At 44.5% G+C, this 71,392-nt stretch overlaps 2 protein-coding genes across 6 annotated transcripts in view; both read right to left on the bottom strand.

The window, feature by feature from the left end:
• F11R (F11 receptor) overlaps positions 1–35,828 on the bottom strand; it is a 38,386-nt gene extending 2,558 nt beyond the window's left edge. Inside the window, exons 1-7 of one of the 2 annotated variants that reach the window (XM_058160063.1) lie at positions 35,725–35,828; positions 19,987–20,034; positions 13,883–13,996; positions 10,334–10,471; positions 7,249–7,451; positions 6,556–6,658; positions 147–254 (exon numbers count right to left, since the gene is read on the bottom strand). In XM_058160063.1, coding sequence (XP_058016046.1) covers positions 147–254; positions 6,556–6,658; positions 7,249–7,451; positions 10,334–10,471; positions 13,883–13,996; positions 19,987–20,034; positions 35,725–35,773 — 763 coding nt within the window. In that variant the 5' untranslated portion in view covers positions 35,774–35,828. Of the gene's footprint in view, positions 1–146; positions 255–6,555; positions 6,659–7,248; positions 7,452–10,333; positions 10,472–13,882; positions 13,997–19,986; positions 20,234–35,724 lie in introns of those variants that run through there. The other variant, XM_058160064.1, reaches the window with a different exon arrangement.
• A 6,563-nt stretch (positions 35,829–42,391) lies between these two features.
• USF1 (upstream transcription factor 1) lies at positions 42,392–70,566 on the bottom strand. Of its 4 annotated transcripts, none has more exons than XM_058160058.1 (11): positions 70,412–70,566; positions 63,625–63,715; positions 57,793–57,845; positions 56,255–56,373; positions 52,830–52,931; positions 51,809–51,998; positions 49,726–49,813; positions 48,453–48,511; positions 47,940–48,034; positions 45,484–45,612; positions 42,392–43,317 (listed from the first exon to the last, which is right to left on the bottom strand). In XM_058160058.1, the coding sequence occupies exons 2-11, from the start codon at positions 63,630–63,632 to the stop codon at positions 43,231–43,233; spliced, it is 930 nt and encodes a 309-aa protein (XP_058016041.1). In that variant the 5' UTR covers positions 63,633–63,715; positions 70,412–70,566; the 3' UTR covers positions 42,392–43,230. The 4 variants fall into 4 exon arrangements, with proteins under 4 accessions (XP_058016041.1, XP_058016044.1, XP_058016043.1 ...); XM_058160061.1 differs by having other exon boundaries at positions 56,255–56,367; XM_058160060.1 differs by having other exon boundaries at positions 57,793–57,842.
• Positions 70,567–71,392: the final 826 nt, after the last annotated feature.

Here is a 71,392-nt window from a genome sequence, read left to right as displayed (position 1 = left end):
TTAAGCCATCGCTCGGATGGAGGTGAAGGGGGACAGAACCGCTGGGGTTATTAAAGAAACAGGATCAGAACCTTCTCCCCACCTCTCCCAAAAAATTAGGATTTTCCTGCTCTGTGAAAACAAGAAGAGTGGAACTGGCCACTTACTGCTAAAATAACCCCGATTGTAAGCGAACCAAATGCCGAAAATGACCAGCCCCAGGATGATGAGGAGAACCACCACAGCGGCCACGATCCCACCCACGTTGAGTTTACCTGCAGAGCAATAAAAATGGTTAGAAAGATCAAATGTGTAACTCTCGGATTGCAAGAATTTATGGGCGTCAAGGTTGAATTGCTTGGCTGCTTTCAATCCTAAACGCTTTGCAACTTGCCAATGAACTGGTGGAGGGGGGGGGGAGAGAGCAGAGGTGGGTTTCAGCAGGTTCTGACCAGTTCTGGAGAATCGGTAGTGGAAATTTTTGAGTAGTTCGGAGAACCGGTAGTCAAAATTCTGACTGGCCCCGCCCCCATCTGCCTCCAGAGTTCCAGCTGATTGGGAGGGAATGGGGATTTTGCAGCAACCTTCCCCTGGAGTGGGGTGGGAATAGAGAGTTTACAGTATCCTTCCCCTGGAGTAGGGTGGGAATGGAGATTTTACAGTATCCTTCTCCTGCCACGCCCACCAAGCCATGCCACACCCACCAAGCCACACCCACAGAACCGGTAGTAAAAAATTTTGAAACCCACCACTGGGGGGGAGGGAAGGGGGAAATCAAATGCTGAGAACGTGTGTGTGTGGACCGTGAGATCCTGTGCAACCATCAAGGTCCACCACTGCAGGTGCTTGAGAAAGAGCTGACGGGATAGATTGTGGGAGAGAAACTACAGACTTAACGGTGTCAGCTGCTTACAAGCAGAACCTCTATAAAATGTTTTATCGATGGCATCTGCCATCAGTGAGATGGGCCAAGATGTTCTTGAAGAGATCCCCGGAATGCTGGAGGTGCGTGTTGTGGTCCGTCAGCAGCCTCAGTGATGAGGCAGAAGTGGGGCCGGGACCATCGGGGAGTGAGGTGCGGACTCCAGAGCCTCCAGAGGCTGACAGTGGTGAGGCAGAGGAACAGGAGGAGCCTGTTCCTAATGCATGCAAGAGAAGAGCTGCCAGAAGGCAAGAGCAGCTCAAGCAGAGAGGACGACTCGGTAGTAAGGCCAAGAGATGATTGGCCCCTCCCATAAGGCTTAAAACAGACCAGCAACGGCATTTGGGCTTTGCCGGAAAACAACGTTGTAGCTGCATCTTCTGCTTCGTGTACATCTTTGTTTTTGTGGTTTCTGAACGTTTGCCAGGAAGGGCCTATGGCAGTTGGCCTAATTGGACCAAGGTTTGTGAGATAACTGAGGAATTTGTATTGGGAGGCATTTGTTTTACTTTGAGTTGAACGAGGCTGGGAATGAAGTAATTCCCAGCTGTTCGAATAAAGTTTGTTTTGCCATGGACTAAATTTATTACTACTTACCGTATATACTCGAGTATAAGCCGAGTTTTTCGGCACGTTTTTTGTGCTGAAAAACGCCCCCTCGGCTTATACTCGAGTCTACCCTTGCAGAGCCGACCCAGGGAGAGGGTTTTTTGCCCTCGGGAACAGCTGGGCGGCAGGGCGAGCAAATGCTGCCGGCATGCTTTCCCAGCTCGGCCGGCTCGTTTGGGGGCGGCGGCGGGCCCCGGGCGTTTTCTTCCGCCACTTTTTGATGGCCGCGGCGGCGGGGGTCGGCGGAGGGGGGGGGGGGCGGAGGGGCGTTGTCACCTCGCCCTCCTCTCGCCCTCCTCTCGCCCTCGGAGGGGCGGAGGGGCGTTGTCACCTCGCCCTCCTCTCAGCGAATCCCACCAGGCCCAAGGTTGACTCAGCCTTCCATCCTTTATAAGGTAGGTAAAATGAGGACCCAGATTGTTGGGGGCAATAAAAGTTGACTTTGTATATAATATACAAATGGATGAAGGCTATTGCTTAAAACAGTGTAAGCCGCCCTGAGTCTTCGGAGAAGGGCGGGATATAAATTCAAATTAAAAAAAGGAAAAAAAAGAGATGAAGCCGGAACTATTTCTCTTAGGCATTTTTGAAGGGAAAATGGAGAGAAAAAATTACAGTATATAATAATACACATATTAACCGTAAGTAGAATTGTCCTAGCACAGAAGTAGAAACAACCAGATATTCCTCCAGCCCAAATTATAGTAACAAAAATCTATGATTGTGCAGAAATGGACAGATTGTCCATGGACAATGAAGGAGAGGAAGGGAACCGAGCACTATCAAATTTGGAACAAATGGTATTCCTGGCTTGAGAGGAGACGGAAAAAATAAGAGATAACTTGTTAAATATAACATGCGGAAGGTAAAATTGTTGAAGGAATATAAGCAGTGGTAGGATTCAAGTAATTTAACAACCGGTTCTCTGCCCTAATGATTTCTTCTAACAACCAGTTTGCCAAACTGTTCAGAAAGTTAACAACCGGTTCTCCCGAAGTGGTGCGAACTGGCTGAATCCCACCACTGAATATAAGATATGAAATTGAACTGCGAATAGAAGTAACTGTAAGTATAAATAAGGATGTAATTTAATATAGAGATATATAGAATCAGAAATTCTGTAAATATGTACGTTATGATAGAGATACCGATATAGAAAATTTTTGTTATGCTGTTTTTTTATGTTTTTTCTTTTTCTTTTTTTCTTTTTGTATTGTGTTTTTAAATGTTGGGATTTAAATAAATATTTTTTTTTAAAAAAATAGACAGATTGTTCCCATAACAAAAAGACGTCGCATAATTGGACAATGTGACCACTCAGGGGTGGGGAGAAAGGGAAGCTGTTGTTTAACCAAGCAAGCATTTGCATGGGAAAAAACCAGAGCTGGTTTTGATTCTTCAGTACCAAAATGGTGTATCCAATAAAGTTTTACTTTTGGGATTTTAAAAATCGCGAGAGTGCTTCCTTAGTTTGGGTTCACTAGTCGGACAGTTGACAATATGTTTCTATAAAGCAGAAAAAGGCCAGCATGCTATTGATCAGTATTCACGCAGTCTTTGCCCAACTATGGCCAATAAAAGTGAGTAAAATTAACACCCAGGAGCATCGTTTTTATAACTTACTCACTTTTGGGAGCTGAGCATTCCAGATAGAATCCCATTTCAAGCAGATGTAGATGTTTAAAGTAAAGAAATACAGGCAATCCTTGATTTGCGACCACAATTTCTGTTGCTAAGTGAGACAGTTGTTAAAACGGAGGTTTGCCCCATTTTATGACTTACACGGTCGTTAAGTGAATCTGGCTTCCCTACTGACTTTGCTTTGCAGAAGCTTGCAAAAGGGGATCGCGTGACCCCGGGACGTTGCAACCGTCATAAATGTGAGTCAGCGGTCAAGCATCCAAACGTAAACCACACGACCATGGGGCTGCATAGCGGTCATAAGTGTGAAAAACGGTCGTAAGTCACTTTTTTCAAGTGTCTGGTTTTTACTGAAATTTTAATTTATTCGAAGGAGGTTAAAATACAGAATTTATTTATTTATTTATTTATTTATTTATTTAGTCACAACAAGTATATATAAGCATAAGCATGAAGTAACTATATAGTATATATATATGAGTATAAGTATGAAATAACTATATAAATTGGATATAATGAAATAATAAATATAAATATAATGAAATAATGATATAACGAAAGGAAAGGAAAGAAAATGCCAAAATGTTTTAAAAAGGAAAAAAGAATTTAAAAAAAAACAAACCCACAACAAAGATGATATTAAAAAGAAAAAGCGTTAAAAGAAAAAGAATATGACCGTCGCATGACCGGCAATGGTCGTAAGTATGAAAAATGATCGTAAGTCACTTTTTTCAGCGCCGTCGTTCACTTTGAACGGTCACTAAGGACTTACCTGTACTCTGTAAAATAAAGGAAATTCCACCAAGCCCTTGGCATTAATTGAAAAAAAAAAAAGGGGCCTCTGGTGGCTCAGGCTGGTAAGACAGTCTGTTATTAACAGCAGCTGCTTGCAATTACTGCAGGTTCAAGTCCCACCAGGCCCAAGGTTGACTCAGCCTTCCATCCTTTATAAGGTAGGTAAAATGAGGATCCAGATTGTTGGGGGCAATAAAAGTTGACTTTGTATATAATATACAAATGGATGAAGACTATTGCTTAACACAATGTAAGCCGCCCTGAGTCTTCGGAGAAGGCCGGGATATAAATTCAAATTAAAAAAAGGAAAAAAAAGAGATGAAGCCGGAACTATTTCTCTTAGGCATTTTTGAAGGGAAAATGGAGAGAAAAAATTACAGTATATAATAATACACATATTAACCGTAAGTAGAATTGTCCTAGCACAGAAGTAGAAACAACCAGATATTCCTCCAGCCCAAATTATAGTAACAAAAATCTATGATTGTGCAGAAATGGACAGATTGTCCATGGACAATGAAGGAGAGGAAGGGAACCGAGCACTATCAAATTTGGAACAAATGGTATTCCTGGCTTGAGAGGAGACGGAAAAAATAAGAGATAACTTGTTAAATATAACATGCGGAAGGTAAAATTGTTGAAGGAATATAAGCAGTGGTAGGATTCAAGTAATTTAACAACCGGTTCTCTGCCCTAATGATTTCTTCTAACAACCAGTTTGCCAAACTGTTCAGAAAGTTAACAACCGGTTCTCCCGAAGTGGTGCGAACTGGCTGAATCCCACCACTGAATATAAGATATGAAATTGAACTGCGAATAGAAGTAACTGTAAGTATAAATAAGGATGTAATTTAATATAGAGATATATAGAATCAGAAATTCTGTAAATATGTACGTTATGATAGAGATACCGATATAGAAAATTTTTGTTATGCTGTTTTTTTATGTTTTTTCTTTTTCTTTTTTTCTTTTTGTATTGTGTTTTTAAATGTTGGGATTTAAATAAATATTTTTTTTTAAAAAAATAGACAGATTGTTCCCATAACAAAAAGACGTCGCATAATTGGACAATGTGACCACTCAGGGGTGGGGAGAAAGGGAAGCTGTTGTTTAACCAAGCAAGCATTTGCATGGGAAAAAACCAGAGCTGGTTTTGATTCTTCAGTACCAAAATGGTGTATCCAATAAAGTTTTACTTTTGGGATTTTAAAAATCGCGAGAGTGCTTCCTTAGTTTGGGTTCACTAGTCGGACAGTTGACAATATGTTTCTATAAAGCAGAAAAAGGCCAGCATGCTATTGATCAGTATTCACGCAGTCTTTGCCCAACTATGGCCAATAAAAGTGAGTAAAATTAACACCCAGGAGCATCGTTTTTATAACTTACTCACTTTTGGGAGCTGAGCATTCCAGATAGAATCCCATTTCAAGCAGATGTAGATGTTTAAAGTAAAGAAATACAGGCAATCCTTGATTTGCGACCACAATTTCTGTTGCTAAGTGAGACAGTTGTTAAAACGGAGGTTTGCCCCATTTTATGACTTACACGGTCGTTAAGTGAATCTGGCTTCCCTACTGACTTTGCTTTGCAGAAGCTTGCAAAAGGGGATCGCGTGACCCCGGGACGTTGCAACCGTCATAAATGTGAGTCAGCGGTCAAGCATCCAAACGTAAACCACACGACCATGGGGCTGCCGCAACGGTCATAAGTGTGAAAAAACGGTCGTAAGTCACTTTTTTCAAGTGTCTGGTTTTTACTGAAATTTTAATTTATTCGAAGGAGGTTAAAATACAGAATTTATTTATTTATTTATTTATTTATTTATTTAGTCACAACAAGTATATATAAGCATAAGCATGAAGTAACTATATAGTATATAAGCATATATATGAGTATAAGTATGAAATAACTATATAAATTGGATATAATGAAATAATAAATATAAATATAATGAAATAATGATATAACGAAAGGAAAGGAAAGAAAATGCCAAAATGTTTTAAAAAGGAAAAAAGAATTTAAAAAAAAACAAACCCACAACAAAGATGATATTAAAAAGAAAAAGCGTTAAAAGAAAAAGAATATGACCGTCGCATGACCGGCAATGGTCGTAAGTATGAAAAATGATCGTAAGTCACTTTTTTTCAGCGCCGTCGTTCACTTTGAACGGTCACTAAGGACTTACCTGTACTCTGTAAAATAAAGGAAATTCCACCAAGCCCTTGGCATTAATTGCAAAACAAAAAAAGGGCCTCTGGTGGCTCAGGCTGGTAAGACAGTCTGTTATTAACAGCAGCTGCTTGCAATTACTGCAGGTTCAAGTCCCACCAGGCCCAAGGTTGACTCAGCCTTCCATCCTTTATAAGGTAGGTAAAATGAGGATCCAGATTGTTGGGGGGGCAATAAAAGTTGACTTTGTATATAATATACAAATGGATGAAGACTATTGCTTAACACAATGTAAGCCGCCCTGAGTCTTCGGAGAAGGGCGGGATATAAATGCTAATAAAAATTAAAAAAAAATTGGGCAGCCGGGCTCGAAAAGACGGCAGAGCCTGCCACCGCAAAGAGCTGGTGCCCACAGGAGAGACGCCAAGCGGCTTACTTACTGGTTTCCATGTGAATTGCTTCCGACCTCTGGGGGGGCCCCACCTTGTTCTCGGCTTCGCAGGAATAGTCGCCAGCGTCCAGGGCCGTGGCCGGTTCAAAGGCCTGCAGGAAAGAGGAAAGGAGCTGAATACTCAACCTAGGACACACCTGTCTCCTCCACAGGTTGAACCAGCAGTTGGTCTCCATCTCTCGGGGCGGGGGCTGTTCTGCAGAAATTGGAGCCAGGCGATGGGCGCGTGGGAGAAAAGCCTCAATTGGCACTGCTCAAAAACAAGCAGCCCCCCAGGTTAAGACCATCGGAACAGGAACAAGAGTAAGAACAGAATAGAATAGAATGAAATTAGAATGGAATATAGAATAACTGTAGAATTGGATAGAAACAGAATATAGAATAGAAATAAAAAATAGAAAATAGGATAGGATAGGATGGAATATAGAATAGAATAGAATTAGAATATATAATATAGAATTAAAATAGAATAGAATAGAATAGAAATAGAAAATAGAATAGAATTAGAATAGAACAGAATTAGAATAGAATAGAAATAGAAAATAGAATAAAATAGAATAGAATTAGAACAGAATAACCCATACCAAGTAGCGGGTGGAGGTGGGCCATCCTGCTTGCAGCCCCCTCCCCTCCCCCCGCCCCGTGATAAACACAGCTTAAAGTCAGTAACAGAGGAACATACCAGCACGCCTGTGTCCGAGTCGATTGTGTAGGACGAATTCTTGAAGATGGTGCTGGTTTTGGGATCCAGGGGCATCTGGACATCGTTCTTGAACCACTTGAAAGTCGGCCGGGGGTTGGCATCGGGCTCCTCGCATCTCAGGACCACCTTGTTTCCAATGGTCACCACCGAAGGAACGTGGGCGGTGGGCTTGGTGGCGGGCACTGCCCAAGAAGAGAAAGGGGGGGCTCACAGGTTAGGAGGCCAATTTGCATGGTGTTGTGTCTGTGCCCCCCGAGCCGGGCCCCCTGCCAGAAAGTGACTTGGAAAGTGAGGGGGAAGGGACGTCAGGACTTACCTCGGGAGCACCGGCTTCCCTGGCTCAGCTCCAGGAGCCAGAAGCAGGCCAGGTGGAAGAGATAACGAGGCCTCAGTCCCCTGACTCTTCCCCTCCCCCCAGGCCATGCCTCCAGACCCGGCTGATGGCAATCAGGCCTGGCTGGACCCTAGGTTTCGTAGGCAGGAGAGGCGGGAACAACAGAAGCAGGGATGGGGCAGATCTAGGAAGTGCTGAGTCATGGAGCCACACCCCACAGGATATAAAAGCAGCAAGGGTGCTATGCCTCTTCGTAGCAGGCAGATCAACTGTACTGTTTGTTGACTCATCGGCATCAAGGGAGATAACAGAGACACTTGGCAGACACTCGCTAGTTTGCTGCCAGAACTGATAGTGCCGGCTAATTAAGCCATCGCTCGGACTGAGGCAAGGGGGGACAGAACAGATGGCATGAGGTGCCACGCGCACAAAATGGCTGCTGCGGGAAAGTTATACAGGCAGGCAGTCCTCGACTTACGACAGGTTCCCCCCCCCAAACCAGCTTCGAAGTTCCAATGTCCAGTCTCTCCCCCCACACCTGCAGTCATGGGACCTCAAAATCATCCGTTTGCAATGCGCGTGATGGAGATGTACAAGGTTTTTGTCAGGAACTAGGGTTTACTTCCAGTTTGTGGCAAAAGCCGCCACATAGCAGAACAAGGGGTTCAGCTAATGACCACGGCATCCTCTGCACAACTGCCACGTTTGCTGAACGACTGCCACAAAAAAGGGTCATAAAATTGGGGCAGGTCAGAATTGGAAGAGACCTTGGCAGTTTTCTACTCCAAGCCTCTATTCCAGGCAGGAGACCTTGTATCATTCTGGACAAATAATGCCGGACCAATCTCTTCTTAAAAGCCTCCAGTGATGAAGCACCCATGACTTCTGGTGGCAAGAGGTTCCACTGATTAATTGTCCTCACTGTGAGGAGATTTCTCCTTAATTCCAGGTTGCTTCTCTCCTTGATTCGTTTCCATCCGCTGCTTCTTTGGAGAATAATTTGATTCCCTCTTCCTTGTGGCAACCTCTCAGATACTGGAAGATGCTATTGTTGTGACTCCGGCCCCCGAGTCTGTCCTCATGGAGGAGGATGACTCAGAGAGTGAGGAAGAGGAGCCGACAAGGCCTCCCTCTCCATGTCCCTCCTTCCTGGCAATGTCTCAATTGCCAGCGGAAGGCCAGGAAGAAGGCGTGTCAGAGCCCCCACAGATAGAGGACGAGGAGGATCAATCCTGGACTGATCCTAGGCAGCGTTGGAAAGAGAGGCGTGCGCAGCAGAGGAAGAGGTGTGGTAGGCCCAGAGAGTGCTGAGTCACTGAGCAACACCCCACAGGGGATAAAAGCGGGTGGAGTTGCCATCTGGCCCTTGTGATGGACAAAAAGCTACCAAGTACAAACTGCATATCGGTCGTTTGGGAGTTAAAGGCCTGGACTGTGCAAAGGCTTTTTTTCTGTGAGCTCTTGGCAATGGATCTTGGACACGTGGGCTTCTCTTTCCGTAAGAGATAAAGAACTCGGAACTTGGCAGGCCTTTGCACTGCAGCTGCCAAGTCTTGCTTTCACTACAGAAAATCAGGTCTGTTGCAAATATAAAGGACTGTGGGACACGTTTCTCTGCGTCTTCTCTGTGAAGTGGGGATGGGGACACAACAGCTATCCTGTCTCCCCTGGATCTTCTTTTCACTAGACTACTAGCAGTGTTTAGACTTTCCAGCCCTCTCTAAGCGGTTTACAGAGTCAGCCTCTTGCCCCCAACAATCTGGGTCCTCATTTTACCCACCTCGGAAGGATGGAAGGCTGAGTCAACCTGGAGCCTGGTGAGCAACAGGCTAATGCAGCCTATTATTAACAGCAACTGCTTGCAATATTGCAGGTTCAAGTCCCACCAGGCCCAAGGTTGACTCAGCCTTCCATCCTTTATAAGGTAGGTAAAATGAGGACCCAGATTGTTGGGGGGCAATAAGTTGACTTTGTATATAGTATACAAATGGATGAAGACTATTGCTTGACATAGTGTAAGCCGCCCTGAGTCTTCGGAGAAGGGCGGGATATAAATGCAAAAAAAAAAAAAAAAAGAATGCATGGTTAGTCTCTGAGCAGGGACAGAGTTCCCACCCACCCCTTTGATAGCAGAGCTATCTAAAGACATCTCATTTTAAAAAAAATCTCGGGCAGAATTCCAATTCTGCCCGAGATTTTAAAAAAATGAGATGTCTTTAAATGATTGCCTTCGTGTGTGGTCCCCTGAGCATGCACAGAGTGCTTTCCCTGTTGGGTGAGCAACTGGCACTGGAGGATTAGACCAAACGTGGTGCTTTTTTTTTTTTGCAAGAACTTCCTGGATCTGGGGTTGTTGCACTGTTCAATACAGCTTCTAAATTTTGTTGAGAGCAATAGCAATGGCGCTTAAGAGTTATATCCCTCTTCACAGTCCTTTTAGCGGTTTATAGAATCAGCCTATTTTCCCCCAACAATCTGGCTCCTCATTTTACCGTCCTCGGAAAGATGAAATGCTGAGTCAGCTTTGAGCCGGTCAAGATCGAACAGCCGAACTGTAGGAGTCAGCAGAAGTAGCCTGCAGTACTGCACTCTAACCACTGCGCCACCATGGCTCTAATAGACTCTTCGGTTTTCATGCTAAAAACTTTGCATTGAACAGCCCTTTCGTAAAAATCCCCCTTGATATTTTGCACAACTCGGGAGTGGCCGGGGAGCGGAACGAAGTGGTACCTTGCACGATCAGCTTCACTTCCGACTGCGCAAAAGATTGTCCGAGGACTTCACAAATGTACGTGCCCGAGTCTTTGCGAGTCACCGACGTGAGCTGAATCTCAAACGGAGTGAAAGTGGCCCGATTCTTGTAGTTATCTGAAGAGAGACACAGCACAAAAGACAGAAATTCAGCGATGTCTGAACTGTGTATAACGCGACTCTCTCTTTTTCCCAGCCACGTCTTTTATTTTATATGATTTATACGTATCAATGCATGAATAGTGTGATACGTGGGTATCATACATTTTAATACAAATAGACATAATATTATTACTCATAGTTATTACATTTCATTTTCATTGTTCTGTATTGTTTAAACCAGGGGTCTCCAACCTTGGCAACTTTAAGACTTGTGGACTTCAACTTTGAAGCTTTGCTGGCTGAGGGATTCTGGGAGTTGAAGTCCACAAGTCTTAAAGTTGCCAAGGTTAAACTTATCTAATACTGCCACCCTTCAATTTCTAGACCTCCTTTTTATTATTAAATATATCTTGTTATATTTTTATATATGTATGTATGTATATCTATCTATCTATCTATCTATCTATCTATCTATCTATCTATCTATCTATCTATCTATCTATGTTTTCTGAGGTTTTCGTGGGTGTTTGTATGTAGGTCTTTGGTTATTCGGGTTTTCTCCCGCGTAAAATTGGAAGTGTCTTGGCGACCTTTCGACGAAGTCTCATTCGTCATCTTCAGGCTTCAGCTTCGTGCTTCTGGGAGCAATGTGTGATTGCAGCTGTTTCTTCCTTTTTACCCAGAATGAGACGACGAATGAGACTTCGTCGAAAGGTCGCCAAGACACTTCCAATTTTACGCGGGAGAAAACCCGAATAACCAAAGACATATATATATATAATTATTCCCCTCTAATTTCTATCTCTATTTTAATTTTTTTTGCCCCATGTCACCGTAATATTCAAAGATGTTTCTTTACTATCTTCCATCTTTCACCTGCTTTGTTATTCACATTTCCCTTATTTAGTTCTTCACATCTATTTATATTTCAGTTTCATCCTTCATTCTTTCATTGTTCAGTGTTTCAATGTACGCTTCTAGTACCCGTCACAATCATTTAAAAATGTAGAGTAAATCTATTCGTGTTCTTTCCAATCATCCAATCCGTGTGATTCTACTATTAATACAATAAACAGTATTGTTTATTGTTACAATACAGTATAAAACGATTCTCATTCTCTTTAAGTTGTCCTCTCTTTACTTGTATACATAAACGCAGGTAGTCCTCAATTTACGACAGTTCATTCAGTGACCGTTTGAAGTTAAACGCCACCGAAGGTGACTTATGATCATTTTTCACACTTACGACCGTTGCAGCATCCTGTTGTGCCTCGTCCGCTTTCCCCGCAGCCGGGGCCTTCTTATCTGCTTCCGAACGCTGAGGAATGTCCTAGCATGCCTCCCGGCCCCAGCCCTGGCTCCATGCCCAGACAGGCTGAAGAGGAGGAAGCACCTCCCGGCCCCAGCCCTGGCTCCATGCCCAGACAGGCTGAGGAGGAGGAAGCACCTCCCGGCCCCAGCCCTGGCTCCATGCCCAGACAGGCTGAGGAAGAAGAAGCGCCTCCAGCCCCCAGCCCTGGCTCCATGCCCAGGCAAACGGAGCAACTAGACCCCTCCCCCTCCCCCACAGCATGTGAGCCTGAGGAAGGTCAATTACCAACAGCTGCAGACTGGAGTGACTCTCACTTCAGGAGAATTGATAAGCGGAGGCAACAGAAGGAAGGGAGGGGCAGGCCGGGATAAGTGCTGAGTCATAGAGCCACACCCCATGGCCTATATAAAGGATCTGCTTTCTGGCATTCTCTGAGTCAGGCAAAGTCTACCTTATCTTGCTGAAATCACTTTCTGGTCTCCTGCCTGCCTTGAGGACTTTGCTAGGACTTTGGCAGAGCTGCAGAGGCACGCCTGATTCGGATTTCCCTGACCCGGCCGTCAGCGGAGGAGTGGGACACGACACATCCCCACGCCGTCAAAATTCAGACGTTCGGAAACTGACTCGCATTTATGACGGTCGCAGTGCCCCGGGGTCACGTGATCCCCTGTTGCGACCTTCTGACAGAGAGAAAGCCAGATTCACCTAACAACCGTGTGGCTAATTTAACAAGCGATTCGCTTCACAGCTGTGGCGAGAAAAGTTGCAAAATGGGGTGAAACTCACTTAACAAATGTCTCACTTAGGAGCAGAAAGTTTGGGCTCAATTGTGGTCATAAATCGAGGATTATCCTGTAAAGAGATATTAATCTGCCTTTCCAGGTTTGGGCAAGGCATGTCGGATCTGCCAGGGATTAAGGCTGGGGAATTCTGGGAGTTGAAGTCCACACGTCTTCAAGTTGTCCTGGCTGAGAAACACTACTTCGGCTTTCTCCCAAATGTGCTTTTTCAAGAGCCAAGTGGATGTTCTGGTTTTTCTTTGAAGACAGAAAATAAAATCCTTCCCTTCCCCACCATCCAGTCAAGAGCTGAAGAAGCTTCTTTGGATGAGAAGCGAAACGTCTTCAAAGAAAAAACAAGAAAGTCCAGTTGCCTCTTGAAAAAAAACACCTTTGGGCCAACCGTGGCCTGGATGATACTTCAGCTTCTTCCCCAACCTGGCACCATCCAGATTTCTTGGATTAGGTCCCATAATCCACAGCTAGCAGATTTTGGGCACTACCGTTCTAACCCATTGGGAAGCACCCTGGTTCAAGGGATTGTTCCAGACCCCAACAAACCCAGAGCCACACAAGAGAGCTCGGAAAGTGGACTACTCCGTAATCCATCCACAGTGTCGTGCCCCCATCGTAGCCTGAATCTGCGGGGGAAGATGAGACGGAGATCGAGGGGGCGGCTTCGTTGGCTTCGGAGGAAAATGGGGAGGAGTAGGGTCAGTCAGGATTGGGACGGCTTGTAGGCATGGAGGAAGGGGGGCAGGATGACCAAGAGAGGCCAAGCAGTGAACATGAGAGACAGAGCTCCTGTGATGAACAAGGACCACCCACTCCTGATCCTCGATCACGGAGAGTGGAGAGAAGACGAGAACAGCGCACAGGCTAACCCGACTACTCGGGAGGAGAGCGCCCTGCCTCTCTTCACAAAGCACACCTGGGGACTGAGACTTAAGGGAGGGTTAGGGCTTGTCAGGAGCAAATGCTGAATTCCTGGAGTGTTGAGTGCTGACCTTTGAACTTTCCTGGATCCCTTGCATTCTTTCTGTATTTCTGAATTACTTGCCTTGCTCCTTTGCTTCCTGAACTCCCCAATGTGCCCTGCTGGATTTTTCTTGCTTTGCAGCCGTGGTGCCCACAGAGTTGGGCTGGACTAATATGCAGCCAGAGGCTGCTTGAGGTTCGTGTGGGGGTTTGTTATCACTCTGCTCTGGGACTTGCCAGAAACGTGGGAGCGTTTGGGGAAATTCGGAGCAATAAAGGGGCGGTTTGAACTGCCAGCTGCCTGCGTTGCCTCTGTGCGGTGCCCGGGGTCATCACACACTTTGTCGGGCTACCCACCTGTGAACTTGTCGGCGTGGTAGAAGAGCAGAGTGATGCCATCTTTCTGGAACTTCCACTCCTGGCGTGTCGGGTTAGGTTGGGACCGTATGGCTTTGCAAGGGAGGCTGACAGCTGGAAAGAGAAGGAAAGGGAGTCACCAGGACCGTCAAGCTAAAAAAAAAAACGTGGGTTGGAAAAACAAATAAAATATAGAATACAGGGAGTTCTCGACTCGCGACTGTTCATTTAGTAACCGTTCGAAGTCTCGACGGCACTAAAAAAAAAAATAAAGCGACAGGATTGTTCCCCCCCCCCTCAATGGTCCCCAACAGTCACGTGATCAAAATTCGGACACTTGGCAACAGGCTCGTATTTATGACGGTCGCATCGTCCCGGGACGGTCCCGTGATTCCGTTTTGTGACCTTCTGATGAGCAAAGTCAATGGGGAAGATTCACTTCACAACCGCGGTGGTTTGCTTAGCAACGGTGGCGAGAAAGGTCATAAAATGGGGTGAAACTCACATCACAACTGATCCCGGGACACGGCAACTGTCAACAATACATGCCAGTGGCCAAGTCTCCAAATTTTGATGACTTGCTGCATCAAAATGGGGGCAGTGAAAAATGTGAAAAACGGTTAAGTTGCTTTTTTTCAAATACAAATTTGTTCAGAACGATTTAGCCTAGAAGGGCATATGGCCCATTGCGTTACCTTACACAGGTATTCCCCAAAGTATGACTACAGACCCCTCACATCCTGGACATCAACTGTTTCAACTTCTACCCTCAAAATGACACTATAGGGCAGGGTCTCCAACCTTGGCCACTTTAAGACTTGTGGACTTCAAGTCCCAAAGCTGGCTGAAGGATTCTGGGAGTTGAAGTCCACAAGTCTTAAAGTGGCCAAGGTTGGAGACCCCTGCTTTGCTGGCTGAGGGATTCTGGGAGTTGAAGTCCACAATGTTACCAAGGTTGGAGATCCCTGCTTTGGGAGCAGGAAAACATTTTGCAGAATTCTCCTTCTGTGTCCATGCCAAGCAGGCTCCTGAGAAACTAAACTGTTTTGCAGTAGCCAGCCTGGAAACTGGCCAGTCTCTGATCTCTTAAACTAACTAAACTTTGGAAACTAATCCAAGAGAGAAGCAACCTGGAATTAAGGAGAAACTTCCTAACAGTGAAGACAATTAAGCAGTGGAACAGCTTGCCACCAGAAATTGTAGGCGCTCTATCACTGGAGGTTTTTAAGAAAAGACTGGACAGTCACTTGTCTGAAATGGTATAGGGTCCGTGCTTGAGTACGGGATTGGACTAGAAGACCTCCAAGGTCCCTTCCAACTCTGTTAATCTTCCTTCCTTCCTTCCTTCCTTCCTTCCTTCCTTCCTTCCTTCCTTCCTTCCTTCCTTCCTTCCTTCCTTCCTTCCTTCTCTGGAAGTTTTCAAGAAGAGACTGGACAGCCATTTTTCTGAAATGGTATAGGGTCTCCTGCTTGAGCAGGGGGCTGGACTAGAAGACCTCCAAGGTCCCTTCCAGCTCCTATTTTATTCCCTTCCTTCGGCTGAATACCAGGAGGTTGTGCGTCAACAAAGCTTTGCAAAACGCCAGGATTTCCACCACAGTTAATCTGCCGTGGCAGGTCTTTTGCCGGCCAGGTGCAGGTGACTCAACGTTAAGTAGCTCCTTAAGCCAAGCCAGGAGTTTTGCGCCAACCTCCACTGAGCAACCTGGAGCAAACAGCACTCAAAGTCTGAAGTCGTTGAAAAACAACTCCTAAGAAGACACATTTGTGCAATTGTTAGCACCTGACACAGGGAGGGTAGAAATCTCTTTCAGAAAAGGGCCACAGATCCACAGGGAATGGATTTACGCAAAGTCCTTGACATACAACCATTGTTTAACAACCAAAGTTATAACAGCCCTGAAAAAAGGGATTGAGGACTGATCCTTGCACTTGTGACTGTACCAATAAAGGAGAATATTTATAGCTCAGGGTTGAAATGAGGGGCCCTTGGTGCTCTCTGAGCTTGGTGGTTTTCTTGCAGATGTTTCATGACCCAACTAGGTAACATTATCAGTGCTAGAAGGGAGAGGTGTTTGCAGAGAGGAGGAGGGGGAGGAGAAGGAAGGAAGGAAGGAAGGAAGGAAGGAAGGAAGGAAGGAAGGAAAGAAAAAGAGAAAGAAAGAAAGAAAGAAAGAAAGAAAGAAAGAAATAGAATAGAATAGAATAGAATAGAATAGAATTTTTATTGGCCAAGTGTGATTGGACACACAAGGAATTTGTCTTGGTGCATATGCTCTCAGTGTACATAAAAGAAAAGATACGTTCATCAAGGTACAACAGCAACAAGTTATAGTCATACAGTCATAAGTGGAAAGAGATTGGTGATGGGAACTATGAGAAGATTAATAGTAGTGCAGATTCAGTAAATAGTTTGACAGTGTTGATGGAATTATTTGTTTAGCAGAGTGATGGCCTTCGGGAAAAAACTGTTCTTGTGTCTAGTTCTGACGTGCAGTGCTCTATAGCGTCGTTTTGAGGGTAGTAGTTGAAACAGTTTATGTCCAGGATGCGAGGGATCTGCAAATATTTTCACGGCCCTCTTCTTGATTCGTGCAGTATACAGGTCCTCAAGGGAAGGCAGGTTGGTAGCAATTATTTTTTCTGCAGTTCTAATGATCCTCTGAAGTCTGTGTCTTTCTTGTTGGGTTGCAGAACCGAACCAGACAGTTATAGAGGTGCAAATGACAGACTCAATAATTCCTCTATAGAAAGAAAGAAAGAAAGAAAGAAAGAAAGAAAAAGAAAGAAAGAAAGAAAGAAAGAAAGAGGAAAAGGGGTCCTTGGTGCTCTCTGAGCTTGGGTGGTTTTCTTGCAGACGTTTCATGACCCAACTATGTAACATTATCAGCGCTAGAAGTGAGAGGTGTTTGCAGAGAGGAGGGGGAGGAGGAGAAGAAGGAAGGAAGGAAGGAAGGAAGGAAGGAAGGAAGGAAAGAAAAAGAGAAAGAAAGAAAGAAAGAAAGAAAGAAAGAAAGAAAGAAAGAAAGAAATAGAATAGAATAGAATAGAATAGAATAGAATTTTTATTGGCCAAGTGTGATTGGACACACAAGGAATTTGTCTTGGTGCATATGCTCTCAGTGTACATAAAAGAAAAGATACGTTCATCAAGGTACAACAGCAACAAGTTATAGTCATACAGTCATAAGTGGAAAGAGATTGGTGATGGGAACTATGAGAAGATTAATAGTAGTGCAGATTCAGTAAATAGTTTGACAGTGTTGATGGAATTATTTGTTTAGCAGAGTGATGGCCTTCGGGAAAAAACTGTTCTTGTGTCTAGTTCTGACGTGCAGTGCTCTATAGCGTCGTTTTGAGGGTAGTAGTTGAAACAGTTTATGTCCAGGATGCGAGGGATCTGCAAATATTTTCACGGCCCTCTTCTTGATTCGTGCAGTATACAGGTCCTCAAGGGAAGGCAGGTTGGTAGCAATTATTTTTTCTGCAGTTCTAATGATCCTCTGAAGTCTGTGTCTTTCTTGTTGGGTTGCAGAACCGAACCAGACAGTTATAGAGGTGCAAATGACAGACTCAATAATTCCTCTATAGAAAGAAAGAAAGAAAGAAAGAAAGAAAGAAAGAAAGAAAGAAAGAAAGAAAGAAAGAAAGAAAGAAAGAGGAGAAGGGGCCCTTGGTGCTCTCAGAGCTTGGTGGTTTTCTTGCAGACGTTTCATGATCCAACTATATAACATTATCAGTGCTAGAAGTGAGAGGTGTTTGCAGAGAGGAGGAGGGGGAGGAGAGGAAGGAAGGAAAGAAGGAAGGAAGGAAGGAAGGAAGGAAGGAAGGAAGAAAGAAAGAAAGAAAGAAAGAAAGAAAGAAAGAAAGAAAGAAAGAAAGAAAGAAAGAAAGAAAGAAAGAAAGAAAGAGGAAAAGGAGAAGGGGTCCTTGGGGCTCTTTGAGCTTGGCGGTTTTCTTGCAGACGTTTCATGATAATATCATTACCTAATTGATCTAGTTTGGATAATGAAACATGCAAGAAAACGAGCAAGTTCAGAGAGCACCAAGGACTTCACAGTCCTCCTCCCCCTCCTCTCTGCAAACCCCCCCTCCCTTCTAACACTGATGATGTTCCCTAGTTGGGTCATGAAACGCCTGCAAGAAAACAGCCAAGCTCAGAGGAGAGTAAGAACCCCACATTCTTCTTCTTCTTCCTCTTCCTCCTCCTTCCCTCCCTCCCTCCCACAAACCCCTTTCCCTTCTAGCACTGATGATGTTCCCTAGTTGGGTCATGAAACGCCTGCAAGAAAACCACCCAATTCAGGGAGCACCAAGGGCCCCTCACTTACGACCACTGCAGCATCCCTGCAGTCCTGTGACCATGATTCAAGGCACTTGGCAACCGGCCCGCGTTTGTGATGGTTGCAGCGCTGCGGGGTCACGTGATCACCCTCTGTGACCTTCCCAGCCGATTTCCATCAAGGGGGGGGGGAGGAGGAGGAGGAGGAGGGAACTAGCAGGGAAGTTTGCAAATCTTGCTTCACAACCGCTGGTCCCAGCTGCGATTGTATGCTGAGGACTGCAGCTGGTCCCTGACTTATAACTTATAACCAAGAGGATTGCATTGGCTTTTTTGGCAGGTGCTGCACACGGCTGGCTCCTATCTAAATGGTTATCCACTAGGACTCCAAGATCCCTCTCACAGTTACTATTATTGAACCAAGTACCACATATACTGTACCTGTGCATTCGATTTTTCTTGCCTAACCTAGAACCTTACTTTAAAAGTTCATTAAAAAGTTAACTTTTTAATTAAAAATTAACTTTTAAACTTTAGTGAGTGTTCAAAAGTTATAATGTCCCTGAAAAAAATTGACGTACAACTGAATCTCATACTTAAAACCATATTAGCACTCCCAGGTCTCAGGATCGTGGTTGCTTGGCAACCAGCATGTACATATTTACGGTTGATTGCAAGATCCCAGGATCACCTAATCACCATTTATAATCTTGCCAGACGGTTTCCAACAAGCAAAGTCAATGGGGGAAGTCGGATTTGCTTAAGGACGATGTGATTCACTTAACAACCCTTACCAAAAAAAGGTTGTAAAACCACCCACTTAACAACCATCTTGCTTAGGGACAGAAATTGTGGTCCCAAGTCAAGGACTCCTTCAAGTTTGCTTTCAGATATACAGTTTTCCATTACTAATTTTTTTTCACATTTAATGACTAAGGGCCTTACAGCTTATGGATTGATATTATAGTACAGGGGTCTGCAAACTTGACTCCTTTAAGACTTGTGGACTTCAACTCCCAGAGTTCCTCAGCAAAGCTGGCTGAGGAACTCTGGGAGTTGAAGTCCACAAGTCTTAAAGGAGCCAAGTTTGCAGACCCCTGTTATAGTATAGTATAGTTAGGCCATGTGTAACAGACAGATTGGATACCAAATTGTGATTTTAAAGATAGATTTTATCTGTTCTTTATTATTTCATTCTAGAATTTTTAAAGTGGATATTCATTGAGTGTTTTTATTTGTTCTGGTCTCTGGTCTTTGAGTGTTATAAACTTGATTCTGATTTTCTGATTTGATACACAGTTTTATTCTTTCCCCTTTCCACTTCCAACAGTTCATTTAGTGACTGTTCAAAGTTACAACAGCACTGAAAAAAATTTATTTTTATTTATTTATTTATTGTTTCAATTTCTATACCAAAGCTCCATATTCAATTCAATTTCTATACCAAAGCAAAGCTGGCTGAGGAACTCTGGGAGTTGAAGTCCACAAGTCTTAAAGGGACCAAGGTTGGAGACCCCTGTTCTAGAACAGAATATGGGATCAAATATTCTTTATTGGCCAAGTGTGATTGGACACCCCAGGAATTTGTCTCCGGTGCATAAGTATATACAATTATTTTACATAAATTATAAGTTAAATTTAATTAATTAATTTAAAATATATTTATTCATAATTTCATTTTATTTATGTTTCAATTAATATAGACATCATTCTATAAATTAAAGGAGATATAAACGACGGCTATGATAAATTTATCATCCCACTCGATTTAGTTTTAATTTCATGATTAAAAAGGAGACAGGGCCACAGGCTGGAAACTTACCTCCATTCTCGCGGACTTGGATTGTGTCTTCACCCAGAACCAGGGACCCTAAAGAGAGAAGACCAAAAATCAAGAAATTTCTCTTTAAAACTCGACAGGCTGTCATGGCAAATCCTTGACTATCCAGAGCCGTTTCCTGCAGCTTCCGATTCTTCTTCCAACTCAAAATAGGGGTGTGCAGCTTCCTACACAAACTTCCAAAAATACCGTTTGTACGGTCAACCAGACGTCGATTCCAAACGACCCCCCCACCCCCCCCACCCAAAATTTCCCTCTGCAGTAAAATCCAAGCTGAATGCTCTTCGTTTCCCTCTGGAAAAATAACCGGCTCAATGCAGCTGCCAATCCAATTTTGCCCATCGTCCACTTCTGGTCCAGCGAGGCTGGGCTTGCCCAGGAGAGGTCAGCAGCCCCAGGAAGGGCTTTCAGCAAAAACTGTGATTCAGCGTTTAAAACCGCACGCAGCCAAAACAGGAAATGAAGATTTGTGCAAACAGGTTTCAATCAAAGTGGTTAAAAAAAAAAAATCGGTTCACTAAACAGGAGTCAGGAAAATCTGACTTGCAACTCCAAGGAAAACACCCTGGGTAGATTCACTTATTGCGCCAAACTATAAATCATCGTTTACATTGCAACCTACGGACGGCTGGGTTCGTGAAACATTCAGCATCCAGAATGTTGAACCGTGTTTTGGTCTCCTGTTGGTGCTTATTTGCTAGCTTAGATTGCCCTGCGTTCAAAACTGACTATCCGGAAAACGCACAACCTAAGCCGGCGTTTGGTAAAAGCGAGAAATAAAAACCATAAATCATGATTAGTTTGTAACCATTTTAAAAAGCAAGCTTTATAATCTTTTTAAATAACAAGCTTTATAATTTATGATTTATGATTTATATTGATATATTGATCATCAATTGTGTTGTAAATATTGTACCTTGATGAATGTATCTTTTCTTTTATGTACACTGAGAGCATATGCACCAAGACAAATTCCTTGTGTCCAATCACACTTGGCCAATAAAATTCTATTCTATTCTATTCTATTCTATTCTATTCTATTCTATTCTATTCTATTCTATTCTATTCTATAATCTTTTTAAATAACAAGCTTTATAATCTTTTTAAATAACAAGCTTGCACTAAAATTCACTTGGGTGAAATCTTTCCCACCCCCCCGTATCTGTAATACAGGTAGTAATACAGGTATAAAAATGTGAATAAATAAATAAAATAAAATAAATAAATAAATAATAGTCCTCGACTTACAACAGTCCACTTAGTGACCGTTCAAACTTAGAACGACACTGAAGAAAGGGACAGGACTGTTTTTTCAGAGTTATGACCTTTGCAGCACGCCCTCGATCACGTGATCAGAATTCTTGGCAACTGACTCACATTTATGACCGTCGGCTCTGTCCCCGGGGAGCGGGGGGGGGGAGGGCACGTGATCTCCTTTTACGACCTTCCGATGAGCAAAGTCAATGGGGATGCCAGATTCACTTAACGACCGTGCGACTAACTTAACAACCGCAGGGATTCACTTAACAACGGCGGCAAGCAAGGTCGTAAAATGGGACAGAACTGACGTAACAACTGTCTCGCCTAGCAATGGATATTGGGGGCTCATTTGTGGTCGTACGTTGAAGGTTGGGTAGACACATATGTGCTAGTCGTTCCCGACTCTAGGGGGCGGTGCTCATCTCCGTTTCAGAGCCGAAGAGCCAACACTGTCCGAAGATGTCTCTGTGGTCATGTGGCCGGCATGACTCAATGCCAAAGGCGCACGGAACACTGTTCCCTTCCCACCAAAGGTGGTCCCTATTTTTTCTACTTGCATTTTTTACTTGCTTTCGAACTGCTAGGTTGGCAGAAGCTGGGACAAGTCACTGGAGCTCACCCCGTTACGCAGCAGCACTAGGGATTCGAACCGCTGAACTGCCGACCTTGCGATCGACAAGCTCAGCGTCTTAGCCACTGAGCCACTGGGTCCCTTTCTATACCAACAAAACCGTACGAATTTGCAGTGCCAAAAATTGTGACAATCCCCTCTGAAGTTTGCAGATAAAGGTCTGAATCTAGAATTGAGGTGCGCTGGCTTGCAAATGCAAGCGTCGTGATTCGTGAACGAAATAAACTTCTCCTCCAGGTAGCAGAGGGCAGAAGGCGTGGTAATCCACCTGACATGTCGAGTTTCTTGCCCTGCCAGTTTCAGCTCCGTTTAACGAGTGACTCATTTCAGCTCCTCTTAGGAGAAACTCAGCTGACGTGAGTAGGCAGCTGGTTGTGGTAGTGGGCAGCTGGCCGGGACTTCCCTGCATTTGATCTGCAAATGAATCAGGATTTTGAAATCCTTCTTTTCATCTCAAAGACATGAATGACACCGTTTGTCCTCGTGGGCTTATTGATTGATTGGCCCAATTTGGCATCGAGCCCAACTGATGGAGCCATGCAGACAATTAATAGCAAGAGCTCTTAGATTTGTATACCGCTTCACAGTGCTTTACAGCCCTCTCTAAGCGGCTTACAGAGTCATCCTATTGCCCCAAACCATCTGGGTCCTCATTTTACCGACATGGGAAGGACGGAAGGCTGAGTCAACCTGGAGCCGTTCAGGATCGAACTGCTGGCAGTTGGCAGAATTAGTCTGCAATACTGCATTCTAACCACTGTGCCACCACCGGCTCTCGCAAAGTTGGGAATTCGGGATTAAACAGCTCTGTAGAAACTTACTATCTAGTTTGAATTCTGCATCTGTTTATAATCTTTGACTTGTTTATGAATCAGTTTAATAGATTTGGAAGGGACCTTGTAGGTCATCTAGTCCAACCCACCCAATCCTAACCCTACACCATGGCAGTCCAGTCTCTTCTTGAAAGCCTCCAGTGATGAAGCTCCCACAACTTCTGAAGGCAACTTCTGTCAGGAAATTCCTCCTTATTTCCAGGTTGAATCTCTCCTTGTTCAGTTTTCATCCATTATTCTTTGCCTGGCCTTCAGGTGCTTTGGAGAATAGCTTAACCCCCTCATTTCTGGGGCAGCCCCTCAAATATTGGAAGACTGCTATCCTGTCTCCCCTGGTCTTTCTCTTCACTAGACCAGATCATGCCCAGTTCTTGCAACCGTTCTTCAAAGCCTCCAGACCCCTCATCATCATGGTTGCTCTTCTCTGCACTCTTTCTAGAGTCTCAACGGCTTTTTTAATGTTTAATTTCAAATGTTTCACAAGGCTCAGGGGTTTGGTGAGATTTCTGCAGTCAGGGTGTGAGCGTTGAAATCTCACAAGCTCAGGCAGTTTTGAAATACTACAGGGAAGCAACCCGGTCCCACCATGGGAGGTCCTGCCACTGAAAGGACCACAGAAACCTAGTCTGTCTTAGGGAGGTATCCTTAGGGAGGCACCAGCCGACATGTCCACCCAACCAGTAATTGGAGAGAACGACATTCCTGAAGGACAGAAATTATTCATAACCTTGAACCAGGAAGGTCACGTCCTCGAGGGAGTTGCCCTTCTGCAAATTTACATTATGTAAACTTCCGTACAGGGGGCGCGGTGGCTCAATGGCTAAGACGCTGGGCTTGTCGATCAAAAGGTCGGCAGTTCATCGGTTCGAAACTCTAGTGCTGCCGTGTAACGGGGTGAGCTCCCATTACTCGTCCCAGCTTCTGCCAACCTAGCAGTTCGAAAGCAGGTGAAAAAATGCAAGTAGAAAAAATAGGGACCACCTTTGGTGGGAAGGGAAGAGCGTTCCGTGCGCCTTTGGCGTTGAGTCATGCTGGCCACACGGAGACGTCTTCGGACAGCGCTGGCTCTCCGGCTTTGAAACGGAGATGAGCACCGCCCTCTAGAGTCGGGAATGAGTAGCACGTATGTGCGAGGGGAACTTTCACCTTTTTAAACTTCCGTACAATTCGGCACTACGGAGTTACTCAGCGAAGGAGCTCACAGGCAGTCACGACCAGAAACAGAGAGGAGAATTTCCATTCCGTTAAGTGAGGCAGTGGGGGTAAGTGAGTTGGGTGCCCTATTCTGCAGCCTTTTTTTTTCTTCTTCAACTTTTAAGCAGTTGTTAAGTGAATCGTGCCATCTTTAAGTGGATCTGGCTTCCTTCAATCTCTTTGATTTGCTGGAAAGGTGGCAAATCACATGGCCCTGGGATGCTACAACCATCGTAAATACATGTTAGGTGGCAAGCAACCAATTTTTTTTAAAAAAAAAATTATTTGTTTAATTATATAAAATATAAAGACAAAAAAAGAAATAGGAAATTAAGGGAAGAAAAAGGAATGGGGACTGCCCCAAAGAAGAGGGAGTCAAGCTATTCTCCAAAGCACCTGAGGGTAGAACAAGAAGCAACGGGTGGAAACTAACCAAGGAGAGAAGCAACTTAGAACTAAGGAGAAATTTCCTGACAGTTAGAACAATTAACCAGTGGAACGACTTGCCACCAGAAGTTGTGAATGCTCCAATACTGGAAGTTTTTAAGAAGATGTTGGACAACCATTTGTCTGAAGTGGTGTAGGGTTTGCTGCCTAAGCAGGGGGTTATAATAATAATAATAACAGAGTTAGAAGGGACCTTGGAGGTCTTCTACTCCAACCCCCTGCCCAGGGTTGGACTAGAAGACCTCCAAGGTCCCTTCCAACTCTGTTATTCTATTCTATTCCTATTCCTGTATTCTATTCTAAAAGAAGGTGTGAGATACAAGAGGGGAAAAAAAAAAGGCATTGATCTCTGACTCTTAGCGCAGTACGAGATAAAAACACTCCAACTTCAACTTTTTTGCTTTTCCACATTAATATATAACTAGCCGTTTTTATGACGACAAATCTTTCTGATCAACAAAACCAAAGTCAATGTTTCATTTTCTTTTTCACCACAAGCACAAAACCCAGAAGTGATAAATCCAAGGGAAAAACACATATTAAACCAATTTTCCTCCTTGAATAAAATAGTCCATTTAACCACTCCTGCTTTATCTTCCATTTTGCTAAGGAAATAGCATGTATTTCTATTTGCACCGAGTAATCTTGGTGAACCCAGCGACCAAATTCTGATCCCGTGATTGCGGGAAATCTGCATCGGTTGTAAGTGCGAGGACTGATTGGAAGTCACACTCTGAAGGGACACTAAACGAGCAGCTGCTAACAGTTGCGGCTTCCCAGGGTCACGTGAGCATCATAAGTGACCTTCCCAGCTGGCTTCTGACAACAAGATTCACTTAATGACCTTGGCAAAAACGGTCATAAAAATGACCGTTTTGTTTAGTGACGCAAATTGTGACCTCAGTGGTGGCCGTACGTTGAGGGCATCCTGTACTTCAAAGTCAACTCTGGGCCACAGGGAACCTCCATGTATAATTCCAGAAAAAGCTAGAGAGGCCAAGGAACATTCTAGAAAACAAGGATAAGGCTGTGCAGGTCCTCTCAGATTTTTCAGGCAGGACTTTCTGCATCACGGTGGCTTGCTGATCCCAGGTTGTTGCTCTGAGATCAGGAGGGAGGGAGGGAGGGAAGGAAGGAAGGAAGAGAGGGAGGGAGGGAGGGAGAGATAAGGTAAAGAGAGTGGGGAAAAGGGGAGAGAGAGAGAGAGAGAGAGAGAAAGAAAGCGGAAGGAAGGAAAGATAGGTAAAGGTTAGAGTGGGGGAAAGAGAAAGAAAGAAAGAAAGAAAGAAAGAAAGAAAGAAAGAAAGAAAGAAAGAAAGAAAGAAAGAAAGGAGGGAGAGAGGGAGGGAGGGAGGGAGGGAGGAAGAGATAGGTAAAGAGAGTGGGGGAAAGGAGAGAGAGAGAGAGAGAGAGACAAAGGAAGGAAGGAAAGATAGGTAAAGGTTAGAGTGGGGAAAGAGAAAGAAAGAAAGAAAGAAAGAAAGAAAGAAAGAAAGAAAGAAAGAAAGGAGGGAGAGAGGGAGGGAGGGAGGGAGGGAGGAAGAGATAGGTAAAGAGAGTGGGGGAAAGGAGAGAGAGAGAGAGAGAGAGAAAGACAAAGGAAGGAAGGAAAGATAGGTAAAGGTTAGAGTGGGGGGAAAGAGAGAGAAAGAAAGAAAGAAAGAAAGAAAGAAAGAAAGAGAAAGAAAGCAAGCAAGCAGGGAAGGAGAGATAGATAGAGTGGGGGAAAGAAGAGAGAGAGAGAAAGAAAGAGGAAGGAAAGATAGGTAAAGGTTAGAGTGGGGGAAAGACAAAGAAAGAAAGGAAGGAAGGAAGGAAGGAAGGAAGGAGGGATAGGTAAAGAGAGTGGGGAAAAGGAGAGAAAGAGAAAGAAAGAGGAAGGAAGGAAAGATAGGTAAAGGTTAGAATGGGGGAAAGAGAAAGAAAGAGAGAAAGAAAGAGAGAGAGAGAGAGAAAGAAAGAAAGAAAGAAAGAAAGAAAGAAAGAAAGAAAGAAAGAAAGAAAGAAAGAAAGAAAGAGTTAGCTAGCTCTTGGGCCTCAAAACCTGTGTAACTGTGGACCCCTTTGGCCATAGGGGCAGAGGGTGGGAAAGGCTGTTTATTAACCAGAGGAACTGGGTGAAGTGGGGGTGGGGGGTGGGGTCTTTCCCCAGCCAGAGTTTGCACAAAGCAAACACTACAGATTCCACAGGAAACAGACCTCACCCATGTTCTGCGCTGGCACATTTTCCTGATTCTGTGTAAAAATTATATATATATATTGAATTACAACAGAGCTCAGCAGAGTGTCAAACTGAAAATGCAACAGGATTTGCTCTCATTTTATATACTGACTAGCTGATAACCCAGCGTTGCCCGGGTATTTATTTATCTCAATCCCCCTTACCAGAGGAATCCCCCTTGTGGAGTACTGTGAAGCTGTTACCATGGCAACTCCACTGTGCTGTACAGTAGAAGCCATTTTAAGGCACAACAGGCTGTATCTTAACAGAACTTGAATCCAAAATGCACACTATCGTTGTCAAAAGTACTGTGATTTGACACTATAGATATAATTCATTCCTTTTCATTTCAGCGGCCCAGACATTCCAGAGTTATGCTGGAACACACACACACATACACACACACCCCCGAGGGGTGTTAGAGGTGTTTTACCCCCACAGTATTTTTTTCCAGAGAATAAGTCATCTGTGTACCAAGTTTGGTTGAAATTGCTTGAGGTGTTCCAGAGTTATGCTGGAACATATATACATACATACATAAACACACACATATCTAGGGCTGCTAGGGGTGTCTTAACCGCACAGTATTTTTTTCCAGAGAGTAAGTCATCTGTGTACCAAGTTTGGTTGAAATTGCTTGAGGTGTTCCAGAGTTATGCTGGAACATATATACATACACACACACAGACACACACACACACACATCTAGGGCTGCTAGGGGTGTCTTAACCCCACAGTATTTTTTTCCAGAGAGTAAGTCATCTGTGTACCAAGTTTGCTTGAAATTGCTTGAGGTGTTCCAGAGTTATGCTGGAACATACCCACAAACGTACACACACAAAGACACACAGAGAAAGACTAGAGGCTTGCCCTGTAGCACCAAACCAATCAAGATATAAATAATACTCTGATCAAGGAGCTACCAGCTCTGACCAACCAACCCTTGTACATAAACAAACAGCAAATCTCACTCCTTTTTAGCATTGATGATGTTCCCTATTTGGGTTATAAAACGTCTGCAAGAAAGCTACCAAGCTCAGAGAGCACCAAGGGTCCCAAGGCCAACCCTGAGCTATTTTTGCCTACTCAAACTGATAAGTCGCCCCCATATTTTTTTTTAAAAAAAAGACTTTTATTAAAATTATCCTACTATAAAATAGAAATCAAAATAAAGAGGATAGGAAAAGGGGAAAGAAAGGTGTAAGTTAATAGGGTTTGTGTTATGGAAATTACTATTGGCTGAGCTGAGGCTGTAATTTTATTTTATGGTGCATATGGTGCACGGTGCATGCCGAAAAATGTTGACAATCAAAGTTGGAAATGGGTTGCATATCAATGAATAGAACAGAATAGAATTTTTTTTTATTGGCCAAGTATGATTGGACACACAGGAATTTGTCTTTGGTGCATATGCTCTCAGTGTACATAAAAGGAAAGATATGTTCATCAAGAATTCTAAAGTACAACACTTAATGATAGTCATAGGCTACAAATAAGCAATCAGGAAACAATCAATATCAGTATAAATTGTAAGGATACAAGCGACAAAGTTACAGTCATAAGTGGGAGGAGATGGGTGATGGGAACGATGAGAAGATTAATAGTAGTGCAGATTTAGTAAAGTTTTGAGGGAATTATTTGTTTAGCAGAGTGATGGCCTTCGGGAAGAAACCGTTCTTGTGTCTAGTTGTTCTGGTGTGCAGTGCTCTAAAGCAAGATAAATTTAATGAATCAATAGATGTAGAATTTGTATGAGCAGGCCCCATGAAATATGGGACTGGTAGAAAATTCAGTCGATTAATAAAGCACAAATTGTATAAGGGTGTATCCACACACTTGCATAATGTTTGCACTATAGTAGATATATATATAGAACAGTTACTGTTTACTTTCATAATGACATATTTATTTTTTTCTATTGTATTCGTCTCCCTTATTATTTTTTAATAGAATAGAATAGAATTTTATTGGCCAAGTGTGATTGGACACACAAGGAATTTGTCTTGGTGCATATGCTCTCAGTGCACATAAAAGAAAAGATACGTTCATCAAGGTACAACATTTACAACACAATTGATGATCAATATATCAATATAAATCATAAGGATTACCAGCAACAAAGTTATAGTCATACAGTCATAAGTGGAAAGAGATTGGTGATGGGAACTATGAAACGATTAATAGTAGTGCAGATTCAGTAAATAGTCTGACAGTGTTGAGGGAATTATTTGTTTAGCAGAGTGATGGCCTTCGGGGAAAAACTGTTCTTGTGTCTAGTTGTTCTGGTGTGCAGTGCTCTATAGCGTCGTTTTGAGGGTAGGAGTTGAAACAGTTTATGTCCAGGATTTGAGGGATCTGCTTTACAACGTGCAATATGCAGTATGCTTGAGCAGGGGCTGGACTAGAAGACCTCCAAGGTCCCTTCCAGCTCATTCATTCATTCATTCATTCATTCATTCATTCATTCATTCATTCTATTCTATGTGTCTTTGTATTTTGTGCCTTTCTGCTTTCTTCTTTTCTATGATTTTTTTTAAAAAAAAAGCAATATAGGTAGTCCTCAACTTACAACAGTTCATTTAGTGACCGTTCAAAGTTACAACCGGGCTGAAAAAAGTGACTTGTCACCACTCTTCGCAGTTATGACCTTCAAAGTATCCCCATAGTCACGTGATCAGGATTAAATCTCACGGCAACGGGCATGTACTTATGACCGTCGCTGCGTCCCAAAATCATGGGATCCGCTTTTGTGACCTTCTGACAAGCGACGTCCGATTCGCTTAACGACCGTGCTACCAACTTCTCAACTGCAGTGATTCACTTAACAACAGGGGCAAGGAAGGTCGTAAAATGGGGGCAAAACTCACTTGAGAAATGTCTCACTTATGTCTCACATAAATTTTGGGGTCCATTGTGGTCGTAAGTCGGAGGGGTGGGGTGGCCTAGAGGTGGAACTCTCACCTCACAATCAGGAGGCTGTGAGTTCGATCCTAGGTAGAGGCAGACATTTTTCTCTCTCTGGGCACACCGAGAATATATCTGCTGAACAAAACTCCGCACTGGCAACAGGAAGGGCATCCAGCCAGTAAAACACTCTGCTACCTCCATTTAGTTGCCCAGACTCCACCCCGCAAGGGATTATGGGGTCATTAAACGAAGATGATGGTGACTGTGGTCATAAGTCAAGGATTACCTGTATTACACACAATATATTAAAAAAGAAAGGTAATAACGCTGCAGGCCGCGGTGCAGAAACGACAACAAGGAAAGGAGGATTGGAAGAAGATATGGCGGAAAGTCCTCCAGATGTGCAGATCTAATTTCCCACAATGCCCCCAGCTGGCAACGGCATTGCCGAGAGTTTTGGGGGACCGAAATCCAGAGTTTCGGGCAGCCCATTGGGGACGTCTGCTCCATGGTGAAGAAAATGGTGGTTTTCCTCCTGGAGTTGAGTAGCCAAGGAAGGTCCCAGAGTGGAGGGCAGTCTAGGCCAGGGGTCTCCAACCTTGGTCCCTTTAAGACTTGTGGACTCCCAGAGTTCCTCAGCCAGCTTTGTTGTGCCATCGCATGCCAAAAATAATTGCTACCAACTTGCCTTCCACTGAGGACCTGTATACTGCACAAATCAAGAAGAGGGCCGTGAAAATATTTGCAGATCCCTCGCATCCTGGACATAAACTGTTTCAACTCCTACCCTCAAAACGACGCTATAGAGCACTGCACACCAGAACAACTAGACACAAGAACAGTTTTTTCCCGAAGGCCATCACTCTGCTAAACAAATAATTCCCTCAACACTGTCAGACTATTTACTGAATCTGCACTACTATTAATCTTCTCATAGTTCCCATCACCAATCTCTTTCCACTTATGACTGTATGACTATAGCTTGTTGCTGGCAATCCTTATGATTTATATTGATATATTGACCATCAATTGTGTTGTAAATGTTGTACCTTGATGAACGTATCTTTTCTTTTATGTACACTGAGAGCATATGCACCAAGACAAATTCCTTGTGTGTCCAATCACACTTGGCCAATAAAATTCTAATTCTAATTCTAAGTGGGGAACGAGGGGGACAGTGGGGCACAGGGGGGCATTGAATTATTGGGTGTGGGCACACCTGTGCTCCCTCCGCTTTTGGCATGCGACGGCAAAATATATGGTCTCCTTGAAGGTTGGATTTGACACAGGGTCTCAACCTTGGTCCCTTTAAGACTTGTGGACTTCAACTCCCAGAGTTCCTCAGCCAGCTTTGTTGTGCCATCGCATGCCAAAAATAATTGCTACCAACCTGCCTTCCATTGAGGACCTGTATACTGCACGAATCAAGAAGAGGGCCGTGAAAATATTTGCAGATCCCTCGCATCCTTGACAAAAACTGTTTCAACTCCTACCCTCAAAACGACGCTATAGAGCACTGCACACCAGAACAACTAGACACAAGAACAGTTTTTTCCCAAACGCCATCACTCTGCTAAACAAATAATTCCCTCAACACTGTCAGACTATTTACTGAATCTGCACTACTATTAATCTTCTCATAGTTCCCATCACCAATCTCTTTCCACTTATGACTGTATGACTGTAACTTGTTGCTGGCAATCCTTATGATTTATATTGATATATTGACCATCAATTGTGTTGTAAATGTTGTACCTTGATGAACGTATCTTTTCTTTTATGTACACTGAGAGCATATGCACCAAGACAAATTCCTTGTGTGTCCAATCACACTTGGCCAATAAAATTCTAATTCTAATTCTAAGTGGGGGGAACGCAGGGGGGGACAGTGGGGCACAGGGGGGGGCATTGAATTATTGGGTGTGGGCACACCTGTGCTCCCTCCGCTTTTGGCATGCGACGGCAAAATATATGGTCTCCTTGAAGGTTGGATTTGACACAGGGGTCTCCAACCTTGGCAATTTTAAGCCTGGCGGACTTCACCTCCCAGAATTCTTCAGCCAGCAAAGCTGGCTAGGGAATTCTGGGAGTTGAAGTCCGTCAGGCTTAAAGTTGCCAAGGTTGGAGACCCCTGGACTAGAGGACCTCCAAGGTCCCTCCCAGCTCTATTCTGATTGACACCGATTGACAGGTCCCAAAGAGGCCTCTCGTCCAATTTTCTCTCTCTCTCTTTCTCCAACTCTGCTCTGACCTGGCACCTCTCAGCTTCCCGTGATTCAGCACGAATTAAGTCAGCGCATGGAAGCCAAAAGGAAAAGTTAGACGGCCCATGTTGTTGGGGAGGGACCGACCAGCCGGCCTCTGCTCTCTCTCGTTCCCACGGAATGGATGCAAGAGCCGTATTCCCCTCCCAAGGAAACGGCCAGGAAACTCACCAAATAGGGACAGGGCTACTACCCTAGCAGGGAAACAAATAGCAAGTAGAGTAGGAAGAACTCCTGCGCTAAGATTACTGTATACGGTCACAGAAGTTAGTTAAAGTTATTTCTCTTCTTTCTTTCTTTCTTTCTTTCTTTCTTTCTTTCTTTCTTTCTTTCTTTCTTTCTTTTTTCTCCTTGTTCCTTTCTTTTCTTCCTTCCTTCCTCCTTTCTTCTATTTTTCCTTCCTTCCTCCTTCTCTTTCTCTTTCCTTCCTTTTCTCCATCCCTTTCATTTCTTTCTTTCTTTCTTTCTTTCTTTCTCCCGCTCTCTCTCTTGTTCTTTCTTTTCTTCCTTCCTTCCTTCTTCTATTTTTCCTTCCTTCCTATCTCCTTCTCTTTCTCCTTCCCTCCATCCCTTTCATCTTTCTTTTTCTTTCTTTCTCTCTCTCCTTGTTCCTTTCTTTTCTTCCTTCCTTCCTATCTCCTTCCTTCCTTCCTTTCTCCCTTCTTCCTTCCTTTCCTTTTTTCCTTCCTTCTTCTTTCTCCTTCCTTCCTTCTTCCTTCTTCTTTCTCCTTCCTTCCTCTTTTTCTTCCTTCTTTTTCCTTCCTTCCTTCCTCTTTCTCCCTCCCTTTCCTTCCTTCTCTCCCTCCTTCATCTCTTTCAACTTCCTTCCTTCCTTCCTCCTTCTCTTCCTTCCTTTCTCCCTCCCTCCTTCCTCTTTTTCCTTCCTTCTTCTTTTTCCCTCCTTCCTTCCTCTCTTTCATCTTCCTTCCTTCCTTCCTTCCTTCCTTCCTTCCTTCTTTCCCCTTCCTTCTTTCCCTTCTTCCCTCCCTCAGTGAAAATAAATTGAGCCACACACAAAAAGCTAAATAAAATTCTTAATCTTCCCATTTAGATTCGATCTGAAGTGAGTCATCCTCCTTTATTGTCTCACACTTTCTCAGGAATGCAAATATCCACCCAGGGGCTTCTGTTAACCAAAACTCCCAGCTTGATTGGCCAAAAGAAAGCAAGAAACTGAGGCTGAAAGGATCAGGAATCATTTCAAAACCAAAATTCGCTTCTGCTGATGACTTCTGGGGGTTTCCTTTTGCTCTCATAAATCCTGGCAGGAGGAGAGAACTGGATCAAAGGTGCTCCATTGCTTAAATCTTTTACACCACCCCACAAAAATTGGGATATTCAGATTAACCAGAATAACGACACACGTTTAATGAGTATTCTGGGAAAAATAAATATATCTGATAAGGGGAAAGAGATCTATTTCCCTTTACAAGTTAGAAAAGGACGATCTGCATTTCAACAGGCGAGTTCAGGCATGCGGGCCCCATTTTCTGCCCTGTGAAATGGGGGAATCCTATGTCTCCTAGTTCTACTTTGGCTGTATTTTCTCTACATATTATCACACCTTTGCACTGGACTTCTAACATTTTGGCTCCAGGTCAGCAGCCGCTAATCTCCCAATCTTTTCAATGTTCCAGCCATCTTGCTTTAATGGCAGTAAATATCAGTTACATAACTGGTCCTCAGGTATCTTATTCTTGCTTTTTTACATTGTCATTACAGTAATATCTACTGTGCAAAGATTACTGGAAGCTACCATAGAAGTTATCTAAAATGATTTCCCTGTCATCCGTTTTGAGATTTTTCTCTTTCTTTCTTTTACTTTCTCTTTTTTCTTTCTTTCTTTCGCTCTCTCTCGCTGTCCATCTCTGCAAATGATTTTTCTCTTTCTTTCTTCTTTCCTTCCTTCCTTCCTTTTTCTTTCTTTCTTTTTCTTCCTTCCTACCTGCTTCTTTCTACCTCTCTTTTTCTTTCTTTCTTCTCTGTCTCTCTTTCTTCCTTTCTGTTCCTTTCTATCTCTTTCTCTTTTTACGCTCTCTCTCTCTCTTTCTGTTTCTTTTTCTATCTCTCCTTCTCACACTCTCTCTTTGCCCCTTTCTCTGTTTCTTTTCCTATCCTTCCTTTCTCTTTGTCTGCTTCCCTTCTTCTCTTTCTTTCTCACTTTCTCTTTCTTTCTCTCCCCTCTGATGAGCATCATCATCATCAACAACAACAACAGAAGAACAGGCAGAGACCAGCTTCCTCACCCTTCTCTTGGTAACTTGGCATGAATTTTCCTGCGATACTGGGAACGCAACCACTCTCGGCTGAAGCTTTTTGGACTTTGGTCAGAAACTGTCCTTAACCCCCCTTTGGAAAAGCCTTCGGGAATCCCGAGATCCTAAACCCCAAAGACATCCTGCCCGCAACAGCAGGAGGTATCCCTAGAGCCGGGCCAGGCCAGGGTGGAAAAGGGGGGGGGATGTCCGTGTGCCCGCTCACCTTTCCAGAAAAACCTGGGTGTGCCTTGAAAAAAACAACAGAAACATGATGCGGCTTGTCCTCGCCCTCCCTTTCAACAATTAATTTCCAAGAGAGAAAAAGAGGGCGTGCATAAGAGCACCAACGTGCCTACCGTTCCTGTCCTAATGTTCCCTTTGATTATATCCAATTTCTTATAGTTATTACATACTTATGCTTATCTATATGCTTATATATCGTATAGTTATTTCATGCTTATGCTTATATATACTGTTGTGACAAATAATAAAATAAATAAAAATAAAAGTGACTCAAAAATGCCCGGCAACTTTTCATGCTTTCATTTCAAATTGGTTGGTAGATTGTTCAGGAATGAAACCCTCTTTTGTCTACCTACGCCTTCCCGCAGGATTCAGCCCTGAAACTACAACTCCCTCGGCCAACAGTCTGCCCGGTACTCTCCTTTTGAAATATTTATTATTATTATTGTTATTATTATTTTCCCCTGCAAACAGGAACCAGCCAAAGAGATCCCAAGCCAGAGAGGCTGGGCCAGCGAGCAGGAATTGAACACAATCAAATTAAAGTTTTGCCAACTAAGTCGGCGTCTCTAGGCAGAGTCCAGCTTAGCCCTAGATTGGTTTAGACTGGGAATGGGGGAGGGGGGCGCGGGTCTATGATTCGTATACATTCTAGTATTTTGTATTTTTAAGGAAAACAAAGGCCCGTTGACTCAATACACTAAATCCATGCAGAAATGGAATTCGGCCTGGAAAGTTGAAAGGAGCGTTTCACAAACTTGACCAATTCTAAAAGGGGTGGGAGAGGGTGGACTTCAACTCCCAGAATTCCCCAACCAGCAAAGCAAAGCTGGCTGGGGAATTTGGGAAGGGAAGTCACACACCCGCTTCTTAGAGAGGCAAGGTTGACAGACACGGGTTTTACAGCATTGTGTGAACTCAAACCAACCGCCTTCCCTGCTTCACCCTTGGTTAAACAAACCATGGCTAAGCTCCAAGCTTTCCAAAAGCAACATTAAAAACAATAGCCAAGCAGGAGAGGGGGAAGATAGAGATAGATAGATAGATGATAGATAGATAGATGATAGATAGATAGATAGATAGATAGATAGATAGATAGATCCTTTCAAAAGGACCCCTCCATCAAATAATAGCTAGTGTCACACACACCCCAAAAAACTATAAGGTCTTTCTAGCTTGAGCAAGGGGGGTTAGACTAGAAGACCTCCAAGGTCCCTTCCAGCTCTATTCTGATCGATTGGGTGATTTTAAATTCAATGCGGTCGAATAAAAGGCGATAATCGGGGGGGGGGACACACCGGATGGGGGGGGTACTTAGTCCTCTGTGACCCTAATTCTTAGTGGGGTTTTTTTTCCTTCCCACGGAGAGTGAGGGGGATTCCCGCAGCCCCAGCGTTTGAACCCGTGTCTGGGCTGCCTGCCCTCCTGTCCAGCCCCTGATGCCCCCACTGGGCTTCCTTACCCCAACCCGCGAAGAAGAGGCAGCCCCAGAGCCAGCCGTGCGCCGCCATCGCCGCTTCTCTCGCGCTGGCCGCTGGCCAGGTGCGCAGGTGAGCGCGGGCGGGGGCGCTCATTGGCTGCGCCGCCCGCCCGTCACCGCCCACTGCCCAGGTGAGGCCCCCGCAGGCTCCTCCTCCAGCTGGGAAAAGGGGGGGGGAAAGGGGGGGATGTCGTTCTGAAGGTGGGCTCTCTATAGCTGGAGGGTGGGGAAGCGGCTCGACCTTCCCCCGGAGGCACCTGAGAAGGAGCCGGGGTGGGGGGGGGAAGCTCACCTGGGCGTCGCTACCCCGGTTGGACCCCAGTCCAAAGTTCTCCCGACCCCGATCGGTGAACGGCTGCTTCGTTTTAGAACAGAACAGAACAGAACAGAACAGAACATGATAGAATAGAATAGAATAGAATTTTATTGGCCAAGTGTGATTGGACACACAAGGAATTTTTCTTGGTGCATATGCTCTCAGTGTACATAAAAGAAAAGATACCTTCATCAAGGTATGGAATGGAATGGAAAAATAGAATAGAATAGAATAGAATAGAATAGAATAGAATAGAATAGAATAGAATAGAATAGAATTTTTTATTGGCCAAGTGTGATTGGACACAAAAGGAATTTTTCTTGGTGCATAGGCTCTCAGTGTACATAAAAGAAAAGATACCTTGATCAAGAATTCTAAGGTACAACACTTAGTGATAGTCATAGGGTACAAACGCAACAACACACGAGCACACAATAGATTTAAGCTTAATGTGAACCGTTCCAATCTCGATTGCAGAAAATATGACTTCAGTAACAGAGTTGTTAATGCCTGGAATGCACTACCTGACTCTGTGGTCTCTTCCCAAAATCCCCAAAGCTTTAACCAAAGACTATCTACTATTGACCTCACCCCATTCCTAAGAGGTCTATAAGGGGCGTGCATAAGAGCACCAGTGTGCCTACCGTTCCTGTCCTAATGTTCCCTTTGATTGTATCCAATTTGTATGGTTATTTCATGCTTATATTTATATATACTGTTGTGTCTGACAAAATAAATAAATAAATAAAACATAAAATGTAACACTTAAAGATACAATACTTAATGATAGTCATAAGCTACAAATAAGGAATCAGGAAACAATATCAGTATAAATTGTAAGGATACAAGCAACAAAGTTACAGTCATAAGTGGAAGGAGATGGGTGATGGGAACGATGAGAAGATTAATAGTAGTGCAGATTTAGTGAATAGTTTGACAGTGTTGAGGGAATTATTTGTTTAGCAGAGTGATGGCGTTCGGGGAAAAAACTGTTCTTGTGTCTAGTTGTTCTGGTGTGCAGTGCTCTATAGCGTCGTTTTGAGGGTAGGAGTTGAAACAGTTTATGTCCAGGATGCGAGGGATCTGTAAATATTTTCACGGCCCTCTTCTTGATTCGTGCAGTATACAGGTCCTCAATGGAAGGCAAGTTGGTAGCAATTATTTTTTCTGCAGTTCTAATGATCCTCTGAAGTCTGTGTCTGTCTTGTTGGGTTGCAGAACCGAACCAGACAGTTATAGAGGTGCAAATGACAGACTCAATCATTCCTCTGTAGAACTGGATCTACAGTTCTTTTTATATCTTCCTTTTCTCTTCCCAACATAGAAGCGGAGACTCTTGAGGGCTGGAAGGGGGCTTTGGAGGTTCTCTAGTCCAACCCCAGCTCAGGCAGGGCCCCTTGTACCATTATTTATTTTATTTTTATTTATTTGATTTGATTTTTATACCCCCTTCTCCCGAAGGACTCAGGGCGGTGTACAGGCAAGATAAAACCAGCAATACAAATATACAGGTTAAAATACCATTTAACCATCCCTCTCAAATGGCTGTTCAGCCTTTTCTTGAAAAAAAAACCTCCAGTTTTCCGTTTTTTATTCATAAGCGTTATCAGGGTTGGAAGGGATCTTGGAGGTCTTCTAGTCTGACCCCCTTGTTAAGGCAAGCAGATCTTATTATTGCTTCCAGGAAAAATGGCTGTCCAATCTTTTCTCAAAACTCTCCAGTGATGGAGCACCTGGAACTCCAGGAGGAAGGCTCTTTCTTTCTTTCTTTCTTTCTTTCTTTCTTTCTTTCTTTCTTTCCTTCCTTCCTTCTTTCCTTCCTTCCTCTTTGTTTCTCTTTCTTTCATCCTTTCTTTTTCTTTGTTATTTTCTCTTTCTTTTTCTTTGTTTCTTTCATTCTTTTTCTTTCTTTCTCTGTCTCTCTCTCTTTCTCTCTCTCTTTCTTTCTTTCCTTCCTTCCTCCCATCCATCCATCTCAAGCAGGAGACCCTACCCATCCCATCCTTTTTAAACCTCCAGCGATGAAACAGCTACAACTTCTGGTGGCAAGCTGTTCCACTGTTCTCACTCTTAGGAAGTTTCTCAATTCCAGGTTGCTTCTCTCCTTGGTTAGTTTCCATCCGTTGCTTCTTGTCCTGCCTTCTGGTGCTTTGGAGAATAAATTGACCCCTCTCTTCTTTGTGGCAGCCCCTCAAAATACTGGAAGACTGCTGTCATGTCTCCCCTAGTCCTTCTGGACAAGACATACCCAATTCCTGCAACCGTTCCTCATGTTTTAATCCCCAGGGCCTTTTATCATCTTCACCAGAAGTTGTGGGAGCTTCATCCCTGGAAGCTTTCAAGAAGAGACTTTTCTGCCATCTGTCAAAAATGGTGTTCAGGTCTCCTGCTTGGGTATGGGGTTGGACTAGATGACCCACAAGGTCCCTTCTAACTCTGTTAATCCTTTGTTGTTTCTTCCATGCACTCTTTTCAAGGTCTCAACATCTTTTCTTTTCTTTTTGTGGCAACACAATTTCAAAAGGCAGGAGGAAGAACCTCCGCATAATCCAGCCTTGAGGTTGTTGAAACAGGAATGAAAGGCACCTGGCAAGCTTTCAACGTCCCGTTTTGGACAGTCAAGAGTTTTTGGAAACCCTTTCAGTGCCTTGGTGGATTGTTGCATTAACAGAGGGATACAATCAAGATCAAGGGAGGTACTAACACTGCTCTACAAAACTTTAGTAAGACCACACTTAAGAGTCTTGGATCCACTTTTGGTCACCACACTATAAAACAAATGTTGAGACTCTAGAAAGAGTGCAGAGAAGAGCAACCAGGATGATGAGGGGACTGGAGGCTAAAACAGACGATGAACGGTTGCAGAAACTGGTTGTTTTGACCCAGACTTAGCAGAACCAAGAAACAGAGTCATTATCCCCCCCCCAAAAAAACCCCCTCTTTATTTAACTACTATGAATTCAGGGCATTCACACAGAGAAAAATCCAGGCAATAATCCTTCCAAGGGTTAATTGCAATAACGGATCTTATCAGTCCTTGCCTTGGATAATTGCCAGGCCGAGAGCTTCTAGTTGCAAAGCTTGTGCCAAAAAGGTTGTAAAATCAGGCATGATTTACTAAACCACCAGCTTGCTTAGCAATGGAAACTCTGATCCTGATGACAATCGTAAGTCAAGGACTAGAAGACCTCTAAGGTCCCTTCCAGCTGTTTTGTTCTGTTCTGTTCTATTGTAATTCTATTCTATTCTATCCCATCCTATTCCTATTCTGCATTCTATTCTATTTTATTTCTATTCTGCATTCTATTCTATTCTTCTGTCATTCTCTTCTTTTCTTTTCCTCTCATTCTATTCTGCATTCTATTTTCTCTTCTCATTCTATTCATTCCTCTCCTCTCATTCTCTTTTCTCTTCTCTTCTGCATTCTTCTTCTCCTTCTCTTCCTCCTCTCATTCTATTTTGCATTATCTTCTCTCCTCTCATTCTATTTTCTCTTCTATTCTGCATTCTCTTCTTCTTCTCATTCTTATATTCTATTCCTCTCCTCTCATTCTATTCTGCATTCTATTTTCTCTTCTCTTCTGCATTCACTCTTCTCATTTCTCTTCCTCTCCTCTCATTCTATTTTGCATTCTCTTCTCTTCTCATTCCTCTCCTCATTCTATTCTGCATTCTATTTTCTCTTCTATTCTGCATTTTCTTCTTCTTCTTCTCATTCTCTTATATTCTATTCCTCCTCTCATTCTATTCTGCATTCTATTTTCTTCTCTTCCATTCTGTTCTCTTCTATTCTGCATTCTCTTCTTCTCATTCTCTTCTGTTCCTCATTCTCTTATATTCTATTCCTCCTCTCATTCTATTCTGCATTCTATTTTCTCTTCTCTTCCATTCTGTTCTCTTCTATTCTGCATTCTCTTCTTCTCATTCTCTTCTGTTCCTCATTCTCTTCTGCATTCCATTTTCTCTTCTATTCTGCATTCTATTCTATTCTCTTTTCTATTCCATCCTATTTTCTATTCTGCATTCTCGTCTTCTCATTCTATTCTATTCCTCATTCTCTCCTGCATTCTCTTCTTCTTTTCATTCTCTTCTGCATTCCATTTTCTCTTCTCTTCTGCATTCTATTCTATTCTCTTTTCTATTCCATCCTATTTTCTATTCTGTATTCTCTTCTCCTCTCTATTCCATTCCATTCTCTTCTCATACAAAGGCACCACACCTGTATTAGAGCTATTTATTGTCTTGGAGCTGCTGGGACCCGATCAAACAATGGGGTATATTTCCACCAGCCTATTCTCATGGTCAGACCCTCCTATATTTCTGGGGAGTTGACCTGTGACCCAGATCTCTGCAGGGAAAAAAACATATTTGACCTGTCCACCTTGGACATCGAATGGACCCTCAATCTCAGTTGACAAAAGGATTAAATTCGAGATTTTTTTCAAGACTCGGAAGATTTAGTTGGATTGACAGCTTCCAGACTTTATGTTGTACTACCAGGCCAGTTACTTTACTTAAGGTGGATTGTGTTTTCTCTCTCTTTATGGCCAGCTGACTCCTCCTATGCACGGGGCAAGTCAATCTGGTTAATAAAATAAGGAACAATTTACTGTAGAATAACTTTTGCAGCAATAAGTAATGTATTTGACCAGCTGGGATAAGTACAGAAAAAGCATGAAGTCCAGATTTCCTCGTTATTCAATGTTTGGTTTTCCAAAGAACAAAATGTGGAGACGTTTGCTCAGTGAAGAGAGGAGGACAATATATTCCAATTGTGAGGTTGGATCCTTAACAAGACAAAAGATTAAAACCTTTTGGGATTCTTAAATGGCACAATGAACTGAAATGAGGAGCATAAAACTTGGAAGGGCTTCAGAGGTTTGACTAAATTTGAAAAAAAGTCTCATTTAAAGGGAGAAAAGGAAGCTGATTTCAAGTTAACATGAATGTGTTACCAGACATACAGGCAGAAAGCAACACCCCAATCAACACATACACACCCATATATGTAAAGGTTCCCCTCGCACATACTGCTAGTTGTTCCCGACTCGACTCTAGGCGGTGCTCATCTCTGTTTCAAAGCCAAACAGCCAGCACTGTCCGGAGACGTCCCCGCGGTCATGTGGCTGGCATGACTCAACGCCAAAGGCGCATGGAACGCTGTTCCCTTCCCACCAAAGGTGGTCCCTATTTTTCTACTTGCATTTTTTACCTGCTTTCAAACTGCTAGGTTGGCAGAAGCTGGGACAAGTCACAGGAGCTCACCCCGTTACGTGGCAGCGCTAGGGATTCAAACCGCTGAACTGCCGACCTTTCAATCGACAAGCTCAGCGTCTTAGCCATTGAGCCATCGAGCCAGGGATGAAATCCAGCGGGTTCTGGAGAACCGGTAGCGGAAATTTTGAGTGGTTTGAAGAACTGGCAAATACCACTTCTGGCTGATTCGAGAGTGAGGTGGGAATGGAGATTTTGCAATATCCTTCCTCCAGGAGTACGGAGGGAATGGGGATTTTACAATATCCTTCCCAAGCCACGCCATGCCCACAGAACCAGTGTATATGTGTGTGTGTGTGTGTGTGTTCGGGTTTTCTCCCGTGTAAAATTGGAAGTGTCTTGGCGACGTTTCGACGAAGTCTCATTCGTCATCTTCAGGCTTCAGCTTCGTGCTTCGTGCTCCCAGCAGCACGAAGCTGAAGCCTGAAGATGACGAATGAGACTTCGTCGAAACGTCGCCAAGACACTTCCAATTTTACACGGGAGAAAACCCGAACAACCAAAGACATATATATATATATAAACACACACACACTCCATTCTAGCACTCTTCCTCTCTGCAATCCCACCTATTCTAGTTCTGATATTATTACCTAGTTGGGTCATGAAACGTCTGCAAGAAAGCCACCAAGCTCAGAGAAGACCAAGGACCCCACACAGTTCTCCTCCTCCTCCTCCTCCTCCTCCTCTCCATAACCCCCACTCCCCTCTAACACTGATGATGTTCCCTAGTTGGGTCATGAAAGGTCTGCTCAGGGACCACCAAGGACCCCACAGTCCAACCCTGAGCGACAAATCTTCTACAGGGTTCAGTGCTGCTCAACCGAGGCAGGATAGCATAGCTTTGGGGGCGCCTTACAAGATTGCTGGGAGAGAGATTTGGGGGGCCACAAATAGACCCCCTTCCTTTTTGCTTATTGGGCACCACCACCGTCCAGCCTTGCCAACGTTGGGGAGTAAACACAAACCTGTCCAAACGGACTCTGAAGCACCAACCTTTTACCCTCCCACCGCCCGGACAAACCCCAGCCGCCCCTGAACAAAAACCGAACGCCAATCAACCCAGCAAGGCAGCTTTTTAATTATGTTCCTTTTTTTTGTCATTGTTCTCCAAAACGCAGGATTTATATAAAAAAAGAGGGGAAAAAAAAAAGAGAGAACTGCTATCCTGATCGTTAAGATGCATCATCTTCGAGAGAGGAAGACGGTGACCGCTCGGCACCCGCCCCGGTCCTTGGCACTCCGCAACGCGAGCAACGTCGTGTCTTTTTCGGCAACGTGGAGCGTCGAGCGTCGGCCTTCCGGAGTCCATCCAAAGGAGAGAAGGAAGGTTGGGCTAAAGAGGGCAAGCAGGAGGGGCTGCCTAGAGCGGCGCCACCCCGTCGTTTGGCGGGAGCAGAGCCCGGGAGGGGGACGATCCCCGTAGGTCCCTGTGCCACACCTGGGATTAGGGAACTCTGAAAGGGAACTACGTGAGGTTGCATGCAAAGGGGGTGTCAGAGGAAGCGCGCGAGGGGAGGCGGCAATGCTCAGCAAAATGGCGGGGCTGGGTCAACGCAACTTGGAGGGGAGGGGGGAGCTATTCGTTTTAGGGTCCTACGAACCCAGAGTACGTTTGTGTCAACATCGAGCTCGGAGGGCCAAGCCAAAGGGCGAGCCCAGAAGGGTGACTGGGCAACGTCGAACGTCCTGAGCCGAGTCCTGGCCCCGAGGGAGGGGACTCGGCCTTCCGATCCGGCACCAGAGAGAGAAAAGAGAGGGAGGAAGGAAGGCAGGCTTGGAAGCACCAGGTGTAGCTGGGCATCGCGGCCTTCTGCTGTGCTTGAGGATGGGGAGTGAGGGGGTCCGCGTCTTGAGCGAGGCCCTCCTTGCCGGTGGGTGGATGGGTGGGTGGTCAGTCAGTGGGATTCCTTGATGATCACCTCCACGCCGTGCTGTCGGAGCTGCGCTCGTAAAATCAGGTTTTTGTTCTTCAGATCCTCGACCTGCAAGGAAAAGAGGACGACAGAGATGGAGGTACCAAGGTTTTATCAGTGGGGACATCCCCATTAAGATGGGTGGACATTTTAATGGGGATGTCCATCAGTGGGGTGGAATCAAGATCAAGGGAGGTGCTAATACCATTCTATAAAGCCCTAGTAAGATCACAACTAGAGTCCTGCATCCATTTTTGGTCACCACACTATAAAAAAGAGGTTGAGACTCTAGAAAGAGTGCAGAGGAGAGCAACCAGGATGATGACGGGACTGGAGGATAAAACATACAATGAACGGTTGCAGGAACTGGGCTTGGCTAGTCTAGTGAGGAGGAGGACCAGGAGAGACAGGAGAGCATCTTCCAATATTTGAGGGGCTGCCCCAGAGAGGAGGAAGGGGGTCTAGCTGTTTTCCAAAGCACCTGAAGGCCAGACAAGGAAGAATGGATGATAGAAACTGATCAAGGGAAGATTCAACCTGGAAATAAGGAGGAATTTCCTGACAGTGAGAACCATCAACCCATGGAGCAGAAGTTGCCTTTGGAAGTTGTAGGAGCTTCATCACTGGAGGGTTTCAGGAAGAGACTGGACTGCCACCTGTCAGAAATGGCTGAGGAACTCTGGGAGTTGAAGTCCACAAGTCTTAAAGGGACCAAGTTTGGACACCCCTGGTGTAGGGTCTTCTGCTTGGGTGGGGGAATGGACTAGATAACCTACAAGGTCCCTTCCAACTCTTAATCTGTAATCTGAACTGGGCCTGGCTAGTCTAGTGAAGAGAAGGACCAGGGGAGACATGAGAGCATCTTTCAATATTTGAGGAGCTGCCACAGAGAGGAGGAAGGGAATCAGACTATTTTCCAAAGCACCTGAAGGCCAGACAATTTTGTGACCCAGGCCCAAGTAGGTAGTAATAAACAGTCTGTGGAAAAACAAACAAACTTTATTCGAACAGCTGGGAATTACTTCATTCCCAGCATCGTTCAACTCAAACTAAAACAAATGCCTCCCAACACAAATTCCTCAGTTATCTCACAAACCTTGGTCCAATTAGGCAAACCGCCAAAGGCCCTTCCTGGCAAACGTCCAGAAGCCACACACAAAAAAAAGACCTACACGAAGCAGAAAACGGAGCTACAACTTTGTTTTCCGGCAAAGCTGAAATGTCGTTGCTGGTCTGTTTTAAGCCTTCTGGGAGGGGCCAATCATCTCTTGGCCTTACTCCCAAGTTGTCCTCTCTGCTTGAGCTGCTCTTGCCTTCTGGCAGCTCTTATCATGCGTGCATTAGGAACAGGCTCCTCCTGTTCCTCTGCCTCACTACTATCGGTCTCTGGAGGCTCTGGAGTCCGCACCTCACTTCCCGATGGCCCTGGCCCCACCTCAACCTCATCGCTGTCCGACTCCGTTGCCAGCTCCGTAGGCTGCTGACAGACCACAACAGACAAGGAACAATGGATGGAAACTGACCAAGGAGAGGTTCAACCTGACTGTGAGAGCAATTAACCAGTGGAACAGAAAATGCATCCAGAAGTTCTGGAGGTTTTCAAGAAGAGTCTGGACAGCCACTTTGCAGAAATGGTACAGGGTCTCCTGCTTGCACAGGGGGTTGGACTAGATGGCCTACGAGATCCCTTCCAACTCTGTTGTTCTGTATATGGATGACAGGCCACTAATTTGCAAATAATTTAGTTGTTTTAAAAAAAATTCTAGATGTGTTTTGCAAGAGGTGGGGTAGCAATATTGAATAGAATAGAATAGAATTTTTATTGGCCAAGTAATGCAGTAATGTATTAATCAGCATTCAACAAGGAGGGAAAATATGTGTCATTCTGCGGTTTTTCTTCTTTTTTGCACCTTTTGTTTTCCAATGTCATGTTTGTTTCATGTGTTTTTTTGTTTTGTTTTGTTTTAAATGTCTTGGGAGTTTTGTATTTCAACCTTTTTCGAATAAAACAAAAACGATGAATGGCCACCATTTCTCAGAATTCCCCAGCTAGCAGGTTGAGAAGCACTGGTCTAAACATCCAAGGGTTTGGCGAATGAGACGATCTGCATGCTCTGTGAATCAGATTCCGGCTGCTCAGCTGGATTCATCCTAGAGATCCTTGATGGGAAAAAGCCAGAGCATTGAGGGTCCCCTCCAGAAATAGGGGAAGGGGGGGGTGTCGGTCAACCTTACCTGTTGTCGCAAGACTCCATTATCCACCTGGAGCTGGTCCAGGCCCTGCAGTTCCTCAGAAAGACGGATATTATTCTGCCTTAATTCCTGAATGTAGTCGCAAGCTTTGGAGAGGATCCCTCCTTTACTCTGTAGGGGGAGGAAGAGAAAGGGACTCAAGAGATTAACCTCGGCTAATTTAGGGGAGCCCTCATTACGGATTTGAATGAAGAGAAAGCAGAACCTTCTGGATTATTACTCCCCAAGCATCCTGGACCAGCCCTTGTGGGCTTCACATAATTTAACAAACTTAAAAAACGCAGCTAAATAGGACGGCATAGCGCTGGGGCGGGTCCACAGTACCTGTTCGCTCGAACCGGCTGAATCCCACCCCACCTGGACTGAAAACAAATAGTTCTTTTATGAACAATGAGCTAATGGTTACCAGCCCAGTAGATCACTAATCAGATCACTAGCAGTGCAAAATCTGCTATGGGGAGGAACCTGGGTCCTCCAGGTGTCTACTAGATCAGGGGTCTCCAACCTTGGTCCCTTTAAGACTTGTGGACTTCAACTCCCAGAGTCCCTCCGCCAGCTTCGGTTGGTAATTGATGCGACTGTCAAACATGATGTCCTCTGTCTGTATTGCTTGGGGACAGAAATTCTGGTCCCAACTGCAGTCATAACCCCAGGACCAATTTGGGTTGTTAAACGGGAAGAGGTGAGAATCCCAAGGAGTGTACATGTGCAATGGGGGGGTGTTACAGAGTATGAGTTCCCTGCAGTGACTTACGGGGGCAGCTTGTGACCTTCTCAGCTTCCCCATTGACTTTGCTTGAGGGGAACTGGCAGGGAACCACTCTATATATGCCACTCTATGAAGCCTTAAAGGCCACACCTAGAGTCCTGCATCCAGTTTTGGTCACCACACTATAAAAAAGATGTTGAGACTCTAGAAAGAGTGCAGAGAAGAGCAACTGGAGGCTAAAACATATGATGAACGGTTGCAGGAACTAGGCATGGCTAGTCTAGTGAAGAGAAGGACCAGGGGAGACAGGATAGCATCTTCCAATATTTGAGGGGCTGCCACAGAGGGCCTCTGGTGTCTCAGACTGGTAAGACAGTCTGTTATAAACAGCAGTTGCTTGCAATTACTGCAGGTTCAAGTCCCACCAGGCCCAAGGTTGACTCAGCCTTCCATCCTTTATAAGGTAGGTAAAATGACCCAGACTGTTGGGGGCAATAAGTTGACTTTGTATATAATATACAAATGGATGAAGACTATTGTTTAATACAATGTAAGCCGCCCTGAGTCTTCGGAGAAGGGCGGGATATAAATGCAAATAAAAAAAAAAAAAACCAGAGAGGAGGAAGGGGGTCAAGCTATTTTCCATGGCACCCGAAGGCCAGACAAGGAATAATAGATGGAAACTGACCAAGGAGAGATTCAACCTGGAAATAAGGAGGAATTTCCTGACAGTGAGAACCATCAACCCATGGAGCAGAAGTTGCCTTTGGAAGTTGTGGGAGCTTCATCACTGGAGGCTTTCAAGAAGAGACTGGGCTGCCACCTGTCAGAAATGGTGTAGGGTCTCCTGCTTGGGTGGGGGGTTGGACTAGATGACCTACAAGGTCCCTTCCAACTCTGCCTTCTTGGCAGTGAAGGTAATTCCTGGGAAGATTGACGTCACTATTTTTTTCTCTTATTTGTATCCTGCCTTTATTTTTTTGACAAATAACTCAAGCATATCAACATATCTGGCACACTTTCCTCCTCCTATTTTCTTCACAACAACCCTGAAAGGTGGGTTGGGCCGAGAGAGAGAAAGACTGGCCCAAAGTCACCTGGTTGACTTTCATGCCAAAGGCGGGACTAGAACTTCCAGTTTCCTGGTGATTGGCCCCAAGTCACCCAGCTGTCTTTCATACCTAAGGCGGGACTAGAACTTCCAGTCTCCTGGTGATTGGCCCAAAGTCACCCAGCTGTCTTTCATACCTAAGGCGGGACTAGAACTTCCAATCTCCTGGTGATTGGCCCAAAGTCACCCAGCTGTCTTTCATACCTAAGGCGGGACTAGAACTTCCAGTTTCCTGGTGATTGGCCCAAAGTCACCCAGCTGCCTTTCATACCTAAGGCGGGACTAGAACTTCCAGTCTCCTGGTGATTGGCCCAAAGTCACCCAGCTGTCTTTCATACCTAAGGCAGGACTAGAACTTCCAGTCTCCTGGTGATTGGCCCAAAGTCACCCAGCTGTCTTTCATACCTAAGGCGGGACTAGAACTTCAAATCTTCTGGTGATTGGTCCAAAGTCACCCAGCTGGCTTTCATGCCAAAGGCGGGACTAGAACTTCCAATCTCCTGGTGATTGGCCCAAAGTCACCCAGCTGGCTTTCATGCCAGAGGCGGGACTAATATGGCCCCCATCATCAACCCTAAACCTCATCTCCCCACAGCAGAGCCGCTCAACTGTTCTCACCTGTCCAGATTTGGTGTTCTCCATAGAACAGTCCGGAATGATCTTGGACAGCTGCACAATCCAGTTGTTGATCTTGTCCCTGCGCCGGCGCTCCACTACAGGACACAAAAGGATTACAGGATTACCTTCTGGAAGGTAAGGCCCTACTTCCCTGTTTCGCGTGGTTGTAGGAATTTTGCAGCGGTGTTAAGTGCAAGACTGGATTTGGTGGTTTTGTAACGTCGCTAAATAAATGGTCGTAAGTTGAGGACTCCCTGTATTTATTAGGCATAGCCCTCATCTTTTCCATGGGGGGGGGAGCTTCCTTTATTCCTGTCCCCCACAACAACAATCTTGTGAGGTAGGTTGGGCAGAGAGAGAGAGAGACTCACCTAGTGAGTTTCCATGGCTGAGGATGGATTTGATCTCCCCAGTTTTACATCATTTTACAACAATTAACAATTACATCATTTTACAACAACCTAACCACTATGCAGCATTGCCTCTCTTCCCCAATCCGGCTGCCTTCCTCACCTTCGTTGTGCTGTGCCCGACGCTTCTCGTCCCGTGTTGTCCGTGGAGCTTCTGACTTCCTGGGAGAAGGAAAAGGCGGGTGTAAATTTACGCTTGCAAGTCGTTAAATTTACAGCCTGTCACCATTTAAGACAGAATTCTTATAAATGAGGTATCGTTGGTCTGTGACACTTGTCTAAGATGTTAAAAACGGGCACTCAAACCAGGGCTGGAAACGTGAAAAGGAAGAAGGGGCTTCTTATCGCGCACGGTGGGTATGAGAAAAAAAACCCAAAGAAATTTGGGGTGCAAATTTATACCCTGATGAGAAAGTACTGCAAGATTAATATGAAATGAAACCGGAACTGCCTCTATTGCGCTCTATGGACTGAACTGGAAAAGAAATATGGGAAATTAAGATTATTGTATGCGCAGAGGGAAGACTAATGAAATGCACAGATTGGAAGATTAGTGTCAGGGGTCCCACAGATGCCCTAATTAAATCATGAGTCTCGAGCCAAGTTTCAAAAAGAAATCCAGTTATTTATTAGGAGCTTCATATCGGCAGGTTCCCAAGTGAAGCCAGCTCTGACCCTACGTAATTTATGCTCCAATTAGACCCTGTTTCTCCCTCCCTCCCAGGGTGCATCATCAATTATATTCGCCAAGGGAGCAATTTCCTGGGTTGTAGAGGTCACTCCCCCTCGGCTGCTGTAGGTAACCCTGGGATAAAGCCTTGAGAGAAATAAGCATAGAATGTGCATCTCTCTTTGGCTGCTGTGCCATTTTCGCAGTTTTTCCACCCCCTGGCCTATGGCAAATGGAGTGTGTGCCAGGAATGCTTTGCGAGTTGACAATTAGATTATAAAACTGCAAAGCTAAACAGTTTGATCAGGGTAAAAATGATACAAGACTTTATTTGGAGAAATGCAACGGAGCTGGGCTGGGGCAACGGCGCACATGCCCACTGAGAGGGCTCTGTGTGCCACCTCTGGCACATGTGCCATAGGTTCGACACCACGGCCCTAGCATAGGGGTCCCTAACCCCCGGTTCATGGACTGGCAAATGAAGCCCCATCCATAGGATACAGGTAGCATGGAAAACCACGTCCCTTCTGATCCGCGGAAAAAAAAAATCTCCCCACAGAACTGGTCCCTGGTGCCCACAAGGTTGGGGGGACCACTGCCCTAGCAGACCAATTCTGAAAACTTGGAAAACTAAGAAAAAAAACCTCCCACCCTCCCAATTCGGACGTCAGCAAGCATGCCATTAAATACGAGGCCTGTCACTCACGGGGAATAAGGGTGAGTCCTGGGTGCGATTGACCGCTGGGTTCCACTCTGTAGCACCTCCTGGGGTGACATCATGACGAAAAACTGCCCTGTTCGAAGTGGGAGAGAGAGAGAAAGAAAGAGCTTTGTGTTTAGAAAATACTTCAAAAGGAATCACATTGAAGAACCAAACCTTTGAAGTCTGCTGGCTGCAGACTTAAAGAAAAAGAGCCATGAGAGCCAAGGACACATCGGCAGGTGTCTGCCAAGACCAGAGACTTTTTCTCGTAACAAAATAATGGGGCTCAACTGGACAATGTGACCTGCACTAATAGAGGGACAGGGATATCCATACTGTAACTATGTGGGTTTGCGCAGGAATTAGGTAGAGTTGGTTTTGCCTTCAGCAGTGCCGAAATGATGTACTCAATAAAGTTTTGCATTCAGAAACCAGAAGGTCTCGCATGTGCTTGCCTTGGTTCGTCAAGCCAGAACGTTGACGACTCCATATAGTGACTGTTCAAAGTTACAACGGTACTGAAAAAAGTTACTTATGAGCGGGTTTCCCACCTACAACCTTTATAGCAACCCCATGATCATGTGATCAAAATTCAATGCTTGGCAACTGGTTCATACTTATGACCATTGCCGTGTCCCCGGGTCACGTGAACCCTTTTTGCGACCATTTGACAAGCAACATCAAAGGGGAAGGCAGATTCACTTAACAACGGTGTTACTAACGTATCAACGGCAATGATTCACTTAACAACTGTGGCAAGAAGGGTCGTAAAATGGGACATTCACTTGACGAATGTCTCACTTAGCCACAAAAATTTTGGGCTCAAGTATTGTTCACGGTCTATCTGTAATATGAATTATTGTGGTTTTTACAACATGCTAACAGGTATATATATATATAAATCTTAAATTAATTGCTACAATGCAAGTAATTCTTGACTTATAACCGTTCACTTAGCGACTGTTCCAAACTACAACAGACCTCCCCAAAAGTACTTCTGACCTAGGTCTGAGGTTTTGGTGACCAGTTTGGATACTCGACAATTGGATCACATTGACAGAAGTTTGCAGCTTTGTGGACAAACGACTGCAATTTATGGTGCCAAACTGGGATTTTACTTTGTTTCTGGCAAAAATGTCCCATAGCGAACGATGGGTTTGCTTAATAACTGCCACTCGGGGAAAAAAAAGTCATAAAATCAGCTTTACAACCATCAAGGATTATCTCTATTACTTTAAAAGTAATTCAGGATGGCAAATATATTTTGATAAAAGATTTGCTACTGAAAACATAACTTGGGAACTGGAATTTTAACGAATGCTCTAGGTCAGGGGTGGGAAATGATGGCTCTTTTATGACTTGTGGACTTCAACTCCCAGAATTCCTGAGCCAGTATGGCATGGCTCAGCAGACTAAGACTCAGAATTCCTGAGCCTCTGCTAAGTCTGTCTGTTATTAACACAGCTGCTTGCAATTACTGCAGGTTCAAGTCCCACCAGGCCCAAGGTTGACTCAGCCTTCCATCCTTTATAAGGTAGGTAAAATGAGGACCCAGATTGTTGGGGGCAATAAAAGTTGACTTTGTATATAATATACAAATGGATGAAGACTATTGCTTAACACAACTCACGGCCCTGAGTCTTCAGAGAAGGGCGGGATATAAATTCAAATAAAAATAAATAAATAAATAAATAAAAGAGCCATCGCTTCCCATCTCTTCCCTAGACCAAGGATAGTTTTCAATCATTGGCAACTTTAAGATGGGCGGACTTCAACTCCCAGAATTCCCCAGTTAACTCAATTCTGGAAATTGAAGTCCACCAGTCTACAAATTGGCAAGGGAAAAGTTGGGAAAACTCTTGAGTTTTCTGAGTTGGGAAAAACTCTGTCTCGGCCTATCAAATTATCACTTCCTTTGGCTCTTGTCAAAAATGGTTTACAAGTCAAAAGGCAGCATTTATCAATGGAATGCAAATTTATCAAATTAATAGACTGGAGGGATTGGGGAGAGAGCAACGAAATTATAGCACAGCGGGTGGATAAATCTGGGCCCGACCTCCATCTGGGACGGTCCTGACTGACTGACCTGTGCCAGTGGGCGTAGCTTGCCCCAGAAGGGCGTCCGAGTTCTGGGTGGTGACCACTGCGGTCGTCCCTGCTCCGGCCGAGGTGCTAGTGTCGGCCACGGTGGCCGGATAATAGGTGTAGTGGGTCTCGGTGGCCGCGGCTTCGGATTCGACGGCATCTTCGCTCGTGAATGCTCCTTGGATGACAGCCTGGGAAGAGAAGATCAAGAGGGCGACTTCAAACCAGAAATATTTTTTGTTAGGTATATTACCCAGAAAATTGTAATAAAGGGATTATGTGTTTCATAATCCATGTACGAGAATTGTGTTTGCACAATATTGGAAAAATGGGGCTATACCTACAGATGAAAGTATAATTGGGAGAAACATTAGACTGTGCGGAGATGGATAGATTGACATTAATAATAGAAGATAAGAAACAAGAATATTTTTTAACATGGGATTTGTTCTATCAACAGGCAGATAAAAGAGGTAGAAATTAGATGATGAAAGGTTATTGATATGTAAAAGATGCAAGAATCTGACTATACATAAATAAACATCAGTATTATTACTACAGTTGTTATTAGTATTATCATCAATTATTATATTGTATAAGTAAACTGATCCAGACAATACACTGTTTATTAAGCACTTAAAAGAAAAAATGATAATTTTTTTTTTAAAAAAGAGAGGAAGTGACTTCAAGATTCGTGGACTTCAACTCCCAGAGTTCCCCAGCCAGCCATGTGGAATTCTGGTAGTTGAAGTCCACAAGTGTTAAACTTGCCACGGTTGGAGACCCCTGGTCTAGAGCAAAGGGAAAAGTAGGGAAGACGCTCCAGGATGGTGTTCCTCTACCTTAAGAGGTGAGGACTTCAACTCCCAAAATTCCCCAGCCAGCTTGGCCCCCTGGCAGAAGCTCCCATTGAAGCATCTCGGGACCCACCTGCGGCCAGAGGATTCAACCCAGCCCGCAGGGCTGCTTCCTCTTCCCCAGGAGGACTCAACTTCCTCTTCCTCCAAATTGGTAGCACCTACCTGGGTCATGGACTGCGTTGCAGGGTAGCCGCTGATGGCCCCACTGCCCTCCGTCTGCCCATCCAGCTGCCCCTCGGCCACCTGTATGACTCGGTACATCAGCTGGAGGAGGAAAGAGCAAAAAGGAGACAGGACAACAGGGTGTGTGTGTGTGTGTGTGTGTGTGTGTGTGTGTGAGATGAACATGGTAAACTGAGAACGGGGAGCTTTGAAATTATTTATTTGTATCCCGCCTTTATGATGTTTATAAAAACCTCAAAGCTGCAAACATATCCAAACACACTTAAGACTTTGTCACTTTGATATGTTCACTAATTGACACACATTAAAATGACATTTCGTTGCATACGACTGTCAAAAGGTCTCCACCTCTAATGCACACACTACATAAACATGACAAGATAAATACAAAATTATGCATGTGCCCACATATATTATATGAACGCTTTCCTCCTCCTACAGCAACAGTTCTGTGAGGTGGGTTGGACTGAGACAGACAAACTGGCACAAGAGCACCCAGTTGTCTTTTGTGCCTAAGGCAGGGCTAGAATTCACCGTCTCCTGGCGACAGGCCCAAAGTCACCCAGTTTGCTTTCACGGCTGAGGACCAGAACTCCCTATTTCCTGGCGATTGGCCCAGAGTTACCCAGCTGGATTTCAAATGAGGAAGCCAGATTCACTCAATAACCCTGCTATTAACGTAATGGCTGCAGTGATTCACTTCACATCTGTGGCAAGAAATGTTGTAACACTGGGCGAAACTCCTTTAATAACTGTCTTGCTTAGCCACAGAAATTTTGGCCTCAGTTGTGATCTTAAGGAATACCTGTATCTTTTGGTTCCCCCACCCCCTTTACAAAACGATACAAAATCAGAATAATTGGGAGGCCGGACTGCGTGATGAAATAATAACCTCTGGGGCATCTGGAAAGATGGAAAAAGTATAAACAGACTCAAATGAAGGGTTTGTAATTAATATAATCAAGGACCTCCAATCCGTTTCGGAAATAAATACCAAATATTTATGGTGGCTCTACAGACTAATGCAGTCTGTTATTAACAGCAACTGCTTGCAATTACTGCAGGTTCAAGCCCCACCAGGCCCAAGGTTGACTCAGCCTTCCATCCTTTATAAGGTAGGTAAAATGAGGACCCAGATTGTTGGGGGGGCAATAAAAGTTGACTTTGTATATAATATACAAATGGATGAAGACTATTGCTTGACACAGTGTAAGCCGCCCTGAGTCTTCGGAGAAGGGCGGGATATAAATTCAAATAAAAAAAAAAGATAGAGATAGATGAGATAGATTAGATAGATAGATGATAGATAGATAGATAGATAGATAGATAGATAGATAGATAGATAGATAGATAGATGGGCCTCTGGTGGCTCAGGCTGGTAAGACAGTCTGTTACAAACACAGCTGCTTGCAATTATTGCAGGTTCAAGTCCCACCAGGCCCAAGGTTGACTCAGCCTTCCATCCTTTATAAGGTAGGTAAAATGAGGACCCAGATTGTTGGGGGGGCAATAAAAGTTGACTTTGTATATAATATACAAATGGATGAAGACTATTGCTTGACGCAGTGTAAGCCGCCCTGAGTCTTCGGAGAAGGGCGGGATATGAATTCAAATAAAAATAAAAAAAATAGCAAGTAGGGACCCTGGAAATAACAGAGCTGGAAGGGACCTTGGAGGTCTTCTAGTCCAACTCACTGTCTTAAGCAGGAAACCCTACACCATTTCAGAGAAATGGTTATCCAATCTCTTCTTAAAAACCTCCAGTGATCAAGCACCCACAAGTTCTGGAGGCAAACAGTCCCACAGGTTAATTGTTCTCACAATCAGAATATTTCTTCTTAGTTCCAGGTTGCTTCTCTCCTTGATTAGTTTCCACCCATTGCTTCTTGTCCTGCCTTCTGGTGCTTTGGAGAATAGCTTGACTCCCTCTTCTTTGTGGCAGCCTCTCGAATACTGGAAAACTGCTATCACACTCCCCTGGTCCTTCTTTTCATTAAAATAGCCAGGCCCAATTCCTGAAACCATTCTTCATATGTTTGAGCCTCCAGTCCCCTAATCCTCTTGGTTGCTCTTCTCTGCACTTTTTCTAGAGTCTCCACATCTTTTTTACATCATGGCAACCACGTAAAAAAGATGTGGAGATGCTGGAAAGAGTGCAGAGTAACAAAGATGATTAGGGGATGGAGGCTAAAACATAAAAAGAATGGTGTCTGGATTACTTTTTTAAAAAATTACTTTTTTCTGAACTCCCCCCACGCCCCCCCGAGAGCAATGTAGGGCAAATGCACCTCAAAGCCAGCTAATACTTTCTTCTCCTTGTGCCATATCCGTCATCGGACGTTGGCGATCATGTTGGCGATACTATTTTTATCAACAGCCGCACGAAAAAGTGCTGCTGGGTTTTGTCCGAACCAGTCTCTTAGATTTTGATCGAATGCCTACAAGTGTTAAATCGAAACTTGCACGCAGCAACAACGCAAATAAGCAAGAAAGTCCTTTCGTGAAGATCAAAACCATGGCTACCAACCTGCCTTCCATGGAGGACCTGTATACTGCACGAGTCAAAAAAAGGGCCATGAAAATATTTAGAGACCCCTCACATCCTGGACATAAACTGTTTCAACTCCTACCCTCAAAACGACATTCTATAGGGCACTGCACACCAGAACAACTAGACACAAGAACAGTTTTTTCACTAAACTATTCACTAAATCTGCACTACTATTTATCTGCTCATCATTCTCATCACCTCCCACTTATGACTTTTAATTGTATTCAAATTTTTAGGCCATATATGGAATTAGTTTTTTATACTGCTTTTAACTTGTGTTATATATGTATCTGTATTTTATTGGCTGTGAACCGCCCTGAGTCCTTCAGGAGAAGGGCGTTATACAAATTTAATAAATAATAATAATAATAATAAAATAATGACTGCATGACTGTAACTTTTTGCTTGTATCCTTGATTTACATTGATATTGTTTTCTGTTTATTTGTACCTATGACTATCATTAAGTTTTGTAAATGTTGTACCTTGATGAAGGTATCTTTTCTTTTATGTACACTGAGAGCGTATGTACCAAAGACTAATTCCTTGTGTGTCCAATCACACTTGGCCAATAAAGAATTCTATTCTATTGTAATTTCTGTCCTGTCCTGTCCTGTCCTATTCTATTCTAATTCTATTCTATTCTTCAAAAAATATATATTAATACAGGGAGCCAGAAGCACAGAGATCCGGTTTAGACTAGTGTTTCTGAACCTGAGAAAATTTAAGATAGGTGGACTTCAACTCCCAGAATTCCACCCGTCTGAAACCTGTCCAGCTTGAGAAGCCCCGATTTGGATGCCTGCCGAGAAACAAGCGCAGAAACCTTCTGGCACCAGCTCACAGCTTCTCACCTGAGTACCTCCATTCTCTGCTCGGAAGACATATTTGATGTTCGGATCTGAAAAGGTGGCCGCCGACTGGATGCTCGCAATGGCCACGCTGGTGGGATCTTCACCTGTCGCTACTGCTCCTTCAGAGAAAGAAGAGAAAGAGGCCTTAGATAGGGGCGAAGCCGCCCTGTTAATTCCTGCCCTTTCCCAGGACTGTGCAATACAGGTAAGTCCTCGATTTAACAATCATCCGTTTAGTCATCTTCTTTTAACGACCCCCTAATCCAGTGGTTCTCAACCTTTATAGTGCTGCGACCCCTTTAATACAATTCCCCATGATATGGCGACCCCAACCGTAAAATTATTTTCGTTTTGAATTCATCATGCCTGAAGCCGTATTGGCTAGCGATCTGAACTGCTTGCGATTGCCTTGAGGACGGAGGCATTAAAGCGGAGACTCCTCCCCTATTAAGTTTATGGCGCCTGAAGCCAGATTAGGCTAGCGATTGGGAGTGATTGCAGCTGGCTTGAGAGGGAGACATCAGAGCAAAGATTTCTCTTTTTTAATTCATCGCGCCTGAAGCCGAATTCAGCTAGCGATTTGAAGAGCCTGCAGCTGGCTTGTGGAGTCAACCATTGGAGCGCGATTCTTCAACTTGCAAGTATACTTCCCATATTTCCGATGGTCTTAGGCGACCCCTGGCAAATCGTCATTCGACCCCCAACGGGGTCACGACTCACAGTTTGAGAACCACTGCCCTAATCCCTTGTGGAGGGTGGAGTCTGGGCAACTGAATGGAGCTGAGTTTTTACTGGCCGGATGCCTTTCCTGTCTCCAATGCGGAGTTTTGTTCAGCAGGTATATTCTCATTGTCCCCAGAAAGAGAGAGAGAGAAATAATTGCCTCTACCTAGGATCGAACTCACAGCCTCCGGATTGTGAGGAAAGAGCTCCATCTCTAGGCCATTGCACCACTCACAATCATCCGTTTAGTGACCGTAGGAAATTACAATGGCCTCCGAAAAAAGGGATTTAGGACCGTTTTTATGACCCTTGTAAAAATCCCCAGGGCCATGTCATCAAAATTCAGATGCTCGGCAACTGGTTCATATTTATGACGGTAGCAGTGTCCCAGGGTCATGTGATCCCCTTTTGTGACCTTCTGACAAGCTTGGCTTTGTTAATGGGGAAGCCGGATTTGCTTAACGACCAGGTGACTGACTTAAGAAGTGTGGTGATGTCGCTTAGCAACGGTGACCAGACAGGTCATAAAATGGGCCAAAACACACTTTACACTGTCTGGCTTAGCGACAGAAATTTTGGAGGTCAATTGTGGTCGTAAGTCGAGGATTACCTGTATCCCTGAAATCGGACCTTCTCAACCAAGAAGAAGAAACAACAACCCGCCCCAATTATGTCTATAAGGTCAGCCAAGAATTGTAGATTCTTGGCTGATCTTGGCTGACTTCTGGGGTTCCAGGAACTGAGTCTGCCTTTGAAGGAAGCCATCTTGCAGGGGTAGGAAGAGCAAAAAATACAACGGGCTGGAGAATCCTCACCTTCCTGGATTTGAACCGTTCCCTCTTCTGTCTCTGATGTTTTCTGCTGCCTGCTGAGACAAGGAGGAACACATGAGATGGGAATATTCTTTCCATCAGATATTTACCGTGGTTTTCGGGAGTCTAAGACGCACTTCCCCCCTCTAAAAGTAGGTGAAAACTGTGGTGTGTTTTATACACTAAATGTTGCCGAAGCCCCACCCACACACCAGCCCCCACCTTGCAGCCGTTTTTGGCCTCCACGCATCGCATTTTCGGCCGGTTCCAGGTGGCAGGGGGTGGCGGCAATCTCCACTGCCTGGAAGCGGCCGAAAATGCGACGCGTGGAGGCCAAAAACTGCCGAAAACGTAACGTGCGGAGGTGGCGATGTGCTGTGGTGATCCCGGCACCTGGAACAGGTCTAAAAAGCGACGTGCAGAGGCCAAGCATGTGATGCGCGGAGGCCAAAAATGTGACACGCGGAGGCGGCGATGGGCTGTGATGTTCCCCGCAGCCTAGAACAGCTGATTGGCGGTATTCTGGGAGGCCGATCCAACCGCCAATCAGCTGCTCGTGTTGAATCAAGCTGCGATAATGTACTGAAGCTGACCAGGCCAGGTGTCTCCAACCTTGGCAACTTTAAGACTCGGGACTTCAACTCCCAGAATCCCTCAGCCAGCAAAGCTGGCTGAGGGATTCTGGGAGTTGAAGTCCACGAGTCTTAAAGTTGCCAAGGTTGGAGACCCCTGGACTAGGCCGTTTGCTGCAAGAATGCTAACCAGATGAATACCGATGGATGCTGGTAGGCAGAGGCAGAATATTTGTTTTCCTCCCCAAAAACTAATGTGCGTCTTATACTCCAGAGCGTCTTATACTCCAAAAAATACGGTTTTTTAATATATCATATTTACAGACCATCCTTCTCCCTCACAGAGCGATTGTGGGTCCTCTTGGGTGTGTCCCCCCCCACATAAATGTGAGGCAGGCCCTGCTTTGCTGGACGCTGGTTAGACAAGGGATTGGAGATGATAAAGGATCTGGAGGTTAAATTGTGTGATGAATGAGTGAGGGTACATCTAGCCTACTGAAGACAAGGATTAGGGGGGGACATGGTAGCAGTATTCCAAATTTGAGGGGCTTCCATAGAGAAGGAGGGGGGGGTCAAAGCTATTCTCCAAAGCACCTGAAAGCAAGGCAAGAAGCAACAGATGGAAACTCATCAAGGAGAGAAGCAACCTAGAACTAAGGAGAAATTTCCCGACAATGAGGACAATTAATTAGTGGAACAAACTGGAGGTTTTCAAGAAGAGACTGGACAGCCATTTGACCTGGATAGTACATGAACACCTACCTTGAGCAGGGGGAGGGGGGGTGGCTAAGAGAACCTTCAGCCCTATGATTCTATATAGTATATAGATGGGACCTGGGACACACACCACATCTGGAGAACCTTTGCTTCCAAAAAAAGAGCTTCTATCCACCAACGGCTCAGATATATTTTTATTCTGAGGGAGGAGATTTCGCATCTCCTTGTTAAAGTTTCCACTAGTTTTCAAAGCTTTATTGCATTGTATTTTAAGTTTTCAGATTCCTAAATACGGTCAGGGTGTGTCGTGTCGTGTCCCACTCCCCCTCTGACAGCCGGGTCTGGGAAGTCTGTATCAAGCGTGGCCACGAAGCCTCTGCAGCTTTGCCAAATTCCTGTCAGAGTTCTCAGGGCAGGCAGGAATCCAAGGTGTGACTTCAGCAAACCAGATGAGACTTTGCTTGACTCAAGGAATGCCAAAAAGCAGATCCTTTATATAGGCCATGGGGTGTGGCTCCATGACTCAGCACTTATCCAGGCCTGCCCCTCCCTTCCTTTTGCTGACGTCACCTCTCCATTCTCCGGAAGTGGGGATCCATCCACTGTGACTTTCCGTCCTCCTGATCTGCTGCCGGCAATTCTAGCATGTGGCTGGCTTCGTGCTCACACGCTGTAGGGAGGTTTGTTTGCTCAGTCTGTCCGGGCATGGTGCCAGGGCTGGGGGCTGGAGGCATGCCAGGCCATTCTTCTTCACTATCAGTCTCTGGCTCAGATAGCAGGAGATGCGAGGGGCCCGGCTGAGGAGAGGAGGGCGGGCGAGGCACAACAGGGTGGGTACATGCTTTGTTTCCAAGTCAGCTTTCTTCATCCGCAGCTTGGTGGATAAGCCAGAGACGCATAGAAGACAACACTCTACTTGGCTGTTCAAGACAGCTGAAGATCTAATATACTGGCTGGGGAATTCTGGGAGTTGAAGTCCAGACATCTTAAAAGTCTCAAACAAAGGTTGAGAAATACTGCTCTAAGTTGTCTGCCCTTACACTTCATTAGCCAGGTATTATCAATTTTGTGGGTTAGTGCATGGTGCAAACGCAGCTCGTTGGCTTAGATTACCACTGAATATTTATACAATTTCTCTGCTGCAACCCAACCTGACCAAGCAGATACCTAGAGAAAAGTTGGGCTACTTTAGATTCAAAGAAATAACCCCAGGGACTTGGCTCTCAAGATCAAAGCAGGGGTATCGTATGGAGAGCCATCCATTTTTCTAATCTAATCAAAAATCTAATCTAATCTAAAAAATATCTCATTTTTGTAACTAATCAAAGAGAGGAGCAACCTGGAATTAAGGAGAAACTTCCTAACAGTGAGAACAATCAACCAATGGAACAACTTGCCACCAGAAATTGTGGCCGCTTCAACACTGGAGGTTTTTAAGAAGAGACTAGACAGTCACTTATCTGAAATGGTGTAGGTTCTCCTGCTTGACCAGGGGGCTGGACTAGAAGACCTCCAAGGTCCTGTCCTGTTCTATTTTCTCTTTTCTTCTATTTCTATTTCCTGCGGTGGCACAATGGTTAGAATGCAGTACCTCAGCTGATCACTGACTGCCAGCAGTTTGGCAGTTCGAGTCTCACCGGCTCAAGGTTGACTCAGCCTTCCATCCTTCGCAGGTCGGTAAAATGAGGACCCAGTGTCAACCCTGAAGGTATATGTAGCCATATTTATTGATGGGGCCAAAAGGCTGACTCTGTAAACTGCTTAGAGACAGCTGTAAAGCACTGTGAAGTGGTCTATAAGTCTAAGTGCCATCTCTATTCTATTCTATTTTTATTCTATTCCAGGGGTCTCCAACCTTAGTAATTTTAAGGTTTGTGGACTTCAACTCCCAGAGTTGAAGTCCACAGGTCTTAAAGTTCCTAAGGCTGGAGACCCCTGTTCTCTTCTGCATTCTCTTCTCTTCTGCATTCTCTTCTCTTCTCCATTCTCTTCTCTTCTGCATTATCTTCTCTTCTCTTCTGCATTCTCTTCTCTTCTGCATTCTCTTCTCTTCTGCATTCTCTTCTCTTCTACCATTTCTCCTTCAGGCCAATATTGCTAATAAGGTTTTGCAAACTCGGAAAACGGATTCATTCAACGATCACTTTGAAGCAGTGGATGCACTGATTCGCTTAACAAGTTTGGCGAGAAAGGTTGTAAAACGGGGCAAAACCCACCCAACAACTGTCTCGCTTAGCAACAGAAACGTTGGGCTCAACTGTAGTCGTAAGCCACATGTACTGTGAATGGGACAGATGTGGCCAAATGTAACCGAAGTACAACTCTGAACAGCTGTAGCACTGAGTAGTCCTTGGAGGGTCTCGGGGGATCCATAGCTTCTTATCATGTTTTACAGAAGCAGCAGCTGCCTAGGTTCACCTCTACCCTACATGGCTGGCTGGGGAATTCTGGGAGTTGAAGTTCACATGTCTTCAAAGTGGCCAAAGGTGGAAACTCGGCCGTTAGGAAGATCATGCCGGCCAGGAGGGGAGGAAGGGAGGGAGAACTTCAGTTCAAAACCTGCTTGCTTAGCCTTTCGGACAGGATCACACCTGCTGGTTGAATCAAAAGATTTCTCGTTTTTATGAAGTCTTCTGCCATTCGGGCTCTCCAACCCTGGAGTAGGAGGGAGCCTCTTTTGAGTAACTGTTTTTAGCAACAAGAAGTGGCTTCGATCAACGTTTCCCATGGATGTTCTCAATCAATCCCAAAGGGGCTTTTCCAAAAGGCAACTGGAGTTTCTTTGGTTTTTTTTCCCCCTTGAAAACATTTCTCTTCTCGCCCCAGAAGCTTCTTCGGTTCAGAACTGAAACATCCCGCTGGGGCGTTCTTTTAGTTCTTTGAATAACCAGAAAGAATGTGGATTCTGAGAAGAACTGCCTAAATAACTGACTCTGAAAAGTCATTATAATGTAGGAACCACATCCCCTGAATATGCAATTGGTCATTAACAAGAACGTGATAAGAATATTATGGTACATATAGCGCTACTGAGCATGCTCTCTAAATGCTTGATGACTTCAATGATGCTGGCCAATTGGCGAACACATTCCAAAGCCAAAATGTTTGACTGAGATAGAGTATGTATGTATGTGTGTAACGTAAAGGTTCCCCTCGCACATATGTGCTAGTCGTTCCCAGCTCTAGGGGGCGGTGGTCATCTCCGTTTCAAAGCCGAAGAGCCAGCGCTGTCCGAAGACGTCTCCGTGGTCATGTGGCTGGCATGATTCAACGCCAAAGGCGCACGGAACGCTGTTACCTTCCCACCAAAGGTGGTCTCTATTTTTTCTACTTGCATTTTTTACCTGCTTTCGAACTGCTAGGTTGGTAGAAGCTGGGATAAATAATGGGAGCTCACCCCATTACGCAGCAGCACTAGGGATTTGAATCGCTGAACTGCCGACCTTTCAATCGACAAGCTCAGCATCTTAGCCACTGAGCCCCCATGCCCGTCTCCCTCTCTCTCTGTATGTGTATATGTATGTATGTATGTATGTATGTATGTATGTAGGTCTTTGGTATGTTCCTCAGAAAACACACACACACACACACACACACGTATGTATGTATGTTTGGTATGTTCGGGTCTTTTCCCGTGCAATCTTACACGGGAAAAGACCCAAACATACCAAAACCTGCATACATATACCCGTGAAAACCTACGAAAACAAATACACACACACACACATACATCCCCTTTATATACCATATTTTTTGGTGTATAAGATGCACTCCCCCCGCCCAAAAGTGGGTGGAAATATCTGTGTGTCTTATAGAGCAAATACTGCCAAAGCCCCACCCACCCTTCGGCCTCTGCCTCCCAGCAATTTGCCTCCTTGCAGCAAACATGGTCAGCTTCAGCACAGCCCGATTTAGCACCAACAGCTGATTGGCGGTTGGATCTGCCAATCAGCTGTTCCAGGGTGAGGGGATCGCCGCTGCCCACTGCCGCCTCCGGGCCCCCCATTTTCAGCCCATTCCAGGCAGTGGGGATAGGCATGGGGGGCAGCAATCCCTGCAGACTGGAACAGCTGAAAACGGGACACACGGAGGCTGAAAATGGGGCGCGCGGAGGCGGCAGCGGCGATGATCCCTGCAGCCTGGAACAGCTGATCGGTGGTATTCCAGGAGGCCGATCCAACCGCCAATCAGCTGCTCGTGCGAAAGCAGGCTGTGCTGAAGCTGACCAGGCTGTTTGCCTTTTGCTGCAAGGAGACAAATTGCAGGGAGGCAGGGTTTTTTTTTCTTGTTCTCCTCCCCAAGAGCTAGGTGCGTCTTACAGTTTGAAAAATATGGTATATCTCCCTTGTATATAAAGTGGTTTTTTTACCTTTTTAAAGACCTCTGTCACCTTGCATCTGTGGCAGACCTCTCTTTTACTTATGCATAAATAAAGAGCTATTAATTGATCTTTCTGGCTCGGATCCTATTTTAGCAAAAGCACAAACAGGGCTAAGAACCTTGCTGTTGTTTGTGGCTAACAACACATGCAAAATATGGTTCTCACCCCTTCATTTCTTTAGTCGGTTATGCATCAGAAAATCTCAGCCTGGACTTCTTTTCACCTGCTCCTTCTTCAGAGTTACTTCAGCCAAAACCTAAAAATAAGAAATAAAAAATACACATTCATGAAGACGGATTCCCCTGTATTATGCAGGTAGTCCTCGACTTATGACCACAATTAAGCCCAAAATTTCCATTGCTAAGCAAGACAGTTGTTAAGTGAGTTTTGCCCCATTTTACGACCTTCCTTGTCACAGTTGTTAAGTGAATCAGTGCAGTTGTTCAGTTAGTAACCTGGTTGTTAAGTGAACATGGGTTCCCCATTGACTATGACTTCTCCCAAGGTCGCAAAAGAGGATCACGTGACCCTGGGACACGGCAAGTCATAAGTAGGAGCCCGTTGCCAAGGGTTTGAATTTTGATCACATGACCATAGAGAGGCTGCAATGGCCATAAAGTGTGAAAAACGGTCATAAGTCACTTTTTCCAGCGCTGTTAACTTCAAACAGATGCTAAACAAATTCAATCCTGTTCGTTATTCTATTTTTATAACGAAATAAGTAATGATTGTAAGTCGAGGTCTACCCGTACTATGGATATGCACCGTGCCCTAGTTCCCTCCTGGATAGACTACTGCAATATGCTCTACATGGAGCTGCCCTTGAAGAGTATTTGGAAGATTCAGTGGGCTGGCGGTCTCCTGCTTTCTAGGTTGGCACCTTCACCTTCACTCCTGACACCGAAGCGGCTTCTCGATCCTGCAATTCTAGACAACTGCCATGTCAGACAGATTAACAGAGTTGGAAGGGACCTTATAGGTCATCTAGTCCAACCCCCTGCCCAAGCAGAAAATCCTACACTATTTCTGATAGGTGGCAGTCCAGTCTCTTCTTGAAAGCCTCCAGGGATGAAGCTCCCACAACTTCTGAAGGCAACTTCTGTTCCATCGGTTGATTGTTCTCACTGTCAGGAAATTCCTCGTTATTTCCAGGTTGAATCTCTCCTTGATCATTTTCCATACATTCTTCCTTGTCTGGCCTTGGAAAATAGCTTGACCCCCTTCCTCCTCTCTGTGGCAGCCCCTCGAATATTGGAAGGCTGCTCTTCTGTCTCCCCTGGTCCATCTCTTTCACAAGACCAACCATGCCCAGTTCCTGCAACCGTTCTTCATATGTTTTAGCCCCCAGTCCCCTAATCATCCTGGTTGCTCTTCTCTGCACTCTTTCTAGAGCAGTGGTTCTCAACCTTTATAGTGCTGCAACCCCTTTAATACAATTCCCCACGATGTGGTGACCCCTTTAATACAATTCCCCACGATGTGGCGACCCCAACCGTAAAATTATTTTCGTTTTGAATTTATGGCGCCTGAAGCCGTATTGGCTAGCGATCTGAACTGCTTGCGATTGCCTTGAGGACGGAGGCATTAAAGCGGAGACTCCTCCCCTGTTAAGTTTATCGCGCCTGAAGCCAGATTAGGCTAGCAATGGGGAGTGATTGCAGCTGGCTTGAGAGGGAGACATCAGAGCAAAGATTTCTTTCTTTTTTAATTCATCGCGCCTGAAGCCAAATTCAGCTAGCAATTTGAAGAGCCTGCAGCTGGCTTGTGGAGTCAACCATTGGAGTGCGATTCTTCGACTCGCAAGTATATTTCCCATATTTCCGATGGTCTTAGGCCCAACGGGGTCGCGACCCACAGGTTGAGAACCGCTGTTCTAGAGTCTCAAGCAGTATCCACAAGCAGTGCTTTATGGGCTCTTGAAGATCATGGCGCAACACCTGAGATGACGTCGCCTGCGGGGGCAGCAGGGGAAAAATAATCGACTTCCACTGAAGAAATAGTAGAGGTTCTCCTGCTTGAGCAGGGGGTTGGACTAGAAGACCTCCAAGGTCCCTCATTCCGGCTCGATTCTATTCTAACTAAGAAGTGAGAGCAGGCAAACCCTGAGGGGCACATATTCTCACTCATTTGCTGCCCTTATATGGCCCTGGCCCTCACATCACCAGAGGGGGCCATTACACACAAGTCGTCCTCGCCTTACAACAGTTCATTTAGTGACGGTTCAACGTTACAACGGACTTGCCATTTTTCAAACTTGCCACCTTTGTAGCGTCATGGGATCAAAATTCAGAGGCTTGGCAACTGGTACATATTTATGACGGTTGCAGGGTTCCGAGGTCATTTTTTGCAAGCAAAGTCAATACCAACTTATCCACTGCAATGATTTGCTTAACGACTGTGGCAAGAAAGGTCGTAAAATGGGGCAAAACTGGCTTAACGAATTTAACAACAACAGAAATTTTGGGCTCAATAGTGGTCGTAAGTCAAGGACTCCCTGTATCAGATCTCTGCTGGGCCAGGAATCTTTCTCTTTCTCTCCCCCCCCCTCCCTCCTTTCCCTTTATTATTTTTATAAATAGCTCAAGGCAGCAAACACACATATATACTCCGTTCTCTTCCTATTTTCCCCACCACAATAATCCTGTGAGACAAATTGGGATGAGAGTGAGAGACTGGTCCAAAATCACCCAGCCGGCTTTCGTGCCCAAGGCGGGACTAGAACTCACCGTCTCCTGGTGATTGGCCCAAAGGCACCCAGCCAGCTTTTATGCGTAAGGCAGGACTGGAACTCACCGTCTCTTGATTTCTAACCTGGCAGTTTTAGCCACTGACAAATTGCCTCTCTATTCTTCTGTAAACCAATAAACAAAGCACACTTGTTGTGGAGAAAATAAGAGATGGAATGTATCGGTAGGTTTGCTGCCTTGAGTTATATATTTATTAACTGGACAATTGGCTCTTGAAAAAGCACCTTTGGAACAACCATGACCTGGATGACTGAGAATCTCCACAGATATTATTAAATTTATATGCCACTCATTTTGCATTGAAAGTGATTATATAAAAAGATGGGAAATATTATAATAATAACAACAACAACAACAATATCAATAAATTGCAGCTTCCTGCAAAAACACCAGCGGAACTGCAAAAACAACAACAACAACAACAACAATAATATCAATAAATTGCAGCTTCCTGCAAAAACACCAGTGGAACTGCAAAACACTGAGCTACTTGGAACATTGTACATCTTAAGGTACTTGATCTTGTGATCTTGAATATGGACCGATCGTCATTTGGAACACAACACGGCAGATATCACAGTTGTCACAGAAAACCGAAACGTACAATTTATTGACAGGAGATGCCAGAGTCGAAGAAAAAGAACTGGAAAAAATCATGAAATATCGCGACCTGGCCATTGAAACTACATGGTTGTGGATGAAACATGTAACGGTGATACCCATTGTCATTGGGGCACTTGGTACCATGTCCAAGAATTTTATAAGATACATCAACAAATTGCAGCTTCCTGCAATAACACCAGCGGAACTGCAAAAAACCGTGCTACTCGGAACATCGTACATCTTAAGAAGGTATTTGGTTGATACCTAGGACGCTGGCAGCAACCCGTATCAACCGTTAGCACCAGTCAATAATATTTGTGATACATTTTTAAATGTTCAGTTGACTGAGTTTCAGGTTTAATGAATAAAAGAGATAATAATAAATAAATAGGCATTGACAAAATCCCCATCAGGGGATTTTGCAAAAGATAGCTTCACTTGGAACAATTTCCATCCTTTAGCACCATCAAAGAACATTGCCTATCCCAGATCCTTAGGGAGGTAAATAAAAATGCCAAATCCAACTTAAACATCTGGCTGACTGTGTGGCCAACAATAATAACATCCTGGATCTATCAGAAGAGAAGAAAAAAAAAAAACCCTGGAAAACATAACAAAATAGAATGACTGTGCAGAAGTCATTCTATGGAGTAATAGGTGCCTTGGGTGCCATCCCAAAACATCTGGAACCCCACTTAAACCCCACTTGGCATTGACAAAATTCCCATCAGTCAATTGCAAAAGGCAGCTTGACTTGGCACAGCTTACATCCCGCAACGAGATCTTTAATGTTAGTAAACAATAACATCTCCTATTGCAGATCCTTGGGAAGGATTTGATAGCGGATTAAAAAATGCCAAATCCAGTCTAAACATCTGGATGATGTTGCAAGGAACCCTAATAATACACAAGTAATACCGATACTGTACGACCAACAGCATTGACCAAATCCTCCTTGGTCAATTGCAAAAGGCAGCCATGCTTGGAATAGTTTACACCCTGCGGACCGTTATTATTTTTGTTAAATAATAACATCTGCCTCTCCCAGGTCCTTGGAGGTGGATAAAAATGCCAAATCCAGTCTAATCATCTGGCTGCCTAGGCAACCAGCCAGAATAAGCTTTCATTCTACGATGAAATCTCTAACACCATCAAACATCTGCCACTCCCAGGTTCTTGGGAAGCACTCAAGAGGGCATCTGACACAAATGCCAAATCCGGCCTAAACATCTGGCCATGCGGGACCATCCACAATAACAAAGATAAGCTCACATCCTGCGATGAGATTTTTCATCCCATCAAACATCCGCATCTGTCTCTCCCAGGTCCTTGGGAAGGGACTCTGGAGGCGGATAAAAATGCCTCTGGCTGACCGGGTGACTAATACCAATACTAATAAATATATTGCAGAAGGTGGCTGTACTTGGAACAGCTTCCATCCTGCAACGATATCTCTGACACCAGCAAACATCCAGATTTGCCTATCCCAGGTCCTTGGTACGGACTCGATAGGGAGACAAAAATGCCAAACCCCAGTCTGAACATCTGGCTCACTGTGCAATGATTAATAATAAAAAATAAAATAAAATCATCATCAAAGAAAAAGAATTGGAAAAAATCCTGAAGTGTTGCGACCTGGCCATCGAAACTACACGGCTATGGATGAAACATGTCACAGTGATACCCATGGTCATCGGGGCACTTGCTACCATGTCCAAGAATTTTATAAGATACATCAGGAAACTGCAGAACTGCAAAAAAAAAAAAAAAAATGCACGACTTGGAACATCGTACATCTTAAGAAGGTACTTGGTTGATACCTGGGACGCTGGCAGCAACCCGTATCAACCATTAGCACCAGTCAATGCTATTTGTGATGTATTTTTGAATGTTCAGTTGACTGAGTTTCATGTTTAATGAATAAAGTAAATAATAATAATAATATGAATAGATAGGTAGACAAAAATGCCAAACCCAGTTTGAACATCTGGCTGACTGTGCAATGATCAATAACAACGACGTTATTGACAGAACCGCCATCAGTCAATTATAAAAAGGCAGCTTGGCTTGGAAGCTTACATCCTGGGATGATGACCTTTGACCCCATCAAAGATCCCCACCTGCCCATCGGGAGGGATTCCAATGGTGAACCCAAAGTGCCAGATAATTAATTAATAAATAAATAAATAAATAAATAAAATCATTGTATATTTTAAGAAGGTACTTGGTTGATACCTAGGATGCTGGCAGCAACCCGTATCAACCATTAGCACCAATCAATGGTATTTGTGACACATTTTTAAATATTCAGTTGAGTTTCATGTATAATGAATAATAACAACAACAACAAAACAACACCACCTAGGACTTTATTATTATTTATTATTTATTATTATTTATTATGTTATTATTTATTATATTATATTATTTATTATATTATTTATTATATTATTTATTATTATTTATTATAATAATAATTATTATTATTTATTATTATAATAATAATTATTATTTATAATAATTATTAATAATAATAATAACAATAACAATAACAATAATAATAATAATACCTAGGACGCTGGCAGTAACCCGTATCGACCATCAGAGCCAGTCAATAATATTTGTGATGCATTTTTAAATGTTCGGTTGACTGAGTTTCATGTTTAATGAATATAATAATAATAATAACAATAATGTATATTTTAAGCAGATACTTGGTTGATACCTAGGACATTGGCAGCCACCCGTATCAACCATTAGCCCCAGTCAATGGTATTTGTGATGCATTTATAAATGTTCAGTTGACTGAGTTTCATGTCTAATGAATAGAATAATAATAATAATAATAATACATTTATAAAAAAAAGTTTGAATAATAATAATAATAATAATAATATAAATATAATTTATAATATATTATTATTATATTACAACATACATTTTAAGAAGATACTTGGTTGTTACCTAGGCAGCCACCCGTATCAACCACTAGCACCAGTCAATCGTAGTTGTGACACATTTTTAAACGTTCAGTTGACGGGAGTTTCAGGTTTCACGAATAAAAATGATAATAATATTAATAGCAGCAGCCTTCACGGTCCTTGTACATCATGGAGAGAAGGAAACTGCTTGAGCCTCTCTACTGCTGCAGCCATATAACTGAACCATCTGGCCGGCCGGCTGGCTGTCCCTGAGAGGCCCAGAAAGACCCTCCGGGCAGGGGGGGGGTCCCAGAAACAGCCAGGGGGCTCCCTTTGGCCTGCGGGGGCTCGACTAGATGACCCCCCGAGGTCCCTTCGCGGTCCTGTGTTCTAAGGAAGCCCTCAAGAGTGGGCAGCGGCTCCCCCAGCGCCCCGCCGGGCCTCAATGGGGACCCCGAAGCCCGGAGGGGACCCCCAGCCTCTCCCCCCACCCTCAATTGTCTCCTTGTGGGGGGGGGGCGGGCGCGGCCTTGTCCTCCTTTCTGGGGAAAGGCCTCCCCGAAGAGCCAACCCGGGAAAGGCCGCGGAGACCTCCGGACAAAGAGGCGGGTGGCTGAAGGAGGCGGAAGCCCACCGGGGGAGCCCACGGACCCCTCCCCGCCCTGCCCCCGCCGTCCTCACCTGGGCCGGCCTCCGTCCCTCGGAGCCCCACGGCGCTCCATGAAGATCGGCGCATGCGCGCACCGCGAACGCTCACCCGCCTTCCTCCCTTCTCTCTCTCTCCTGCAACTTCCGCCTTCTTCTCGACTGGGGAGCGGAAGCCACTCGCAGGCAAGCCCCGCCCCCGTCGCGCTTCTCCTCACCAGGAGCCGGACGCTAAGGATGGCCTGCGCTTCCGGTGTCGGCCATTTTGAGGAGTTAGATTAAGAGAGAGAGAAAGAGAGAGAGGCCTAAACGCCTCCATCTTGAGTTTGAAAGGGCGGCCGGGCGGGAGGGCGTTTGGGGAAGCAGCGCCCGGTCGCTCTTTCAAACTCCAGAAGGATCTGGCGTTCTGGCTCTGTCACTGGTGCTTTTAAACATTTGGCGTCTCGTACAATGATAGAAATCTGTTAGAAACAAAGGCGGAAGAGCGCCATACGCAACTTCCGGTTAGCGCCCTCCTGGCGAGCCGTCAAACATATCTGCGCGGCTTGGGCGCCATGTTGGAAAAGGGCGCTGGCTTCTGCCTTTAGTTGTCCACTTCCGGTCAACCTACTTCATCCAGTGGGCAGTTTTTTTTGGGGGGGGGTGTCGCCTTTCTTTGAGGGCGCCCAAATAAAAACTCCAGCCTCTCGTGTGCTGCAAGTCTTTATGTTGCTAATTGTGGAAATTATTCTGCAATTGTCACTGGAAATTAGGAATTAAATTATTCCTTCTGCATGGGGGGGGGATGCAACTCCAGACTACAAACTCCATAATTTCTTCATTTGCCCCCCCCCATCAGTGGGAATTATGGGCTTTCAAATCTCAAAGTTCAACATCCCTAAATTTGCAGTCATTCTAATACAGAGCCAGAACCTGAAAATAACATTTAACGCAGCACAGTATTTAAACCAGGGCTCTCCAATCTTGGCAACTTCAACTCCCAGAATTCCCAAAGCTGGCTGAAGAATTCTGGGAGTT

The sequence above is a fragment of the Ahaetulla prasina genome, chromosome 17 (genome assembly GCF_028640845.1).
Source record: "Ahaetulla prasina isolate Xishuangbanna chromosome 17, ASM2864084v1, whole genome shotgun sequence".
NCBI classification, from domain to species: domain Eukaryota; kingdom Metazoa; phylum Chordata; class Lepidosauria; order Squamata; family Colubridae; genus Ahaetulla; species Ahaetulla prasina.
This window is presented reverse-complemented; position numbering and strand designations above follow the sequence as displayed.

Bases quoted from the DNA above. Each gene is read 5' to 3' on its own strand.
- USF1 (XM_058160058.1), bottom strand. The intron at 56,374-57,792 runs GTGAGGATTCTC...CTTTCTCTGAAG, and splicing joins AACGGTTCAAATCCAGGAAG to GAGCAGTAGCGACAGGTGAA. The intron at 48,035-48,452 runs GTGAGGAAGGCA...TGTGTCCTGTAG, and splicing joins TCGGGCACAGCACAACGAAG to TGGAGCGCCGGCGCAGGGAC.